The 72089-nt window shown below is 39.8% G+C and overlaps 5 protein-coding genes and 1 long non-coding RNA gene across 8 annotated transcripts in view; 2 read left to right on the top strand and 4 right to left on the bottom strand.

The window, feature by feature from the left end:
- LOC131231139 (uncharacterized) overlaps positions 1 to 657 on the bottom strand; it is a 1244-nt gene extending 587 nt beyond the window's left edge. Inside the window, exons 1-2 of the long non-coding RNA XR_009164217.1 lie at positions 246 to 657; positions 1 to 122 (exon numbers count right to left, since the gene is read on the bottom strand). The exon at positions 1 to 122 is cut by the window's left edge and continues 587 nt beyond it. This is a non-coding gene — a long non-coding RNA (uncharacterized LOC131231139). The remainder of the gene's footprint in view (positions 123 to 245) is intronic.
- The window catches only part of LOC131231138 (uncharacterized), a 15408-nt gene extending 12406 nt beyond the window's left edge, over positions 1 to 3002 (top strand). For 2 of the 3 annotated variants that reach the window (XM_058227231.1, XM_058227230.1), the window contains exons 3-5: positions 653 to 823; positions 1352 to 1587; positions 2733 to 3002. In XM_058227231.1, the coding sequence (XP_058083214.1) occupies positions 653 to 823; positions 1352 to 1587; positions 2733 to 2991 (666 nt within the window). In that variant the 3' untranslated portion in view covers positions 2992 to 3002. The remainder of the gene's footprint in view (positions 1 to 652; positions 824 to 1351; positions 1588 to 2732) is intronic. The other variant, XM_058227232.1, reaches the window with a different exon arrangement.
- A 3614-nt stretch (positions 3003 to 6616) lies between these two features.
- On the bottom strand, positions 6617 to 8302 carry LOC131231241 (uncharacterized). The gene has a single exon (XM_058227373.1). It carries the CDS (start codon positions 8131 to 8133, stop codon positions 6841 to 6843), a length of 1293 nt encoding a protein of 430 aa, XP_058083356.1. The 5' UTR covers positions 8134 to 8302; the 3' UTR covers positions 6617 to 6840.
- Positions 8303 to 22045: 13743 nt separating this feature from the next.
- LOC131230306 (protein ABCI7, chloroplastic) lies at positions 22046 to 25962 on the top strand. The gene is made up of 3 exons (XM_058226162.1): positions 22046 to 23040; positions 23437 to 23696; positions 25404 to 25962. Exons 1-3 carry the CDS (start codon positions 22174 to 22176, stop codon positions 25717 to 25719), a joined length of 1443 nt encoding a protein of 480 aa, XP_058082145.1. The 5' UTR covers positions 22046 to 22173; the 3' UTR covers positions 25720 to 25962.
- A 2116-nt stretch (positions 25963 to 28078) lies between these two features.
- On the bottom strand, positions 28079 to 57993 carry LOC131230307 (general transcription factor IIH subunit 2). Its single transcript, XM_058226163.1, has 4 exons — positions 57631 to 57993; positions 44451 to 44912; positions 43990 to 44368; positions 28079 to 28506 (listed from the first exon to the last, which is right to left on the bottom strand). Exons 1-4 carry the CDS (start codon positions 57955 to 57957, stop codon positions 28358 to 28360), a joined length of 1317 nt encoding a protein of 438 aa, XP_058082146.1. The 5' UTR covers positions 57958 to 57993; the 3' UTR covers positions 28079 to 28357.
- Positions 57994 to 63887: 5894 nt separating this feature from the next.
- LOC131230804 (lanC-like protein GCR2) overlaps positions 63888 to 72089 on the bottom strand; it is a 15802-nt gene continuing 7600 nt past the window's right edge. Inside the window, exons 2-6 of the mRNA XM_058226794.1 lie at positions 68478 to 68656; positions 68016 to 68127; positions 66881 to 66997; positions 65541 to 65855; positions 63888 to 64391 (exon numbers count right to left, since the gene is read on the bottom strand). Of these exons, the coding sequence (XP_058082777.1) occupies positions 64053 to 64391; positions 65541 to 65855; positions 66881 to 66997; positions 68016 to 68127; positions 68478 to 68656 (1062 nt within the window). The 3' untranslated portion in view covers positions 63888 to 64052. The remainder of the gene's footprint in view (positions 64392 to 65540; positions 65856 to 66880; positions 66998 to 68015; positions 68128 to 68477; positions 68657 to 72089) is intronic.

The raw sequence follows: 72089 nt of genomic DNA, 5'->3' as shown, positions 1-72089 counted from the left end.
AAATCTTTCTTAGTACAAGACTTCTTTAATATAATGGAATATCAGGGAAATGAAAAGAAGAATGAAGAAAATGTGAACTTCTCAGTCCTCCTGCATATGCCACTTCAGTCTCCTTCCTGCTTCTGTATTTCCTCATCAAATAACACAAAACAAACAGAAGCATACAACATAAATCAGAGAAATGAAGGGAAGAAAATATAAGGAAAAAAAAACTTTACAGTATGAATTTTAAGTTTTACTTGTACCCAAATGCCCTATCATCTAATTAGTGGCACACATGAATCTATTACTGATGGAGGATAATGTCTGGTGGGCAGAGCCGTTTGTAGAACTCTTGCCAATCTACCATTTAAAAGGCACCCCGAAATCGCTGGGAGAAAAGGCTAAGATACGATGATGTTCATGACTTTTCTTTTTCCTCTTCCTCCTGCTTTTATGTTCTTTCAATATAAAAATCAAAGAAAGATAAGTGCATGTCAGAAGAAATGAAGTATTAGGAAAGAAAATTACATTCCACATGAGTTTTGAATTTTAAACTATACCAGTCAACTCCAAAGTTAATTGCTTATACTATAATTGTTTACTCTTCTTTCTTTCTTTCCTTACATAAGAGTCGTTAACATGTTGATTCTTGGTGATGATGGTGGGGAAGGCTTTCCTTGTCGCGAAGGATTTTGGAGCTATAACCGCTTCCCTATTCGCTGTTATTCATCCGGAAAGGCTGTTGGGATTCATAAAATTAGGCGTACCATTTCTCATTCCTGGTCCCGAGGCAATACGCCAAGATCTCCTCCCTGAAGGCTTCTATGTATCGAGGTGGCAGGTAATGTAGTTTTCCTTTTATCCTGCCATGTTGAGAGGAATAGATACTGAATGCGATATGCTATGCTCATTGTTGGAACTGAGATCTATTAGAGGACATTAAAGCTGCACACAACATCAGCCCTACTGAAACTTAATTATTTTTTTTAAAGAGTCCAAGTACTTAACGCAGATTTCACCAATTAATGCAAGTGATGCTTGTAACCTCACACGAATTGATTGCTTCCAACAGAAGCAAATCAGAATTTCTATGCAGTGTAGCAGTTAGAAATTCCATGGCTTTCAGCTTTCTACACCCTCTTAAAATCGAGAGTTGTAATCCCTCAAAAGCACCCTTTCTACAATCTTAAGTAAAATGGTAACCTTTTGTGAAGAATCAGAGAGGGTTGTGACTCTCCATTCTACAGAGGCAATTTGGTAATTCAGCAATGGAAGGGAATGCGAATACTATTTAAGCTCTTACTTCTTTTTCAAGCTTGAAAAATCCGACCCCCCATGTCAATCTATTGCCAATACGTTTATTTTACAGGAGCCTGGAAGAGCTGAAGCAGATTTTGGGCGGTTCGATGTCAAGACTGTAGTGCGTAATATTTACATTCTGTTCTCCAAAAGCGAAATCCCGATAGCTGAGGAAGATCAGGAGATCATGGACCTAGTCGATCCATCCACTCCTTTACCGCCCTGGTTCACGGACGATGATCTGACTGCCTATGCAACATTATATGAGAAATCCAGATTCCGTTTCCCATTGCAAGTGCCATATAGGTTAGTAGGGCTTTCAAACTCCTACGCAGAAGATGAACTGCAACCAAATTATGGCAGCTAGCCTTCATTATGTTTTCATATTCTATCGTCTTGGGTGCATTTGAAAGTAACCCAAAACAGGAATATGTCAGTAGGGCCACCTTGCTTTGAACTTCCCAGGCATTTTGGCCAAGCAGAAGTGACAGTCAGACATGCAGGTTATCAGTTTTCCACTTTTCTGCTCCAAAATGATAAATTCATTTGTTTCATACTACTACAGGACAAATTGAAACATTAAATTCATGGAAAAGCTTTCCTACCTGACGCCAAGTTACTTCTGAGTTTCCAAATATACCGTGCTAATATAGTTAGGGAGTGAGCTGTCGCATGACTACTATCAATATTGAGGGACATATCGGCCAGGCCAAAAAATGTACAACATCAGCTAGAATTTTTTTGCCCAAATTTTTTTAAAATTTTTTGGGAGAATTGGAAAAGAAATTGTGAAACGCCAGAACCTATGCTCTGTTCTTCTTCTTCTTAACATGCATTCAATGGTTTATTAGACCATTCTTTGATTTTTATTTTTTTATTTTTTAAAAAAATTGAAACTTGATTATAAAAAAAAAAAAAATTGTTTGTCAACTTGACCTGCTGAAAGCCAACCAAATAGGCCCTAGTCAAACACAAATCAAACATCATTTGGTAGATTAGGGCCCATTACACTGAAATACAACGAACAAAAGATGATTTTAAAAAATTAAAAATAACTGATGAGTTGCCATTTTCCCAAAATGGTCCATTCCACTTTGAATGAGTTTCTAAGCTCCCTCCATGGTTGAAATGAAGAAGTAGAGAGTGAGAGAATTAGAAAAAAAAAAAAGTCAAAAGAGGGCCTTTATGGTCATATCAACACCAATATGGTCCAATATTAACCAGTATCAGCCAATACAGTGCTTTACCTTAATGAGACCAACTCACCCCATTTGTGTAACGCGAGTGATCGATATGGTTACTATATGGCCAATAATGACTCATATATAGACTAGGTACAAAGTTGAATACAAATACTGCATAAAAAGATGCTGGGAAGTGTTCTCTCTCTCTATATGATGCTCACGAACTTATATCACTGGAGCACTAACAATTTTGTGGGCTCCCATTAGGACGCTGAAGGAAGAACTGAGTATGAGAGACCCCAAAGTTGAAGTTCCTGCGCTGCTGATCATGGGTGAGAAGGACTATGTCCTCAAACTCCCAGGAATGGAGGACTACATAAAGAGCGGAAAGGTGAAGGACCAGGTCCCAGATTTGGAGATCACATTCATTCCTGAAGGATCACATTTTGTTCAGGAACAGTTCCCAGACCAGGTGAACCAGCTCACCATCAGCTTCCTCAGCAAGTACTCTACTGCAGGAAAGTGATTGTAGTATTCCATCCTCAGCAAGTACTCTATTTGCATGAATAAATAGTCTCATGACGGCCCGTTTTATGAAGTTAGATTTTTTGCCTTGGACTGCAGGATGATGAAATGGAATTTCAGATGCCTTGTATAGTTTGTTACTATGAAAACAAGTGAATGAATATCATAGAGAAGAGATCCAGAGTGGAACAAGGACGAAGGGTCAATGTGCACAAATCTCATTGCAGTCCAATCAATATCGAACTATGATGAGATGTCGTCCACCAAATCCATCACCTGTTAATAGACCAGAGTAGGTGGGACAGTAGTGACATTGAAACGCAGTAAGTTTTCACAGCAGATCATTCCTCTAATTAAGTAAAAAACTTGACATGGGGTTCGAGCCTGTAGCTAGGTGGTAGATAGACTGTATTCCAAAACACTGAGGTCCCAGGTTCGCTCGCAGCTTTCCTATCAAAAATAAATAAAATAAAAATAACTTGACATGGAGTATTGGACTGTTTAATTCATAACTTCTTGCTTCACTTTTTTCAGGATCTTAATGTTTTAGTTAAGTACAAAAAATAAAACTTTAACCGTTCACAACCTGATTTTACAATTCAATTGTTTTGCCTCTGAAAGAATTTATTGTTTTTGGCAGATACCTCTGAAATTGAATTGTTAATAAAATCTTTAAACATGTGCCTCTAAAAGACTTTAAGGCCAGTTCAATTTTCAAAACATTGGGTATACTGTTACCATGTTGGTGTAACAAACAAATTCAGCAGCTTATAAATGTAAAATTTCAGGCCTTGGTCATGCATTATTGTCCTACTTATCAAATATATGATTTTCAATGGATGAATCTGTACACCCTTAAAGCCTGAACCTTAATTTCTAGACGAATGAATCAGTGCACCCTCAAATGCTTATCTTGGTGTTATTAATATGTTGATAGAAACGGAAAAGAATGAAATCCTTACCAGTGATTTTGCACTATGGAAGAATAAAAGCACTTGGTGGTCCCCACATCTCAGAGATAGAATAGAATTTATGATAAGGACCACAAACACATCCATCAATGTGCATCACAACCATGAATACTCAACCCACCAAAAGCATGAACTATAAGATCAGTAGAGATAATGCAAGGAGACAGGAAAATAAAATCTTCAACTTATAGATCTGCCTTGCCTTCAACATATTTGTTTTGTCCGCATGGCTGTAGTTCCTGCTGCACAGTATCCTGAAAGTGATTGATCTACCATAAATAAAGCAAACGTTTCTTCTCTTTTTTTGGCCATCAAATGAGGAAATGTTTGTTAAGTAAATAGGGATAGAACATAGATGTCGTCTCTAACAAACATCTCCATAGATGAGTGCACCATATATTTAAAAGTACACAGTTAATTATTATTATTTTTTATTTCAGGGAAGTCTCATATATTCAAAATAGCATTTGGATAAAGGTGTTCCGTAACAGTAATGGTGGCCGTAACGGCCACCACCATTACCTTTACGATACAGGGCATAACGGCTTTTACGGCCCCGTAACGGACGTTACGGTCTCTCTTTTTTATTTTTTAATTTATTAAAAAAAAACCAAAAAACCTATATCTACCCTGTAATGTTGATTAAAAAGTATGAAAAACATGTATGTGTCTCATAACAGAACATTACGGGGCTATTATGGGTTTTATAGGGGATGTAATGTGCCGTTAACAGCAATTACAGGTCATTTTTTTCCATAACGGCTATTACAGCCGTTACGACCCCGTAACGTGTAACGGTTACCACCATTACCTTTACGTAACGGCCTTTACGGATGGTATGCACCCAACATGAATGATACCTACCCTACCAACGATAGGAAGCCAATCATGTATTTTAAGTTCCCGTCCCTTAATCTCAATGTGCACATTCTTACAGGCCCACTTAGAATATCCATCTTTTGTGGGCGTCACTGACCACACATCCGCAATCTTCCTAATTTTGGGAGCTATCCTTCGTTGAAATTGGAGTTCTTTAAAAAAAAAAAAAACACACACACACACACTCTCACCCTACACAGCCCCACACACTCACACCACATGCACCCCCACGCACTCACAAGTCACACCACAGTGGAATTTCACCACAATTGGTACTCGAACCTATGACCTCATGTTGAAACTCTTGTGAGTTCATTCACTGCTCCTATTTTAGGAAGGAAAAGACAACAAATATTGGGAGAATGAAGAGCTACAATAGATGGGTTACATAAATCGGGTTTCCTAGAAATGAGGCCTAAAAAAAAGGCAAACTTGCAAGCATGAAAAGAACAATGAATCAGATAATTGCAAGATCAAAGGCGATGAATTCTTGCAGAAATGGCCAATCTATATTGGTATAGTTAATTATTCATGTGATGGCTAAAAGATCTTAAACTGCGGAATGTTCCAAACTTGAATCATTCAAGAGTAAAAGCACAGTTTTCACAACACAAGGGCACAGAGGAGACGAGGAAACAAGCATTCATGTGAAGACAATCAGAAACTACATGCCAATGTCTCATCCATTAGCTAGGGACAAATTCCATCACACAAGATGAAAGGAACACATGAATTCTGTTTTGCCATTCCACGCACACACGCCATGTCTCTAATATCAGTCAGAAAGCAAGAGCTGGGTCCAGCCTCCAGTAGGGGTGCAACTCAGGTGGCGCGCGCGTGCGTGCACACAAATGAGAAATCGTGTCTGTAATATCAGTCAGAAAGCAAGAATTGGGTCCAGCCTCCAGTAGGGGTGCAACTCGGGCAGGTCGGGTCAGGTTGAGGATCAACCTATCCAACCTGATCTCATGAGGACCCAACCCACCACACACACACACAGGTGAGAAATCATGTCTGTAATATCAGTCAGAAAGCAAGAATCAGGTCCAACCTCCAATAGGGGTGCAACTCGGGCTGGTTGGGTCGAGGATCAACCCGAGCCGACCTGATCTAAAGAGGCCCCAATCCACAACCTGACTTGACCCGAATTCCAACCCGAAGATAACCCAAATTCCTCTATACTCGACCTAGCCTGACCCAAATATATGTGATTATTCCCAACCCAACCTAACACGATCCAAATTTGCACAACCTGAACCCAACCCGATTTCAAATCAGGTTGGCATTTTCCAACCCGAACTCGACCCCAGGACCTTGACAACCCAACCCTAACTTGGGTTTGATCAATCGGGTACAGGTTGACCCAAAGCCATGTTGCAGCCGTGTCCTCCAGGAAACCGATACAAGCACTAGTTATCCAATGTTCCAAACAATGATAATAAGATTTGAACCTGTCATGGTGCAGGATAGACATTTAAATATGGTAACAAACACCTCAGCACAAAAAGGCTATTTAAACCTCTTTTCTTTCAGCAATATGTAATTAGGTGCTAGCTCTAAACTTTAAGAGCTTTGTCCTCCAGTAAGTAAAGAGAAATTGCCGATACCGGCATCACTTTTCATTAGAAAGATTACCAGAAATGCTGTGGAAATCTCATCTGCAATGGGTTGAGTTCGAGAAATCACCAAATGAAATGGGTTGATTCTTCTTTCTTTCTTTCCCCATTCTGCCATAGATAATTTCATAATTTTACCTTACATCACATCAGACACATATGCAAGGTGAACAGCAAATATTCATTCTCATGTCTTACTAGAACTTGTATAAACAGATTTAAATAACAGAAACGCAAGTGCTAAGAAGAAAACATAGAAAAGAAAAAGATTTTCTTTATCTAACTTTTCTTTTAGAGATTGGAACTATGGACTGGATTGAGATAATCCATTCCCACAGGCTACATTGGAGGAAATTGAAGAAGATAGAGATGATCCCTTCCTACTTACAAAGAAGACACCAACGACGAATTGCAGAAGATGCAGCAATCCAACATTACACGACCTATGACACTCCCTTCTTCGACCTTGAGCCTTCGACTCTGTCGGTTCCACAGGTGAATTGCAAAGCTCTCTTTGCGAATTTGCGCGAGCTTTCCCTTTGCCCATTTTGAATGGCCTTTGTCCCTGGGCCCATGAAAGAGGCTCCGAATCCTACTCCAAACAACTGGATAAAACGCTGTCGGTCGCAAGACAGTGAAATCAAAACCAGGCTTTCTTTCCAGCCTCGAGACGACCCTAGAGACCAGATAAGGACCATTGTGGCCCCACTTGTTCCCGTCGAATGTGAGGGTGAATTCTTTGATGAATTTGTAAAGAAGGGGATGCTTCTTGTCGAAGACCATCACGGCATTATTCAACCGACTCCAATTTCCTGTCTCGACATCGATGGTCTGTGCTCCTATCACATTTCTCAGGCTAGAGAAGCTCTTCATGACTATAATATCGGTGTCGATATAAATTCCACCGAATTTATATAACACAGCAAGGCGGAGAAGATTGGAGAGGTTCTGGCCGAGGGGAACCTCACCAGGATTGACGTTCCCGTTCTTCAGCTTATTGAACCACACTTCTGCACCAGTGTCCTTGAAAATGGAGGCGAAATCAGGCGAAATTGCAGAGACCCGGAAGCCCTGTGATGAGAAGGGCCTCAAGAGACGGGCACCTCGCGTCGAATCCATGGAGCTTGAAATTATGAGCAAACACGCATTTGGGTGCGATTTGAAGATGCTTTCAACTGCAAATAATTCCCGGCGACCAAATGATTCCAACGAAGAAATCCAAGTCATGAAGAAACGGATGCTGCAAGCCGAAGAAGAACCACCAAAGAATTCCTTGGCTCTGGCAGAAAACCGCCTCGACCGTGGGGTCTGCTGCAGAATCTTCAACACGGGTCTGTTACTGCTGGGCCATTTCTGCAGCCTGCGAGATGAAGAAGAGGCATTCGAAGGAGCAAAGGAAAGCTGCAAGCTTTGGTGGGTTTTGTTTAAGGCGGGTGGAATTTGTTCCTCGACAGCGTACAGGAAAGAAGAAGATTTGGGAAAAGAAGAAATGGGTTTTGTAGGTACGAGGGAGTCGAGGCGTAAGCAGAAGATGCTGACGCCATTACAGGCGAGGAGGAGGAGAATGAGAAGTAGGAGAATGGAGGTTGGGAAGAAGAAGAAAAGGAAGGAGAAAGATCTCTTAATCTTGGAAGGAAGAAGAAGGGGGAGCTGAATGGGGTGGTGGGTTTCATCCATGGAAGGGAGCTGAGGCTTTCTCTTTCATTCTCTTCTTCTCTTCTTTATGAAAGAAGAGAGAGAGAGAGAGAGAGAGAGAGAGAGAGAGAAGTTGCAGAAAAGCTCAGAATCAATGTTAATGGCGGAGGCGGCAAAAACTCAAAAAAAAAAAAACCCACCAACCTCTCTTTCTCGCTCTCCTTTACCAGCATCAAAAGCACTCTTTTTAAAAAAGCAGAAAGTCCACACGTGTGTAGATGCTTGCCTGTGTGACCTTCAGACCGGCGAACGGACGTGGATTAGGTACTGCCCCCGCCTGTACCCAGCTCGGAACAGGCTGGGACTCTGAGGGTCCCACAGCGTTTTATCTGTTTATCAACACTGTCCATTCATTTTTCCCTATCGTTTTAGTATATATATCAAAAAATTAGTTAGATCCAAATCTCAAGTGGACCACACCACACGAAGCAGGGGTTATAATGACACCCACCGTTGAAAAATTCCTGCTGTCCATCGTAGTGTTTATTTGCCATCCAACTTATTTATAAGGTAAAAAAGACATGGATAAAGGTAAAATATAAATATCATCTTGATCCAAAACTTCTACGGCTCTTAAGAAGTTTCTAACGGTGAGTGTTTAATGTCTCTTATATCGTTCATTTGAGCTTGGATCTGGTTATTTTTGCACTAATGTCCTCAAATGATGTGATAAAAAGGATGGACGGTTCTGATAAACCCATAAATCACGGTGGGCCCTTCAGAGCCCCAGCTTGTACCGAGATCTACAGGCAGGGTAGTAATTAATCCGAGTCACCGTCACACGTGCCAACATGGCACATGTCTAAGATAGCGGGGTTTCTATCAGGTGGGCCACAGCCATTAGATTTTTGTCTCTGTCGTCAGCTGTTTTCCGGGTTTCAATGTTTTCAACAACCCGATCCACGCGATTAGTGAAATGGCCGTAGATTGAAACAGCGTGGCCCACCTGATGGAAAGATCGGCTCGTTTGGCACGTGCGGTTGCGTGTAGATGTCTAGGTCTCTAGACGCGTGTGCGCTTTTGTCCGGAGACCATGGACTCCACCATTCCTTCTGAGGATTTATAATTTTATATGATACTCAGCCTTCGCATGACGCTTGATACGCAGGCACTAAGACATTGTACACGTGGCATATATTAACTCAATTAAAACCGACTGCATTGTGTAACCCACTGTCTCTAAGTCACAAACCCACGATCAGATTAGTTGAACAATCCTAAACTGTGATTCGTGGACACTTGTTTGAGGATTTCAATTTTAACCGTCCAATAAATATCCAGTAATCCGATAGTCAGATGAACGAATAAGCTTAAATTTTTAGTCGTGATATATCTAATCTGAGAAGCATAACTTGGACGGTTTAATTTGATTTAGTTGTATATAGTGTATGCATTTTATCAGTCAGTTCTTGCCTTAGTATCATCCATCACACTCGATCAGAGTATCAAAGCTTTTCTCTCTGTACAACGTGAGCCAGGGGCTTAGCCAAATGGACGGTAGGTGTAATAGTGTGGCCCACTTAATGGAAAGATGGTGTCATTCGGCACGTGTGGTTGCGTGTAGATGGGCAGGTCTGTACGCGCGTGCGGGCTTAACTGGTCTTCGAACGATCGAGTCCACTGTCCTTTGGAATCGAAGTCTTCTCGACACTAGGTTCGCAATCATACATCCGGAGATGTTGCTACAAGATACATCGAGATTTCTATCCTTTGTACGTGGGTTTAATGATCTATACCGTTTATATGATGTTCCTCACCGTTGATTTGGTATACACAAAACATTACAACTCTTAGATTGGATATTATAATCCTTTGATCATTTGACTCTTTCAATTGAAAATTTATGGTTTGATTAACCTTGGGAAAATAAAAGGGATGAAATATTTCAATCTGAAAATTTTTCTGGATGCACCCCATCCACAGTGATTTCCATCGTATGTACCGTTTGGATCGTTTAAAAGGGTCAAGATCCAATGGATAATATCACAACGTTTTCTGGTGCTGTAGGTCGGTGATGTATTCTAGGAAAGCTGATATGTTCCGATAATAATAATTTCGAACAAAACTGGCGCGTTTACAACCACCCCTCGCGCGTGTGAATCGAGCCAAAAAAATTTGGTTGGTCCATTCATCAAGTCGGCCAATCAGATGTACACCCCCATCTATTTCCATGCATGTGTGGCCCACCTGATGTGTGTTCTACAAGAGGTCTGCCAGACTATGGATGGCCCGCAGGCTTGCAACAACATCCATGAAATGATCCTGATTTTGCTTGATGAATATGAACCATTGGCCTACCTGGTTTTAAATCATCTGTTTGCCAGTGGAATTTTTGCACCATGGACCATCGAAGGTGGGGCCCACCAGATGAGTTTATGAAAACTCTAAATATGGGCTGCAAAGTCCTTAAGTTATAAAGGGATTGCATGTATTCTAATTACCAGCATAGTTTGGATGCTTATATTTTAATTTGAAACCTAAAATTCCATGTTTCATTCCAGGTAAAGTCTTTATATATATATATATATATATATATATATATATATATATATATATATGTGTGTGTGTGTGTGTGTGTGTGTGTGTGTGGGGGGGGTGGGGGGCGCTCGACCTCACGATAAGCTCCCGTGATGTTGAGCTGTGTGGGCCCCACCGTGATGCGTGTCGACCATCAACACTGTGCATTTGATGGGTTCCCTTCAAATTATGGGATATCCCAAAAATCAGCCGTATACGGAACTCAGGTGGGCCATACCATCTAAAATCATGTGAAGACATGCCAAAAACATATAAAAGCACTTGGTGGGGCCCACCTGAGTTTTGAATGCTGCTAAAACTTGGTCTGAACCCTCATCCAAGTGGGACACACATAATGGATGGGCTGGATTTGCAAACCACATCTCGGTGGGCCCAAAAAATGATTATGAATGTTTTAATGGTGCACGGCCCCTCCCCACTTCTGTATGTGGTGTGGCCCATAGAAGTCACAGATTGACTTGATTTTTGAGACCTAGGCCCACGATGGAATGGTGCATCTGACTGATGGGGTAGATGTATATGATAACGCATCACGGTGGGGCCCACACAACTCGACCCCACTACTATTGTGACGTATTTAGAATATAATGATAAGATACATTCATGATATTTGGGCCCACTATAATGCGTACGGTACATCCAATATCTCTATCACATACTTACCTTGATGCTCTCATGTGGCTCTTAAAAACACAGCCCATTCATTCTCTAATTATATCATTTAATTAACCATATAATAAATGGGTCTTTTCTCATTGAATATGATCCGTTGCTATCCTGTGTCTTTTAGCATTAATCTGTGTGCCACCAAATAAAGGGCTGAAAGTATCTGAACACTCTGAACTTTGGACCATTGCCCAGTAACCATTGGAACCACGGAATGGACGGTTTAGATGTAATCCATATTTTCCACGTATTCAGAATGACATGGGAGGCACGGAAAATGCCATACATCTAGAGGCACGGAATCTGCTGTCATTCCATCCTTGCTTCCAATTTAATAGGTAAGATAAGGCTCAATAATTCACACGCTATCTTCACGACCTATCTTCCAATTGCCACGTGTCACTAGGCTGATGCGAAAACTCAACGGACGCGGATTGGGTACAACCCCGCCGTTCCTGGCTACGAACGGGCAAGGGCCTATGATGGGGCCACTGTGAAGTATGGGTTTTATCCGCACCGTGCATCCATTTTTCCATATCAATTTTAGAGTCTAAGCCCAAAAACGAGGTAGATACAAGATCAAGTGGACCACAAAATGGGGATTAAAAATATACCGTTGAAAAATTATTGTTGGCCATAGAAGTTTTGGATAAGGATGATATTTGTTTTTTCCCCTCATCCAGGTCCATTTGGCCTTATGAACAGGTTGGATGGCAATTAATCATCACAGTGGGCCTTAGGAAGGTTTCAACGGTGAGTGTCATTATCAGAGCTGCTTCTGTGGTGTGGTCCACTTGAGCGTTGGACTGGCTTTATTTTCTGGCTTATACATTAAAATGATGTGAAATTTTTGATGCAAGGTGTGGATAAATCTCATACATCACGGTAGCCCCTCAAAGACCCTATCCATTCCTAGCTGGAGACGGGGTTGTACCCAATCTGCGTCCTAACTCGACGGAGCAAAAGTTTGGACACAGGTGGGCCAAAGACAAGGCCTCACTGATTATTATTATTATTATTATTATTATTTTGTGGCCGTCCGTTTGCTTTTCCACCGGGGCCCACCTTATGAGCGAAGCAACTTATTTTTGCGGCAGATGATATAGACAATCTAACAAACATCATGGAGAGCTAGGATCTTACGCACATGTGGCACATGGCCACATATGGTGGCATTTATATGGGAAGGGCCAAGCACATGACTGAGTCGTAATTACCGTGAGCAAAAACAGTTAATGGTGGAAAAGGTGTTGTGACGACTTTTCTTTTTTTAAGTGTGCATGTTGCCTCTAAAAGAGAAATGTACACACCCAGCTCAGTGGATGGCTATCTCACCGTCCGTTGACTTGCATCCAGCCCATGTGGCACGTGTATACACGACAGATGAGCTGCTGATGTGGTTGACCCGTTTTGAAGATCAATTGGTGCAAAAATCAAGCTGATCCATTCATCAAGTGGGCCACAGCCGTAGAAAATAATGGATGGCTGATGGATTAACACGATATAAGCATGTGGCCCACCAAATTGGTGGATCCGCCTGATTTTGCAACCCAGTTATCTCCAAACTTGAGCATCCCCCTCTATAGATGGACGGTCCTCTCAGGGACTCCGTGGGGCCCACAGTGATTGATGTGTTTTATCCCTGTTTCTTATATACTTTTACATATCATTACCGTTAAAAACTTCCTTAGGTTCATAGAAATTTTAGATCTTATATTTGGACGCCTATTGCCTCCTACACGGGCAGTTATCTGGGCAGGCCCACCATGATGTATCTGTTTATCGACGCCATCTAGCCCTATTCTCATATTATTTAAGTAGGCCACGACTCTTGCATTTAATGCACTGTATATTTAATGTAACCAAAGCTATTATTAGAAGTGACCCACTTGAGCTACAAATCCATCTTATTTTTGAACTCATACCTTAAAATGACACAAGAAAAGGAATGAATGACGTGGTAATCACATGCATCGACGTGGGCACAAAACTGCCCATTCGTAGGTAGACACGCGTATAGGAAGCAAACCACCACCTGTATATTTTGCCTTCGTACCACTTGATCCTTTAATCTACCTCTTTTTTATCTCATGCCCTAGATTGATTGGTCAAAATGGATAGACGGTGTAGATAAAACATATGACGGTGTAAATAAAACATATCGATCATGGTGGTGCCACAGAGGCTCTGACGTAACTTTCCGTCTCGAGCTGGGTCCTGGCAGGGGCACCATGATTTATGTATTTTATCCGGTCCTTCCATCCATTTTCCCAGAGTTTGGAGCTCAAAAATGAAGGATTTAAAATGTCCAAATGGACCCAATCGGAGGAAACAATTGAATTGAACATCTACAGTTGAAAATTTCGTGAGGGTTATGGAAGTTTTAGATCAAGTTTATCTCTTTTTTCTGTTCATCCTTGTCCAAATGATCTCGTAAATAGGTTGAATGACAGATAGACATCAGCTTATAAAGACTTTTGATTTTTGAATATGCTTCAATTTTGAGCTCAACCCTCTTAAATCAGATGGACGCGTGGATAGGCCACATACATTGAAAGTGGGGCCCAATTGAGTTTACTCGCGCCCATATGGGTGGGGACCGTACATCTATAGGACCACACTTCAAATTTTAACTTTTGATTTTTTCCTGAATCATAACCCATCCATCGTAGGATCCTTCCGGTCCTGATTAATACATGCAGTCCTTTGTGATGTGTACGATGGAGACTAGCATGCCCCACCACTTTATTCTCCAGCTAGCAAATAAATGAATGGGAATGTTTCTCTGCAAAACCGTCAGACTTGAAGTTCAAAGTCAATATAGCTCAGATGCCCCGTGTCAAGTGCCTAAGCGATCAAATCTATGAAGGATGGGACTGTTGCAAAAATCAGGCCAGTCCACTCATCAACGGACCACAAATGAGTTTACGCCAACCTGATATTCGTACAGGGCTCACATGGACCCCACCAACCTGATGGGACCCACTTCATGTGTTAGCTGGCATGCAGAGATAGAGTATATTGACCGACTTGCATGCTTTAAGGGTCACCTACGACTATGAGACATCGTGCGTTGTTATTCAAGTTCATGTGACAGGCAGTTTTTAAAGAAAGAAATGCAGCATGGTTCTGGGAAGCACTACAAGTTATAGGATAGTGCTCAAAATTGCATTGGGACACTTAATCCCATCCATTGATCTTATACTATTTATTAGGTCCAAGATGAATTTCATGGACCACCATGCGAACATCACACCAATCAGAAACATTTTAACCATATGATCAGTAGCCTTTTTATATGGACGATCAAGATCGTTTACACAAATTTATGTCCAATTGACAATTTGATCCATCCATCAATCATCATGGATTGATTTTGATTCCTAAGAATAACTTTCGTTAAGCAATTGTAACCATCATCGCATCGTTGGCCTAGAAAGAAGGATGGCTATATAAAATAATACCAAATCGAGGATGATTGGACCAACCGATCCATGTGACTTTCGCATCATAGCCCATGATTTTTTTTTCTCTATTTAATAGATGGTTCAGATCGATCAATTAGACTGTCTTCGAGAATGAGCCAATACAACTAGGAGCACCATAAGTTATAGTGCTGCGAGAGCATTGAAGCATTTCTCATTATTTTATGTCTGATTTGCCACTGGCATCCCGTGGGCCCTACCATTGGGCAAGGTCTCTTAGACTTTTGATATGCTTATCACGTTCAGATTAAGATAATGATAAAAAGAATAATTGAAAATTCAATACAAGGGAAATCATATAAATATATGACGAGGAACGTCATGGTGGATTTTAAAATACATCTACCTGTAGTCAGATCAGCCTATCATTTTCTGGGGTTTTCAAGAACAGATGATCCAAAATCATACGGACGAAATTTTATTTTACTGTCTTATTTGTCTCTATGTTTAGGTGAGATGTTATTCTCAACCAAGAGCCTATGTAATCTTCCATCTAATTTCTTTTAATAATTATTTTAAAGGAATTTCTTTTAGAAACATCGTTAAAATGATTTAGAAGGCAGAAAATGAAACGAGTTGATTAGGGGTGGACCTAAAAAAGTATGGCTGGGATTGGGCCAAACCTGCCCAAAAATAGATTAAATCACTATTTTTCACTTATATGTTTCTAATATTTTTGGTCACAAATAAATAAATACCTATAGTTACTAATGAAATCAATGGTCGGTATTAAAGGGGAGTGGATTCGGTGTGGCCCAGCGTCACCCAAGATGGTGAAGCCCTTACTGTGGGGCCACCCTAATGTATGTTATTCTATATCCACGTTGTCCATCCAATTCTCCTGCCACTTTAGGGCAGGAGTAAAAAAATGAAGTAAATTCAATTCTCAAGCGGACCATACCATAGGCAACAGTGGTGATTGACCATTATTTGTTTTTTTTTTTTAAACGTCACCCATGTTTATATGACTTTATTAATAAATTGGATGGCAAATAAATATTATGAAAACATTACAATGGGACCTCAGAAATTTTTAATACTAAAGCATTTAATCACCACTATTTATAGTATGGTACATTTGATATCTTTTTAATTTTTGGGCTCATCCCTTAAAATGATCTAGCAAAATGAATGGACAGCATAAATATAGAATACATACATCAAGGTATGCCTAATGGTAAGAGCACACTGTCTTAGGTGAGGTTGGGCTCGGGGCTTAGCATTGAGTATAAGCAAGATATAATACATATATGCGAAGTTAAGTTGAGACCCTTTTTGGAGCCCAAGAAAAGGTAAAATAACTTGAGCCCAAGTTGAACCCGAAATTTGATCCGGACATACACTAGGCCCAAGCTTGGCCCATGGACAAAGGTAACATGTCCAAGCCTAACCCAAAGTGTGGTCAAGCCCGTCGTTTTGGTTTTCTTTTGTAAGGCTTTAATTTCCACGGAAATCATAGTACCAAAAAACATAATTATACAAAAAATCACATTTAGATCTTTCTAAGGGGGTGCTTGGATAGTAAGTTACTAAAGATAAGCTACATATGCCTCAAGCAACTTATCTTGATTTCTACTTATTAAATTAAAGTGATTAAGTAACTTTAAATAAAAAAGTTACTTATGTTTGATTATAAACCAAATTTACTTATCTACTAATGTAAGCTACTTATCTACTAATGTAAGTATAAAAAGTAACTTATTTGGTGGTATCCAAACAGCCCTAAATTCGATTTTCCTTTCTGATATCAACTGCTTTTAGATTGGTGATATCTTCCTCTTACATGGCAACTAAAGTGATGAATTAAATGCTTCAATCCTTTATATCACTAAAGGGGATCTCCACCTTTTGTAACATGTGGATTCTACGCTTTTTGGGTGAAAAACTGATTTTAAAATAAATATTTAGACCTAATTAGGTAGACACCTAACACAGAGTTAACAGGTTTTTAACTACAAATTCCTTGGAGCACATGATATTCTTGTAGCATGATTTGACTTTTCATATTTACCAAAACATTCATGGATTTTATTTTTTTATTTTTAAAAAAAAAAAGGTTAAATATATCCATGACAAGGAGATTTTCGCAGAACCGACGCCTTCTTTATCCGGTGCAAAGGGAAATTTTGCTTAGAGAAATGAGAAGCTATGTTAGTCCTAATTTGTTTTATTTTCAAAAATCCAATACCATTACTTAATTGTATGGCCTAATTTTAGGGTAGGCAAAAAAAGAGCCACACTTGTGATTTAGGTGGACTATGCAATTGAAAACAGTGTACACCTCGACGCCCACCCTCCAAATTGTTTTTCTATGTGTGAACCATCTGAATCATGGATTATCTTGATTCTTTGAGCCATATGCCTAAATGTTTTTGTGAAATTCAATCATTGAAATGTATTTCTTATTAGTATGCCTTGTAAAAAGTTTTTTTTTTTTTCTATCACGCACGCACACACCACCACACACTCACACAGTAGTAGAATTTCACCACCTATGAGTACTTGAACCCTTGACCAGATGTTGAAACTCTTTAGAGTCTACCACCGGGGTAAGAGTAAGGCCTTGTAAAAAGTTATACAATAAGTTAGGGCCAACATGGCTTCTAATCTCTCCACGCATGATTTCCTTCCCATGAGACTGCTTCCACACCGGCTTCTGTTCATGTGGTGTGTTGGGACCTTGGTGGTGTGTTGACGTCATTAAGTTATGTGGACCCACCATGATGTATGTGTATTATATTTAAATTGTCCATCCATTTGGCCTTCTCATCATAGCCCTTGAATTTTTTTTTCTGTACTTAATAAAAGGTTCAGATCAATCGATTGGACTATCCTTGGTTATGAAACAATGCAACTAGGAGCGTTATAAGTTAATGTTGCAAGAGCATTGAAGCATTTCTAGTTATTTTATGTCAGATTTTCCACTGTCATTGCGCAAGGTTTCTTGGACTTTTGATATGCACATCGTGTTGAGATATATATATATATATATATATATATATATAAGAAAAAATAAAAACAATGCATGGAGAGTAAAATAAATCCATGACGAGGAAAGTCATGGTGGATTTTAAAATGCATCCATCCATAGTCAAATCAGCTTTATCATTTTGTAGGGTTTTTAGGAGCAGATGATTCTAAAATTCTACGGACACAATTTTATTTTACTTTCTTATTTGTTGATGTTCATCTCCACCAAAAGCCCATGTTGAATCTTTCATATACTATGTTTTAAAATTATTTTAAAAAATAAAAATAATGTTCAAGGAACCTAGCTTAGAAACATCCTTAAAATGATTTACAAGTAGCAATGAGGCAGGTTTTAGCCACCACAGGCTAGGTAGAGTCTGAAAACTGAAGGTCCCACCAAACCCAACTTGGGCCTAATGCAGAAGTTTCAAGCTTGAGCTTGAACCTAAAATAAAAATAATAATTAAAAAATTAAAAAATGGTTGCGATTGGGCCCAGCCTGGCCAGTAATTGATAAAATCACCATTTCCTACTCAAATATTCTTTATATATTGGTTGATCGAGTGTGCTACACATGCACAACGAAATGGATACCTTAATATATGAAATCAATGGTCGGATTAGGCGCAGCCAGCCTCACCCTAAATGGTGCGATCCTTACAATGGGGCCCACCTTAATGTATGTATTTTATATCTACTATTGTCCATCCATTTAGCCCTATCATTTTAGAGCAAGAACCCAAAAATGAAGAATATCCAAATCTTATATTTGGTTGATCAAGTGTGCTACACATGCACAAAAAATTAGATACCTTAAGATATGAAATCAATGGTCGGTTTAGGCGTGGCCGGCCTTACCCTAAATGGTGTTGTCCTTACCATGGAGCCCTCCTTAATGTATGTATTCAATATCTACGTTGTCCCTCCATTTTTCCATATCATTTTAGAGCATGAATCCAAAAATGAAGAATATCCAAATCTTTTATATATATATATATAATGAGAACCCATCCTACGTAATGTGGATCCAAAATCTGAACCGTTCATGTGAAGCAGCACCTCGTGAAACCTCCTGGGCCTAAGTTTTACTTTGATCTAAAACTTTGATGGCCCATGAAAAATGAAAACATTTTCCTCCCTTGATTTGCATTTCTCTTTGCTATGGCCCAGCAGAATTTTAGATCACGGTGAAAATTTATCACATGGGGTTTCATGGAATTCCGCATCACATGGACCGTTCAGATTAGACACCCATGACACGTGTGCAAAGGTGTGCACGTGCGTAGGTGCGCAGGGGAGCATGCCTCTCTCTCTCTCTCTCTCTCTCTCTCTCTCTCTCTCTCTCTCTCTCTCTCTATATATATATATATATATATATATATATATATATATATAATGATCCAAGTTTAAGCTGAGGTATCTTGCTAGCTGAGTCGGGCCGAGCTAAGCAAAACTTGACTTGAATCAACTAATATACACCTCTACTCACTCCCGCCACATGATCCAAAGTCAACCCCTGGCTTAGGTGAGTCATGACTCCACTCAGGACTAAAGCGAGTCAGTCCGAGTTGTGGGGGCCTTTTAACCATGGTTTATAGAACCCTGCTAATCCAACAACTCTGGACACCGAAGTTCCCCCACTGGGATCCCAAGTGGGGGCCACCGTGATGTTTGTTAGAAATCTACTCCGTACATCCGTTTTCAGAGGTTATTTTAAGACATGAGACCGAAGATGAGATGGATCTAAAACTCAAGTGGGCCATAATAGAGGGAAAACTAGGAAAAGAGTTTTCTACCGTTAAAACCTTCTTGGATTCCATCTTGATGTTTACATGCCATCCAAACCATTTATGAGGTCATTCCTACTCGGATGAAGTGAAAACAAAAAAATTTATCCCGATACATAACTTTTGTAGCCGTAAAAATGTTTCAACGGTGATCACTGAATCCCCACTGTTTCCTCTCGTGCTGCTCACTTGTGTTTTGGATCCACCTCGTTTTTCGTAGCATTTCTTAAAATGATCCTTCAAAACGGATGTACAGGTCGGATTCTCATAAACATAATGGGTGGGCCCCGCCTAACATTCTAGCGCAGGAAATCTCCGTCCAACAACTTCTAATCTCTCCAAAATCCTAAGCAGATACCGCATATGCACAGCTTTTTAATTTGGATTAGATTTTGTCACATGCGGCTGTGGGTGTTACCCTTACCGTGGGGCCCACCTTGATGAGGTTTTGTATATCCACGCTGTCCATCCGTTTTTACAGCCCATATTAATACATGACCTAAAAAATTAAGCAGATCTAAATCTCATGTGGACCACACATGAGGAAACAGTGGTGATTGAACTCACACCATTAAAAGCTTCCCAGGGCCCACTGTAAGTAGATCTGTAATGTTTATTTGCCATCCAACTGGTTGATAATGCCAAAAAGACATGGATGAAGAGAAAAATACAAAGATCAGATTGATCCAAAACTTTTGTGGCCTCCAAAGAGTCATTAATGGTCATTCACTACCTTTTTCAGTGGTGTGGTTCACAGGAGATTTGGATCTGCTTAATTTTTGGAATAACATAATAAAATGAGATGAAAAAACGGATGGACGACATGGATTTACAAGATAAAAAAATTAAAAAATGTAGGACCCACAAGGTACTCTGGTAACACCTAATCCGCTCTCCTCCACCTGGTAACTCGACGCCTGATGGGCCAGGCCAGTAGTGGAGCCCACAATTCCAAAACCAGACACATACAACTCTAAGAGGCCTAAGAATCAAACCTAATCAAGGGCTCGAAAAAGGTTTAAATAAAAAGAGTTTGCCAGACAACGATCCATCAGACGGTTCAGATCATTCGTCTAGTTGTGGTTGTATGTAGGTACGGTTCAAATGTGAATATGGATTCTAATCCTATCCTTCCGCCATCTGTTAAAGTGTGGTTAACATATGAGAAATCCGGGCCATCCATCACGTGCTCCCCACTTCGCTCAGTCAACAGGTGTGGGCCAGAGGCTTTTTTAAAAAAAAAAAAAAAATGAACGGTTTGAAATAGGTCCACCTGGGGATGATCCGTGCCCAGTTTTTGAACAAGTTGGTCTAAGCGTCTTCAAGATATTGATTTTGACAGGCCCAGGTTCAGCCCATTTCCGGCCCCACTTAGAAGTTAGAAAGAGTTAGCCAATCATCATGTTCAATGAACAAGTAGGAACATACAAGGTGGGCCTTGTGATAAATGGCCTAGATCTGTTACACAAGTACCACATAGGGGTTGCAATCAGTCAGGTTCGGACCAGGTTGTGGTCAGCATTAGCCCAACTCATTTACAGGCCTAGCCCTACTAAACCACTTTAAACTCATCAAGCCCAACCCAACCCCACTTAATCTATCCCAATTAAGGGGGGGGGGGGGGGGGGGCGGGTTCAGACCCTAAAGGGTCAGGCCTGGCGGAGAGATAGGGTTCAGGATAATGTAAGCTCTGATGGATTAGGCTGGGCTTTTCTTGATTCAAGCTTGACATTTAAGCCAGAGCTTAGCCCTTGGGTCGGATATTGCAGCCAAACCAGGCCCATGAGGGGTCGTTTGGATGCCTGTAATTTTTTTAGTTGTAAACCCATTACACTTGAAAAGGGTTTTGAGTGTTTACATGCTATTTCATTTAACTTTTAAGTGGTAATCTATTTATAGGTAAATAAGTTATGTGTTTCGCCGGCTCATAAAGTGTTTACAATAAATATAGTAGGCAATCATATCATAAAACTTGGGCAGTGAAACTTTCAAAATCTACAAAAATCACATGAGAGAGATTTAATTTTTTAGAGGCCCGAGAAGGCATTAAAGCATGCACAGACTATATGGTCCATTCGACAATGTATGTGTTTTTTTTTTTTTTTACTACAGGATAGCATCAATGAAAGTACATAATGGATAAATTAGATGCACCATACATATTACCGTAGGCCCCACAAATCACAAGTATATATTAAACATTTAATTTTAACATGTATAAAACCTTTTTAGTGGGTAAATACTTTACCTATACCATGAAACATAGATTTTCACCGTGTTTTATGTTTCCAGTACGTAAAAACGTCTTTACAAGCAAATACATCATCCATCGAAGCATTCCTTGTAATCAGATTACTGTAATTCTTTTTTAAGTTGGAATCCGTTTACAACCTCGCCTTTACAGGCATCCAAGCGACTCCTAAATATTCCCGAAGCGGCGCAGATGAGGAACGGCCATCTTATTCACGTGTGAGCTCAAATAGGATTTTAATTATACATCCAAACAGATCCAAATTGTAATATTCCAATCAGAGAGAGAGAGAGAGAGAGTAGAAAGAAGAAGAGTAAGAGCATCCATGGCGTGCTGTTCCTCCATCTCTCCAGCATTTCTCCACCTCCGCCAAAACCCAGCCATAAAAAGATCCAAAAGCCGAACCAGGTTTCAACCCATCTCTTCATCACTCTCCGACCCTTTCGTCCTCCGACTCGCTGAAACTCTGGAAGATTCTTTCTCTTCTGACCCTTCTCCATCTCCATCTCTACCTCTCCAAAAGCTCAGAGAAACCTCCTCCCTATCCCTCCTCTCCAAATCATGGCCTTCCTCCAAAGACGAGCCCTTTCGCTTCACCGACACCTCCTTCCTCAAATCCTCCCAAATCCTCCCCACTTCCCTCCCTCCCTCCCTTTCTTCCTCTCCCTCCCTCCCCACCGACACCCATCTCCCCTTTCTCACCCTTCTAGACGGCCACGTCATCACCTCCCTCTCCAACCTCTCCCCTCTCCCCTCCCCTGTCTTCGTCGGCCCCCTCTCTAACGCCCCCTCCCATCTCTCCACTTTGCTCCTCGACGTTCTCTCCCAATTCCCGGACGGCGACCTCTTTTGGGATCTCAATGGAGTCGGGGCCCCAGACATCGCCGTCGTCTACGTGCCCGCCGGCTGCCGCGTTGAGACACCTTTGCATCTGAGGTTCTGTTCTTGGGAAGGAACGGACAGCGAGAGCAAGCTGCTGCCGGTTTCAAACCCGAGGGCATTGGTTCTGGTGGAGGAGGGCGGGGAAATTGGGATCATTGAGGAGTATTTGGGCGGGGATGGTGAGGATAAGTGCTATTGGGCAAATTCAGTGACGGAGTTTGTAATTCGAGATGGTGCAACGGTTCGACACTCATATATACAGAGGCAGTCTTCGAATGCTTCCCATATAAAGTGGACATTCGTTCAGCAGGTGAATTGCTCACTTTCCTTCTCTTTTCTTTAATGGGTCATAGCTCAATTGATCAAACATTTGTTGGGCATTCCCTTTCTAGATATATTTCGCCGAACTTCAATCCCCTGATATACATAAGATGATTTGTAGTAGGTTCTAATCTAGAGTGTATATACAATAGCTGACTTTTTCATTCAAATATGCTAGTAGAGAAGCCAATGATGTTGCTGAAATGCTAAGCTAGAAGGGTTTTGCCGTCCAATTTACGTTTCTCTCTAAGCTTTTGGTTTATATTATCAATTTTTCATGGGATGTTGAAAGTAAATAAATTTCAATTTGGCATCCTTTGTTTTTCCCGCAATCTGCTTCTGGGGACTTAAATTTTTGAAATTAATAGCACACCATCATTTACAGGGATCATCTAGTACTTATGAGCTCGTAGAGACTAGTACTGGCGGGAAATTGAGCAGGCATAATCTCCATATTCAGCAATTAGGTTCCGACACAGTGACTGAACTGTCGACATTCCACTTATCTGGCAGTAATCAGACGCAAGATCTGCATAGCAGATTAGTCTTGGACCATCCAAGAGGATATTCCCGACAGCTTCACAAGTGCATCGTTACTCATTCCTCAGGACATGCTGTATTCGATGGGAATGTTCAGGTCAACAGGTACTTTGAATTCTTTCCTCTTTCCTGTTTATTTCACTTGTCTTGCAGTTGTAACTTATGTTATTCCATGAAAAAACATTCATCACAAAATCTATAACTTGCTTGATGGTTTTCTTCTTTCCATCGCTTTTCTTTCAACATAAACAATCACCCTCTTATCTTAAAAGAACAAGCTTGGAGCTGTTTGATGCTAGGTTTAAGTCGTTGTTCTACTTCCGCTGGATTAGAGAAGTGTGCCAAAAACTGAGATTTAAACCTTCCTACCTTGTAGTAGCAGAGTAAGAGACGGAAATCACAGGCCTTAATAATGCTCCACTAGGTTAAATGGGTTCCAAAAGATCCGATGCTGGAATCAAAGGGCTCAAAATGAACAATGGAACTAATACAACTAGCCCATTTCCAAGTATTTTTGGAACTAATAGTGTTTTGTTTCTTGCTTTTCTTTATTAAAAGTTCAGTTATCACTCTGAAAAAGACTAATAAAGTTTCCTACTTTTCCACGTTGTCCTGTTTTTATCCATTTTAGGGTCATTGGGCAACCTGGAATTTGAAAATTACTTGAATATTCAATTCCAAGAATTGGATTCCTGACAATTTTATTCTGTCAGTTGTTTGTCAACCTGGAATTGGAATCCAATTCCCAGGAATTTTCAAACCAGCTTTTCAGAAAGAATCATAGCTGGCTTAAAATCAATAATTGAATTCAGGCCAAATTCCAGGTTGTCAAACATGAAAATTGGCCCAGGAATTGGATTCCAATTCCAAAAGGCCAAATTCCAAGTTGCTGATGACCGAATTGGAAGAAAAAAGAAATGTCCTGGCACCATGTTAGATTCACGGGCTAGAATAGTATGATTGTTCACCGCCATTCTAAAAATGGTTGTGACTCTTCAACTATAAATATGGCATAGTTGTAAGGCAGTCCAGACTATCCAAACTCCAAATAGCTGACTGAATAGTTGATGGAGCATGACCCGTAAAGTTACAATGAGAAGATGACAGTCTGAAAGTAACCATCTGATTGTTCCTTAGAATTTGGACCGCTCGATATCTTACTCTAACTATCCATTTGATTGCCATCTAAGGCATACTCTTCTGCTAAAGATGGACAGTCAGTCAGCTTGCTATTTGTATAGTAACATGGCTCCTTTATGTTGTTCTCCTCTTTTGATAGATCTGTCACTGTAAGAAATGGATGGTTAGGGCGGCATGACCCATGGAATTTTAGATATATGCTCCATCTGCAATGTGTCCCCACAATTTGGATGGTCTGTATAGCCATACATTCCCTACCACATGTGACAAGGGCGGGTTCCTCTCATATTTAAATGCGAACTATATGTCTATATCCTTTATTCTCCAATATTCGATGCATCTCAGAACCGCTATTTTTGGCCATCAGATTCAAATTACATCAACATGTGTAGCATTTGCTTGCATAAAAAGTTCCCTTATTGCTAACAGCTGATTAGTGTTCTTTTATTCAAATAGAAGATGTTCTTGAACTTTAGAAAATGCAAATATAAATCTGTCGCTTCAGTTGCTATCCCCCAGCTAGAATTTCATGATTGTTATTAGGTGCAGCTGGTTTTTCTTCTCTTTGATGAGGCCCTGCATCATCAACTTGCATTTCTTCAGTTCCTTGTAGTCCAGCTGTAAATAAATCTGTCATTTGGGAATTCACTTCTAATAAGCAACATTCAACAGGCTTGCGCAGCAAACAGATGCCGGACAGCTGACACGGAGCCTCCTTATGGTGCCACGTGCAACAGTCAATGTAAAACCTAACCTCCAAATCATTGCTGACGATGTCAAATGCTCCCATGGAGCTGCCATAAGTGATCTTGAAGAGGACCAGCTCTTCTACTTCCGAGCGCGCGGTATCGACTTACAAACAGCAAGAAATGCCCTCATCTTCTCATTTGGGGCTGAGGTGACAGACCGTTTGCCGTATGAGCCACTCCGCAAGTCAGTGCAGAGTCATTTAAGAGATTTGTTAGCAGCTAAAGGAGCCATCCAATGAATGGACCAAACCACCTCGTCTCTCTCCAGCTGTGGGCTGCAGGTTTTCATAATTTTTTCAGAGAATTGCAAGATCTATCCTGGGTTACAGGAGATTTAGCAAGATTTATAAGTGCCATGACGGAATTGAGGGCAAGTAAATCAGAATCAAGAGAAATTTTGTATTTATTATATGAAAGAAAACCACCTTATTTAACCCCCTCTTTCTACAGCAGCCTTTTACATTATTAACCTGAATTTTCAACTCCTGTGTGTCTGTTTAACATTAATTGAAAAAGAAAAAAATATCCTACCAGAAATCATCCTGTCTTCCATTTAAACATATCATCAATATGGACTGTCCATTCAGTAGACTCATGACTGAAGATCCCTGTAAAATGGAAGATTGTCACAAACAAGGCATGATTGGATGGAAAAGGCTATCTGTCTAGTTTTATTTTAGAAAGCTGACCCTTGAAAAGTGTCAAGTTGAGACGCACCAACGTTGGTTGCAGACCAGACGTATATGGTTGGACTTTCCACATGCCCAAAACATCTCATGTTACACGTGGGATGTACCAGGACCTTCCTTGTGAGTTAGTTTATATTACTTCTAGTATTATTAATTATAATTATAATATTATTATTATTATTATAATTAATAAAGGACATGATGTACTAAAGAAAACAGAAGTTCAACCACCCAAAAACCTTCAAATTCACGAGGTAGCCAAAAAGTCACGAAAGCTTCAGATCTCTTCTACTGTTTGGACTAAGATATTAATTCCAAGGCCATTTAACAAAGCCCAACAGCCATGCAAAACAAACGCATGCCTCGGAGACCCTCAGAGATGGACATCATTACTGTTTTTTTCTTCCTACCGGACCCAACTGAGCATAATGAAAACAGACCGCCGACGCTTCGAGGCATGTCACACCTAACCACATTTTTTTTCCAGTAATTAGGAACAACCTCCAATTAAGGACTTGGAACCTCAAAGACAGACATGAGGGGTGAGATTGTAAAAATTATTTCACCAAGGAGAAAGAAAGATTGTAAACCATCAATTAGTGTTTCCAGTAGTGGATGGGCCATGGTTCAAAGACCATTATGATTGGACGATTCCATACCTTTAATTGGCAGCAATAAACACTAAGGATAAATAAATAATCAGCATTGTTTCTTATTTAATAAGGCGAGGTCCATAGGACAATCAAGGCTTAGCCTACAGGATGTCTGGTTCAGATGGACATACACGTGCCAACTGTGTGGTGGCACAAATGCTATTATCACGTTTTATCCAAGGTAGCTACTATAATCAAATAGGCCAGGATATCCCATGAATATGGAGATTTTTACTTGGACCATTTGTATTCTAATATTTGACAAAGTACAAAAAAGGTAACCTATTTTGAATATGTTGGGAGTAAAATGGGGGTTAGTAGACTTAGTGGAGGGGTCCTTACTCATGCCTACGTGGTAGACTCACAAGAGTTACAACACCATGTCATGGGTTTAGAGTACCCATTGTGATAAAATCCCACTGTGGTGTGAGTGAGTGGGTCTGTGTGTAGGGTGTGAATGCATGTTTTAAAAATAAAATTTTTTTAAAAAAGTAGTGGAGGGTTCTACAGCAAGCTTTCTTCCTCTGGAAAATATTAAATTTATTAACATCTCTCTGTGCCGTAGGTGGGCAATTGGGTTTCAAGTTTCTTCTTCTTTTTTACTTGAATTTGAATGAGCCTCAATTCGGTGAGGCTGTACCATGGGGCCCACCTTGATGTTTGTTTCATATATCCACACCATCCATCAGTTTTCCAGCTCATTTTATGGCCTGGGTCCATACATTTATTTTGGGGCCAAGGGCATTCCCCTAAAGATCCCTCCTATCCAGTGGCTGTTGGTGATCACACTGCACGCTAATACAGTAGGAATTATTGTGTAAGGGCCATCTTCATCTTTCGAGCCAGATCAGGAGCCAAGATTACATAATGATAATAAATAAATAAAAAGTGGGTTGTAATTTCCAGTTTTTCAAGAGCAACTTTCAACAGGAAAAAGATAAGGAAGAATAATAGAATTGAGTCCCGATGCACAGCTCACTGGTAGACGCACTACATTTCAACACTAAATTCCTGGGTTCTGAATGCCCACGTAGTGTGTGTGTGTGGGTGGAAAACAGAGTGATTGCAGTTAGGTCAACTTCTCATGCTAGAAAACTAAGCTACAAAGAGAAATGTATCAAAGAAAGAAGAAGAACTGAGCAAACTGCAAGCAGGATTCACGCCAGTCTTCTTAGGCTACTATTAAATATCACAGCCAGAAAAGCCTCAAACCAGGAACAAAAAAGGCCCATGTGCACATAGTTGCCGATGAGCTTACAACAAAGGGGAGAGGGGTTTGGAATTGGAAATGAGGTAACGCTTATCAAAATTGTCTTACTCTTCTCCATCTATTTTTATTGTCTTGGAATCGATTGGGCTGGAAATTATGATTGAAAGATGTATGTGCCTCAAAGCAGTACGGTACCTTCCATAAATGTCATGCAGTTGCCTGAATTTCTAACCTAAAACCCTTGCGCCTGCTTCCAGGGAACCGCTTGCTTTGCTTACTTTAAATAGCCGCTAAAACACATTTGGAACTTGAAGAATCAATTGCATCACACTTTGGTTGTATTCGATGGCTTGGATTCTCTGAGGCTCTCACATCCAGGGCAATTGTGCAAGCTCTCATGGATATAGATGTCACAATCGAGGCAGAAGTGCTGCTTGCACTTTGGACAAGCAACGCGGAGGACAGGATTGCTCCCTGCATGGAATGACAGTACATGGTGAGGAGCCATAGGAATATACAGAAGATTGTATCGGTAGAAAGAAAACATAGAAAAATAAAAGAAATGGGGTGAAAAATCAAGCCCAAGTTCAAAAAGAGATTGCATGAGGAGATTAAATAAAAAGATACCAGGCACACATACAGTTGGTACTATTTTCACTATGAACAAAGAGAATTTCTAGAATGACGGAGGCATGATATTGCTGGATGTCAACTTGGGTGTACAATGTTGTGTGACTTGGCGGTTCACACGGTTTATTAAACAGTGGCAAGTGGCAACCCATCCGCTATAGACACGGCATACATCAAGATAAATACTGACCATCTGACTCTGGGCCTTTGCAGAGTGGAGCATAACCCAATCATAACCATCTCTCTTCACCAATTGAATTTGGAATACCAATCATACTCTTTTTTAACTGTTCATGAGATGCCCCACTAATCTATCACCTGTAATATGGATGGGTTAACGCTGCTAACAAACAATGGCAACTGCACACCTAGTCCAGCCCTTCAACATAAGATGCCACAGTTAGAGGGGTGCACTTTTGTGCATTGATGCCCATATGACTCTGATAACCAATGCAAAGTTCCCTTTTGAGTAAAACCAAGCTAGGCAGAAGAATGGGCTCAATGGATCAGCACTAAAACTCTCTTACAGTCCCACCTTACATCAAATGTTGCCACTGTTTGTTAAGGCATTAATTCTCCCCTGTGCTACGTAGTCGAGTTCTCGATCCTTAAGAGTTATTAAGTAGACATGTTATTTCGTGGTCAAAGTTGATTACAAGGAGTTTCTTGAACTAGGAGCTGGCGGGAGACTATTCTAGGCACATGGATGCTTAAATATGTCACAGGCAATCACAAAAACCAAACCTTTTTTTTTGTGATAGGCAACACATTTTACTTAAAGAAAAAAGAAAAAAGAAAAAAAAAATGGCTAGAGAGATGCAATTGCAAGCAAAGATGATGAGAAATCATCTATAGGACAGAAATATTCACACCCCAATCTTCATCAATTTGCTTCCTGTTACAACCTTCCAGGATTCCCCAACGCAAAACCAGAACCTTGCCGTTGGAATAGAAGTATAGAACCTATTGCTGTGTTCCTTTTCCATAGAGTGCTCTCCCCAAGGAATTTCGGGGTTTCTCCCACGTCCAGTCTCCTATCATGCCCTGACAGGTTAAACACCTCTCTCCAAAAACCACCAATACCCTAACCAGATCTTCCTCAATCTCTATTAGATCCCTGCAGAATGTGGGATGCCTAATGATCAGAGCACCTATCCGATTGTAAATGTGAACAACCTTCTGTACACGAAAGACCTGATAAAGAGCTTCAAGCAACTGACATAGCAGACCCTCGACACACCAGCAACAATCAATACCAAATCCTTTTCCCTCATAACTATAAACAGAATTTGTAAAAGAAACATCATGGTTTTTGGTGACTGACTAGAAAGCATTTTTTTTTTTTTTGAAAGATGGCTATAAAGTGTTTAACTACTGATAATTTCCAACATTGACTACATATGGCTATAAACAGCTCGACGATTGTAATCAACTCGTTGACTGTAATCCAACCCATGCAATAGACTATTAGACAATCAACCAAACTAATAGTCTATTAGATTGCACCTGTGGGAGTTTTGTGCTCTCATTGCCAGTCCCCAGGCAGATAAAGTAGGGTGGTGTTAGGTAGCCATTTGCCCTAGACCAGATAAAGGAAGGTTGCATCAAGTTGACAGCCAGTGTCAAACTTGTGCCATAACTTTCATCATGAATCTGAAGAAGATGATGACATATGGATGCAAAAAGAATGAATTGAGCAATCAAACGATGTTGTTTCAATTTCCGGTGTCCAGAAATAATCTTTAATTGCTTTGTGGCATCAACAAAGTCATGAAACAATCTCTCTCTAAAACATCTCTTGCAGGTGTTGGTGAGTATTTGTAAGGAGCACCGTTTCAATTTCCCACAATAAATGTATGAAGCAGACGTCAACACCAAACACGTTTCAATGCTTTTTGGTTGAAATTCCCACACATTACATCAGTTACCAAGCACATCATCCTTCCGGTCAATTTACACTGACAGTGGCTGTCAGGATGAAGTAAAAAGTAATCAATGACAAATCAAACAGGCGCTTATAGATCAATACTTATGTAACTACAAGCAGCCCTCCCTCCCTTCCCCTGACACTCAAATACATCAGGCAATCCCTCCCTCTCTGCCAAAGAAAAAAAGAAACAAAACAAATAAAAGAAAACTAATAAACTATACAGACCCACCTAGCAGCCTACCCACCGCAGGCCATACAGAACAGCCACACAGAAACACAAAAACCCTGAAAGAGCTACCCTAAGCAGGCCTTAAAGAGACCTAATCTGAAAAACACACAAGGACAACTCAGGACAGCTGCAGCAACATGATTCTCATTCCTAAAAGTCTGGTTATTTCTTTCAAACCAGATCAACAGCAAAAGGGTTCTTTAATCTGTATAAGAATTTTTTAATCTTCATTAGAATACAGAAGGTCGATCGGATGGGCCCTACTGTTTGACGATTGCTGGAAGGTTTTTTATTGGGTAAATTGACAGTGGAGCCCCACCGAAGCTTTTTTTGCTACATTGGATTTCAGTCATTATAGTGATTGTGATTTTTGAAAGATATTATAGTGCTTGTGATTACAGGGAATAAGGTGAAATCAGTTATAGTGATTTTAATGAAATTGTGTTTACAGTAATTTCAGTTATTATAGTGATTATGACTTCAGTTATTTCAGTCATTATAGTGATTGACTACAGTGTTGTCTTGTACTGTAGCTATTTTGTGTGTTTCAGTTATGTACATTATTTTGTGTATTTCGGTGATTGCGACTACAAGGTTGTAGTGTAGTGTAGCTTAACTATTTTCTGTATTTCAGTGAATCCTATTGACCGTTGAATTGCTCTTATTATTAGGTAATAAAGATGACGTCTAGTTCGAAATTTTTGGTGACCCAGATTTATTATGAGAGAAGATTTGAGATGAATGCATCCAATAGATTAGAATATAAATGTGGGAAGTTTGAAGAATTTAATATAGATTACAACCAAACGTCATTTATGGACTTAAATTCCACTGTGAGAGCGATGATGGAATGTAGAGAAGCTGAAAATATTAAAATTAAATACAAATTATCACGGAAAAAGAATGAAGATGAGGTGAGTGTAGTGCGCAATGACAAGGACTTGATAGATAGATATCTTTAGGTACCATAAGAACAACAAGAATGTGAAGGTGAAGATTTATGTTTTATATACACCTCAAGTAGAAGGCAGCCCTGATGAAAAAGAGGTTGAAGGTAGCAAAGAAAATTTTGAAGGTAGTGAAGAAAAGATTGTCGGTGGTCTCAAAGAAGATCAAAGTTTGCCCAAGTACAACGACCCAATAGAACTCTAGTCTGTTGGAAGTTCCTCAGAAAGTGAGGATACAGATGATGACGATTTTTCCGAAGTTGATATGGATGATGACTCTTCGAAGTTTCACGACTTTACTAAAGACGAACTATAGACACGGCATACATCAAGATAAATACTGACCATCTGACTCTGGGCCTTTGCAGAGTGGAGCATAACCCAATCATAACCATCTCTCTTCACCAATTGAATTTGGAATACCAATCATACTCTTTTTTAACTGTTCATGAGATGCCCCACTAATCTATAACGCTGCTAACAAACAATGGCAACTGCACACCTAGTCAAGCCCTTCAACGTAAGATGCCACAGTTAGAGGGGTGCACTTTTGTGCATTGATGCCCATATGACTCTGATAACTAATGCAAAGTTCCCTTTTGAGGAGTGAAACCAAGCTAGGCAGAAGAATGGGCTCAATGGATCAGCACTAAAACTCTCTTACAGTCCCACTGTTTGTTAAGGCATTAATTCTCCCCTGTGCTACGTGGTCGAGTTCTCGATCCTTAAGAGTCATTAAGTAGACATGTTATTTCGTGGTCAAAGTTGATTACAAGGAGTTTCTTGAACTAGGAGCTGGCGGGAGACTATTCTAGGCACATGGATGCTTAACTATGTCACAGGCAATCACCAAAACCAAACCTTTTTTTTTTATTGATAGGCAACAATTTTACTTAAAGAAAAAAAAAAAGGCTAGAGAGATGCAATTGCAAGCAAAGATGATGAGAAATCATCTATAGGACAGAAATATTCACACCCCAATCTTCATCAATTTGCTTCCTGTTACAACCTTCATTCCCCAACGCAAAACGAGAACCTTGCCATTGGTATAGAACCTATTGTTGTGTTCCTTTTCCAAGAGTGCTCTCCCCAAGGAATTCCGGGGTTTCTCCCACCTCCAGTCTCCTATCATGCCCTGACAGGTTAAACACCTCTCTCCAAAAACCACCAATACCCTAACCAGATCTTCCTCCATCTCTATTAGATCCCTGCAGAATGTGGGATGCCTAATGATCAGAGCACCTATCTGATTGTAAATGTGAACAACCTTCTGTACACGAGAGACCTGATAAAGAGCTTCAAGCAACTGCCATGGCAGACCCTCGACAGACCAGCAACAATCAACGCCAAATCCTTTTCCCTCATAACTATAAACATTTAATAATGTAGTTAACAAGAAGTAACAACAAAATCAACAAGCTATTTATTTATTATTGTAGAAAATCAACAAGCTATCTTCCATGAAACTTAAAAGTGCTTGAATCTTGATCTTCCAACTTCCAAGAGAAAGGCAATGTAGGAGAGAGAGAGAGAGTCACGAAAAATTCCGAATTAGACATCATCATTATCACCTAATAATAAGAGCAATTCAACAGTCAATAGGATTCACTGAAATACACAGAATAACTACACTACAACACAACAATATAGTCACAATCACTGAACACACAAAATAGCTACACTACAAGACATCACAATAGTCACAATCCCTATAACGACTTAAATCACAATAACTATAATGAGCGAAATCGCCGTAAACACAATTTCATTAAAATCACTATAATTGATTTAATTTTATTCACTGTAATCACAATCACCATAATGACTGAAATCACTGTAAACACAATTTCATTGAAATCACTATAACTAATTTCATTTTATACACTGCAATCACAATCACTATAATGATTGAAATCATTGAAATCACAATCACTATAATGACTGAAATCACTGCAAACATAATTTCACTAAAATAACTAATAACTAATTTCACTTTACTGACTGTAATCGCACACTGATTTCACAATCACTATAATTGATCTCATAGTAATGACAGTAATTACAATCACAAAATGAATGTAATCACAAACACTATAATCATTATAATCACTTTAATCCCTGTAATGACCATCACTGTAGTCTCAATCACTATAACTGATCTCACAGTAATTACAACCGCTATAATCACAAATACTGTAATCACTATAATCAAAGTAATCACTGATTTCATCACCGCAATACAGGTGATTTCACTATAATCAATGTAATCACTAATTAGTTGCCCCAAATAATATCAGTGACAGTGGGCCCCAAATTAGCTAAACGCAGTTCATATAATGATGGAATAGCTAATTAGCTAACTAACTAGTCACTATTGAGAGCTCAGCTTCTGGAGTTATAGTCATTCAACAGTTAGTGACTGAGTTTAGCAAACTGTTCAAGGTGGGCTGATTAGCTAACTGTGATTTCATAATGGGCCCCAATTAACTGAACTTTCGCAGTTATAGTAATTATAGTGGGCCCCAACTTATCCCCAAAAATCTACCCACATACAAACATTGCGTACTTCAGTGGCCCCCAAAAGATGAGGGCCCCAAGTGATCCCCAAAAATCATCTTCACCACATACAAACATTGCATACATCAGTGCCCCTAGATACCTGACATCGGTGGGCGCTACCGCATGATTGAAATAGGGCCAAAAATGCAATGCCTAACATCTGTGGGCCCCACCACATGAGTGAAAGAGGGCCAGGAAAATGGACTGCATGATTGAAATAGGGAAACCAAAAGGGAGGGGATGCATGCCAAAAACCCAACAGATGTAGCCAAAAAACCCACTGATGCAGCCAAAAAAGGCTTTGGTAGGGCTCTACTGTCGATCAACCCAATAAAAAACCCTCCGGTGATTGTTAGACAGTAGGGCCCATCACCCCATCCAATCGACGTTCCATATTCTAATGAAGATTAAAGAATTCTTTTATAGAGATTAAAGAACCCTTTTACCGAAATTCAGGTGGGGAAAGGGGAGACAGGGACAAGGCAGCTGCACTAAAAGCCGAGGCATGAGCCCACGAGCGATGGCAAAAGGAAAGCACAGAGATGACGATGGGCCCACGAGCAATGGCGAAAGGAAATGGCAGAGAGGAATAAAGAGGAAAAAGAGAGAATGAGAGCGATGGCAAGAGAGAGGTGTGAATGAGAGAGAAATTGTCTCTTTCGTCTCGAAAAGAACATATGGGGGTAAGTGAGAAGTCCTTTCAGGGGCTTTTTTGGTATTTAAAAAATACGAAATGAAATGTGTATCATATCTAATGCCCACTAATAGCAAGCACCTAGATCGCTAACGGATTAAAGGATGAGTGGTGCAGAAGGAAGTTGTGAAAAGTAAGCGGTTATTTCACAATGGCAGAAACTATAGGCGGTTTTTAGAGAAAAAATAAAATTATATATATATATATATATATATATATATATATATATGGTCTTCAGATCAAGAGGACATCAATAACACCCTCCCATATGGCCTTCTACTAAAAGAAGCCTACATTAAGCAGCCTCCTTTTACAGCTTTTGATCAAGGGGATGGCCATAAATTATGTATCATAGGAAACATGCCATCAATAACCCACCCGGTGGTGATGGGCCAACCTATACCTAGACAAAGTCAAGGATAGTTTAGCGTTAGGCACAAATAGAACTATTGCCAAGCAATTGATCCATATAGCCGATCGCACAACCAAGGCAAGGGTATGATGATGGTGGTGGTGGTAGCGGTGGTGGTGGTGGTGGTGGTGGTGAAGAAACATGTCATCTATGGGCTCAAGCAAGCTCCTAAAGAAACATAATGTATCACCCTCAGTGGTTTGAGTGGTTCTAAATAGCTCTTCATGCTCCAAAAGTTCCATTTAAGCGTAGGCGAACGATCCCTCTCCATCGACAAGAGGACTGTTAACTGCTATTGTTGTCTTTCATCCGTCAATGACATCACCATCACTGAGGGTGATAATCAAGAATTCAACAAGCAGTAAAAACTCATTCCAACATTAACATAAAAGATCTTGGGGACCTCAATATTTCTTAGGTGTAGAGTGACAGAGCATCGAAGATAATGCACAACATGAAAATTTTATTTATTTTTTGAAAGATGCACAACATAAGAATGTTGTTGAATTGCTGGGGATATTCAGCAAGATATGATGCAACTGATTGGTACTAGAACCGCATCCTTGATAAACCCCCCCCCCCCCCCCCCCCCCCCCCCCCCCCCCCGCCCCCCCCCCCCCCCCCCCCCCTCCCCCCGGCCCCCCCCCTCCCCCCCCCCTCCCCCCTCCCCCTCACCCCCCCCCCCCCCCTGACACGCCCCCCCCCCCCCCCCCCCCCCCAACCCCCCCCCCCCCCCCCCCCCCCCACCCCCCCCCCCCCCCCCCCCCCCCCCCCCCCCCCCCCCCCCCCCCGCCCCCCCCCCCCCCCCCCCCCCCCCCCCCCCCCCCCCCCCCCCCCCCCCCCCCCCCCCCCCCCCCCCCCCCCCCCCCCCCCCCCCCCCCCCCCCCCCCCCCCCCCCCAAAAAAAAAAAAAAAAAAAAAAAAAAAAAAAAAAAAAAAAAAAAAAAAAAAAAAAAAAAAAAAAAAAAAAAAAAAAAAAAAAAAAAAAAAAAAAAAAAAAAAAAAAAAAAAAAAAAAAAAAAAAAAAAAAAAAAAAAAAAAAAAAAAAAAAGAAAAAAAAAAAAAAAAAAAAAAAAAAAAAAAAAAAAAAAAAAAAAAAAAAAAAAAAAAAAAAAAAAAAAAAAAAAAAAAAAAAAGAAAAAAAATAAAAAAAAAAAAAAAAAAAAAAAAAAAAAAAAAAAAAAAAAAAAAAAAAAAAAAAAAAAAAAAGAAAAAAAAAAAAAAAAAAAAAAAAAAAAAAAAAAAAAAAAACAAAAACAAAAACAAAAAAACTAAAAAACTAAAAAAAAAACAAAAAAAAAAAACAACAAAAAACAAAAACTAAAAAAAAAAAAACAAAAACAAAAAAAAAAACAAAAAACAAAAAAAAAAAAACAAAATTAAAAAAAAAAAAAAAAAAAAAAAAAAAAAAAAATATTATACAGACCCACCTAGCAGCCTACCCACCGCAGGCCATATAGAACAGCCACACAGAAACACAAAAACCCTGAAAGAGCTACCCTAAGCAGGCCTTAAAGAGACCTAATCTGAAAAACACACAAGGACCCAACTCAGGACAGCTGCAGCAACATGATTCTCATTCCTAAAAGTCTGGTTATTTCTTTCAAACCAGATCGACCAGAGAAGCACCAGCAAAAGGGTTCTTTAATCTGTATAAGAATTATTTGAATCTTCATTAGAATACAGAAGGTCGATCGGATGGGCCCTACTGTTTGACGATTGCTGGAAGGTTTTTTATTGGGTAAATTGACAGTGGAGCCCCACCGAAGCTTTTTTTGCTACATTGGATTTCAGTCATTATAGTGATTATGATTTTTGAAAGATATTATAGTGCTTTGTGATTACAGAGAATAAGGTGAAATCAGTTAAGTGATTTTAATGAAATTGTGTTTACAGTAATTTCAGTCATTATAGTGATTATGACTTCAGTTATTTCAGTCATTATAGTGATTGACTACAGTGTTGTCTTGTACTGTAGCTATTTTGTGTGTTTCAGTTATGTACATTATTTTGTGTATTTCGGTGATTGCAACTACATGGTTGTAGTGTAGTGTAGCTTAACTATTTTCTGTATTTCAGTGAATCCTATTGACCATTGAATTGCTCTTATTATTAGGTAATAAAGATGAGATCTAGTTCAAAATTTTTGGTGACCCAGATTTATTATGGGAGAAGATTTGAGATGAATGCATCCAATAGATTAGAATATAAATGTGGGAAGTTTGAAGAATTTAATATAGATTACAACCAAACGTCATTTATGGACTTAAATTCCACTGTGAGAGCGATGATGGAATGTAGAGAAGCCGAAAATATTAAAATTAAATACAAATTATCACAGAAAAAGAATGAAGATGAGGTGAGTGTAGTGCGCAATGACAAGGACTAGATAGATAGATATCTTTAGGTACCATATGAACAACAAGAATGTGAAGGTGAAGAATTATGTTTTATATACACCTCAAGTAGAAGGCAGCCCTGATGAAGAAGAGGTTGAAGGTAGCAAAGAAAATTTTTAAGGTAGTGAAGAAAACATTGTCGGTGGTCTCAAAGAAGATCAAAGTTTGCCCAAGTACAACGACCCGATAGAACTCTAGTCTGTTGGAAGTGATGACGATTTTTCCGAAGTTGATATGGATGATGATTCTTCGAAGTTTCACAACTTTAATAAAGACAAACTTAACTTCCATTTGAAACATGAGTTCAACAATGTAGAGGCATTTCATGCTGCTCTATGCCATTACTGTGCTGTTAGGGACAAAGAAGTATCATATCTCATGGGAGTGAAATGCCCATAGAGGATCCATGCCAGCATTCACCAGAATTATGTGAACTTTGTGGTTAAGACGTTTATGGGAGAGCATTCCGGCAGTACAATAAGCAAATCGGGAAATCATATGGCAACTTCAACTTGGATTTCCAGGGTGATAGATGGAAAAGTCCGTGAAGATTAAAAAGTAAAAATAGGTACCTTCGAGACCACCAACAATCTCTTCTTCACCACTTTTATCATTTTCTTTGCTAACCTTAGCCTCTTCCTCATCAAGGTCACCTTCTACTAGAGGCATATATAAAACATATCCATCAAGTCCTTGTCACTGCGTACTACACCCATGTCATCTTCAATCTTCTTTCATGGTAATTTGTATTTAATTTTAACATTTTTAATCTCCTTACACCACCATCGCTCTCACAACAGAATTTAAGTCTATAAATGATGTTCAGTTGTAATCTATATCAAATTCTTCAAACTTCCCGCCTTTAGATTCTAATCCATTTGATGCATTTATCTCAAATCTTCCCCCATTATAAATTTCAGTCACGAAAAATTCCGAATTAGACATCATCATTATCACCTAATAATAAGAGCAATTCAACAGTCAATAGGATTCACTGAAATACACAGAATAACTATACTACAACACAACAATATAGTCACAATCACTGAACACACAAAATAGCTACACGACAAGACATCACAATAGTCACAATCACTATAATGACTTAAATCACAATAACTATAATGACCGAAATCGCCGTAAACACAATTTCATTAAAATCACTATAATTGATTTAATTTTATTCACTGTAATCACAATCACCATAATGACTGAAATCACTGTAAACACAATTTCATTGAAATTAAATAAAAAGATACCAGGCACACATACAGTTGGTACTATTTTCACTATGAACAAAGAGAATTTCTAGAATGACGGAGGCATGATATTGCTGGATGTCAACTTGGGTGTACAATGTTTTAGTGAGTTCACCACAGTTTCTCAACCAATTGCAACACATCCACCTTAGACATGGCATACATTTTCATAAATACTGACCATCTGACTCTGGGCCTTTGCAGAGTGGAGCATAACCCAATCATAACCATCTCTCTTCACCAATTGAATTTGGAATACCAATCATACTCTTTTTTAACTGTTCATGAGATGCCCCACTAATCTATAACGCTGCTAACAAACAATGGCAACTGCACACCTAGTCAAGCCCTTCAACGTAAGATGCCACAGTTAGAGGGGTGCACTTTTGTGCATTGATGCCCATATGACTCTGATAACTAATGCAAAGTTCCCTTTTGAGGAGTGAAACCAAGCTAGGCAGAAGAATGGGCTCAATGGATCAGCACTAAAACTCTCTTACAGTCCCACTGTTTGTTAAGGCATTAATTCTCCCCTGTGCTACGTGGTCGAGTTCTCGATCCTTAAGAGTCATTAAGTAGACATGTTATTTCGTGGTCAAAGTTGATTACAAGGAGTTTCTTGAACTAGGAGCTGGCGGGAGACTATTCTAGGCACATGGATGCTTAACTATGTCACAGGCAATCACCAAAACCAAACCTTTTTTTTTTATTGATAGGCAACAATTTTACTTAAAGAAAAAAAAAAAAAGAAAAAAAAAATGGCTAGAGAGATGCAATTGCAAGCAAAGATGATGAGAAATCATCTATAGGACAGAAATATTCACACCCCAATCTTCATCAATTTGCTTCCTGTTACAACCTTCATTCCCCAACGCAAAACGAGAACCTTGCCATTGGTATAGAACCTATTGTTGTGTTCCTTTTCCAAGAGTGCTCTCCCCAAGGAATTCCGGGGTTTCTCCCACCTCCAGTCTCCTATCATGCCCTGACAGGTTAAACACCTCTCTCCAAAAACCACCAATACCCTAACCAGATCTTCCTCCATCTCTATTAGATCCCTGCAGAATGTGGGATGCCTAATGATCAGAGCACCTATCTGATTGTAAATGTGAACAACCTTCTGTACACGAGAGACCTGATAAAGAGCTTCAAGCAACTGCCATGGCAGACCCTCGACAGACCAGCAACAATCAACGCCAAATCCTTTTCCCTCATAACTATAAACATTTAATAATGTAGTTAACAAGAAGTAACAACAAAATCAACAAGCTATTTATTTATTATTGTAGAAAATCAACAAGCTATCTTCCATGAAACTTAAAAGTGCTTGAATCTTGATCTTCCAACTTCCAAGAGAAAGGCAATGTAGGAGAGAGAGAGAGAGTCACGAAAAATTCCGAATTAGACATCATCATTATCACCTAATAATAAGAGCAATTCAACAGTCAATAGGATTCACTGAAATACACAGAATAACTATACTACAACACAACAATATAGTCACAATCACTGAACACACAAAATAGCTACACGACAAGACATCACAATAGTCACAATCCCTATAACGACTTAAATCACAATAACTATAATGAGCGAAATCGCCGTAAACACAATTTCATTAAAATCACTATAATTGATTTAATTTTATTCACTGTAATCACAATCACCATAATGACTGAAATCACTGTAAACACAATTTCATTGAAATCACTATAACTAATTTCATTTTATACACTGCAATCACAATCACTATAATAATTGAAATCATTGAAATCACAATCACTATAATGACTGAAATCACTGCAAACATAATTTCACTAAAATAACTAATAACTAATTTCACTTTACTCACTGTAATCACACACTGATTTCACAATCACTATAATTGATCTCATAGTAATGAAAGTAATTACAATCACAAAAGTCAATGTAATCACAAACACTATAATCATTATAATCACTGTAATCCCTGTAATGACCATCACTGTAGTCTCAATCACTATAACTGATCTCACAGTAATTACAACCGCTATAATCACAAATACTGTAATCACTGATTTCATCACCGCAATACAGGTGATTTCACTATAATCAATGTAATCGCTAATTCTTTGCCCCAAATAATATCAGTGACAGTGGGCCCCAAATTAGCTAAACTCAGTTCATATAATGATGGAATAGCTAATTAGCTAACTAACTAGTCACTATTGAGAGTTCACCTTCTGGAGTTATAGTCATTTAACAGTTAGCGACTGAGTTTAGCTAACTGTTCAAGGTGGGCTGATTAGCTAACTGTGATTTCATAATGGGCCCCAATTAGCTGAACTTTCACGGTTATAGTGATTATAGTGGGCCCCAACTTATCCCCAAAAATATACCCACATACAAACATTGCGTACTTCAGTGACCCCCAAAAGATGAGGACCCCAAGTGATCCCCAAAAATCATCTTCACCACATACAAACATTGCATACATCAGTGCCCCTAGATACCTGACATCGGTAGGCGCTACCGCATGATTGAAATAGGGCCAAAAATGCAATGCCTAACATCTGTGGGCCCCACCACATGAGTGAAAGAGGGCCAGGAAAATGGACTGCATGATTGAAATAGGGAAACCAAAAGGGAGGGGATGCATGCCAAAAACCCAACAGATATAGCCAAAAAACCCACTGATGCAGCCAAAAAAGGCTTTGGTAGGGCTCTACTGTTGATCAACCCAATAAAAAACCCTCCGGTGATTGTTAGACAGTAGGGCCCATTGCCCCATCCAATCGACCTTCCATATTCTAATGCAGATTAAAGAATTCTTTTATGGAGATTAAAGAACCCTTTTACCGAAATTCAGGTGGGGAAAGGGGAGACGGGGGAGGCAGCTGCACTAAAAGCCGAGGCATGAGCCCACGAGCGATGGCAAAAGGAAAGCACAGAGATGACGATGGGCCCACGAGCAATGGCGAAAGGAAATGGCAGAGAGGACGAAAGAGGAAAAAGAGAGAATGAGAGCGATGGCAAGAGAGAGGTGTGAATGAGAGAGAAAATGTCTCTTTCTTCTCGAAAAGAACATATGGGGGTATGTGAGAAGTCCTTTCAGGGAATTTTTTGGTATTTAAAAAATACGAAATGAAATATGTGTATCATATCTAATGCCCACTAATAGCGAGCACCTAGATCGCCAACGGATTAAAGGATGAGTGGTGCAAAAGGAAGTTGTGAAAAGTAAGCGGTTATTTCACAATGGCAGAAAATATAGGCGGTTTTTAGAAAAAAAATAAAATTATATATATATATATATGGTCTTTAGATCAAGAGGACATCAATAACACCCTCCTATATGGCCTTCTACTAAAAGAAGCCTACATGAAGCAGCCTCCTTTTACAGCTTTTGACCAAGGGGATGGCCATAAATTATGTATCATAGGAAACATGCCATCAATAACCCACCCGGTGGTGATGGGCCAACCTATACCTAGACAAAGTCAAGGATAGTTTAGTGTTAGGCACAAATAGAATTATTGCCAAGCAATTGATCCATATAGCCGATCGCACAACCAAGGCAAGGGTATGATGATGGTGGTGGTGGTAGTGGTGGCGGCGGTGGTGGTGGTGGTGAAGAAATATGTCATCTATGGGCTCAAGCAAGCTCCTAAAGAAACATAATGTATCACCCTCAGTGGTTTCAGTGGTTCTATACAGCCCTTCATGCTCCAAAAGTTTCATTTAAGCGTAGGCGAACGATCCCTCTCCATCGAAAAGAGGACTGTTAACTGCTATTCTTGTCTTTCATCCGTCAATGACATCACCATCACTGAGGGTAATAATCAAGAATTCAACAAGCAGTAAAAACGCATTCCAACATTAACATAAAAGATCTTGGGGACCTCAATATTTCTTAGGTATAGAGTGACAGAGCATCGAAGATAATGCACAACATGAAAATTTTATTTATTTTTTGAAAGATGCACAACATAAGAATGTTGTTGAATTGCTGGGGATATTCAGCAAGATATGATGCAACTGATTGGTACTAGAACCGCATCCTTGATAAACGCTTAGAAGTGACTATGGCAACCCTGTTTATCCATTTGTTGTCAAAGCGTGGTAGGAATATTTATCTTGCCTTTATTCAATCTAACATTAAATATGCTACAGTTGCACCAAAAGAATGTTTTGCCATGTTAATGGGCCTATAGATTTTGGCCCACACTATCCAAACTCCAATGCTTCTCCCATTGTCAGATCAGTTTAACCAGACACACATTGGACAAATGATTCAGACATGTGTCAGACGGCAACTGAATAGTATGTTTCTTGACCATTGGCTCATGTCATGGTGCAGCTTCAAGGGGATCTAATGCTTATGCGGAATACTCCACAGTTGCAACAGCAGCAGAGACCACATGGTTATGCCATGTACTCACTGAGAATGAACTACAAATAGGATCACGATCCACATGGTGTGACAACCAAAGCAACATGAAAATGCCATCAAACAAAGTACTGCCTGCTCAAACTAAGCATATCAAAATGGCTGATCACTTCATCCATGAAATGTTAAGGATCAAGGTCCGTTCTCAATGTCTCATCCATAGTGGCCTAGACACCCGTTTCCCTTCACAAATAGCTACATTTCTCACTTCCCACTTTCTGCATTGGTTTCACGCTTCTAACTAATTATTGTTGTTACTGCAACAAATTGAGATGTTTCATGAATATGTTCCTGGCACTGTCTGCCACAACTGTTTCTCAATCTCATCTAAGGACAAGGTCACGGACAGTTTTACATATGATGTGAATAAATTTAAAATACAAATCAAATGCAGGTCAAAATATTATAGAATAGAAATTCACAGTCACAGGAATGAAGGTTTCCATATCTTGCACTAAATAAGTGCTTACCGGGATTTGGAAGGCTCAGCTGGCAACCAAAACAGTTTTTCGGTAACCTCTGATATGAATTATTACTTGGAAGAGTAGAAGGCACCTCGATGAATGGTGATATAGGGAATAGATGATGGTAAGACCGTGCCAAATGGGGAGAAGAAACAAGTGTCAACCCACAAATCCGACACTCCGTTGGCAGTTCACATACACGTGCTTTGCATCTTGGACAAGTGTAGCCTCCACCAACCTTAGCTTCCTTGTGGCATGAACAAATGGCGATAACCCCATCTGCTCCCCTTTGAGGAAAACCCATCTTGATCAAATTAGCAACAGCAAATTCTGCTATTGCCGGTGGTGGGGGTGCATGCTCCAGTAGCAATTCTTTAAAATGAGACTGCAAAAGTGAGAGATGAATCTATTTTGCCGAATGCATTTAAGATTCATAGAACAAATAATAAGTCGTCAGTTATCCTCACCTCATCCAAGGCCACAGTATAAGAACCACCAGTCTCCTCACAGAGATGTTTACATATGTAAATTTCTGCCGAGAGACCAACAACTGAGCATCGTATTTTGGCTTTCTTGCAATTTTGAATGGTCTCCATTACATCCCCTGGATCGCAGGTACTCAGAGCAGAATACAAGATTAAAACTTCCCGGTGACCATATGATGGAATTTTGCTCAGATAGCCATGAACGAGATCTAGAGCATTCTGTAAGGAAGAATCGCCTGAACACTCCAGCTTACCCAGCAAAGCCTTTATATGTGAATCTGGACTGCCACCTAGATCTGTTAAGCACCGAGCAACACCGTCTTTTATAGTTACAAGACCAATATGACTAAGTGGGTTTTGATCAAAGAACTCTCTAATGAAAGCTTCAACGTGTTTTGCAACTACTACCATCCGACTAGGCCGAAAATCCGTCTCTGAAGCTGCCTGCATCAAAAAAAAAATGAAAAAAAAAAAGTGCATCATTGACGTGCCTATACAACTGAGTTAAACTGCCTATAAAAGAACACTACCACAAGGGCATGTTCATGAGTGGTCCGGTGTTTATTTAGGCCCATCTTATCTGTAATTTATGGAGCTATGAGTAGCATTCAGACACATGGATAGACCAATCAATCAATGTCGACAACACTTCATAGACCACTAAGCAAAATCACACAGACCACATCATTCTAACCTTCTAGAATCTAAACAATTGCCTATAAAATGGACTGTTAAGATTGCTTATAAAAAGAAAGGTCTTGTTGTCAATATGAGACATCCATTGGGTGGCACTAGGTTGGATTTTTTGCTTTTTATTTTTTCATAGAATCACCTCAACCAAACAATCCTAACCACCCCACACATGGATGGGAAAATGGACGATTTGTAAAATAGATCTCCAACATTTGCATAGACATGATCATTTGATTAACGTGAGATTTGCATGATGGCCCATGAAGTTTGGACTAGACCTAACAAACTATCCAGGTCAGGTTGTAGTTGTCTAGGTTGTCCATGATTCCATGTGTAAATGCAATTCAATGTCATATAACTTATTGTGCTATGATTGAGTGGTTTACTAGCATTAACAAATTTGTAGCTTGGTGCCTTACACTTCTTTCCTTTTTATGTCTATTCATTTAGTTTAGTTATAATGCATTTGCTAATGAATAATAAACTAATAGTAGTCCATGCTCCATTATAACATGAATGAGTTAATTCCATGGTGATGGGCAGACAGCAAGGGCATGATGAATCTTCAAGAGACTATCCTAGTGGATTCCATTTGGTAAACACATGATCCTACCAAGTTTGATATGATCATCTATTCACCAAACTTAGAATGTTTGTGTTCACAAAATAGAAAGCATGTGATAGAGAAATATATCATGTGTTCACCTTCCCAGTTTCATGCCAGTGAGATCTACCACTAAAGCTATTTTCCTACTTAGACAATTGTTGGAGAAATACAAGGGGAGACGATCTCCACATGGTTTTTATTGATTTAAAGAAAGCATATGATAGGGTCTTAAGAAAATTAATTGGTGGGTGTTGGGAAGGAAAGGAGTTATGAGATGATATACTGACATGATCAAGGATATGTATGAGAGAGCAGTAACAAATGTGGGGACCACTACCACCATTACCATTACAATATGGACCGTAACGGCCTTCATTGCCCCCGTGATGGTCGTTACTGCATTTTTTATGGATCGCATATTGGCCAAAGGCTGGTTATTTTTTTATTTTTTTGTTAAAAAAAATAACTTTTTGTCTATAAGAAGGCTTCTAAGCCTCCCCCATTTGCAATATTCTCACTCTAAAACTCTTTTACTCTATTCTTCTCTTACATTTCTTAATTCGAAGTGGTCTCTCTCTCTCTCTCTCTCTCTCTCTCTCTCTCTCTCTCTCTCTCTCTCTTATATTTCTTATTTCCAAGTGGTCTCTCTCTCTCTCTCTCTCTCTCTCTCTCTCTCTCTCTCTCTCTCTCTCTCCTCTACATTCCCTCTCTTGGAAGCTGAAAGGTCAAGATTCAAGCACTTGTTATTTAATTCATTGTTTAATTGATTTTATTTCTCTCAAATATATTTTAAATATATAAAATTAGTTATTTATTAATTTAGGAAAGTAGGAAAGTTACCCTTAATTTCTTCTTCTTTTTTTACAATTTTTTTTTTTTTTGAAGTTTCCATATTTTTTCAATTTTTTTTAAATTTTCAAAAAATAAAACATAAAATATGCGGTCGCATATGCGATTGTGCGATTGCATGTGCGTATAGGCATATCAAAATCATGCACAAGAACCACTTCCTTCTATAAACTTAAGTAGGAGTATGCGTAATTAGTTGATTCAAGGTCATATCATTAGCAAGTTATTCCATGACAGTAACGGTGATTGTAATGACCACCGTCGTTACCATTACAATATGGACTGTAGCAACCATTTTACAGCCTTCTGGGGGGGAAATCTGTTTAGGTCCCATCATGGGACCGTTACAGGCCATTTTTTCTGTAACAACGGTGCTGCCATGTCAGCCACGTAACGCATAATGGTTACCACCGTTAATAAATTTTGACACATCTAGCAATAGAGAGTTGGTCATCCTAATGCAAATTAATCAAGTGCTTTGTTTAGTTTCTATGACATAATGAATATATTTACATGCTTTAAATTATATCAATATATCTTATATTAGTTGTTCGCTTAAAATTTTGATTTTCCTAATTGAGAAAATACCACAAATGCACCTTTTCATCTGGTGCAAAGTGATGCAAGGGTTCTACTCCTATTTGTTCGAAGTGATGCAAAACTAGTTGGTCGAAGCTACAAATAGGAGTATGGCATTTATTATGGAGAGTCATTTTCTCCAATAGCGAAGATAACCACAGTGCATAGAGTAACTAGTATTTTATCTATTCGCCAATGGACCTTCCGATTGATGTGAAGAACGCGTCTCTCAATGGACATCTAAATGAGACTGGCATATGAGCTCCCCATGTGTGCCTACATGACAAGTTTATGGTTTGTCGTTTGTGGAAATCTTCATACAACTTAAAGCAAGCTACAAGAGCATGGTTTTTCACAGCTTAGACAAGTCCTCGGTGTCAAATATAAAGAGCTCCATGAATATTCAATATTCACTATTTATCCATCACATCTGCTCCAAAACAACATTGCTTCTCTAATATGTTGATGATATCCCCATCATGGATGATGACCATGTCAATATACAAAAATTGAAGCAACCTCTCAATCACCCCTTGAAGATGAAAGATTTGAAAGTATGGTTTAGAGGTTTCTTACTACAATGGGTATACTATTCATAAAGTACACCACAGACAAGTGCTACTATTACTATAAGGATATTTCTTTGTAAATTGCCCTTGGTAAAAAGATGGCTACTTTGGGTTGGGTGTCTAAGCTCTTGGAGACAACCCTACTCATCCTTTTTCTTCTCTCTGTAGCCCGTGGGATGCGGGGACACACTCGGTGTGGGTGACCCATGTGATTTGCGGCCCACGGGGGAGGTCTCGTGTTCGAGACTCCTCACCGAGAGTGATTAATGCAGGGGCATTTCACACCGGGCTCGAGTGGGGTAGCCCGTGGGATGCGGGGACACATTCGGGTTGGACGACCCATGTGATTTGGGGCCCACGAGGGGGGTTCGGCCGAGGTCCTAACTCATGAGATGTGGGGCCTGGGCTATGAGATAAAGGGATTAATTCGTCATACTCTAACAGTTCGAGCTTTTAAAGCAACTAGTTAATTGTCCTACATCAAATTGGTATCAGAGCAGTAGGTCTCGTATTCAAGACTCCTCACCGGGGGTGATTAATGCAGAGGCATTTTCAGACCGAGCTCGAGTGGGGTAGCCCGTGGGATGCGGGGACACACTCGGGGTAGGTGATCCATGTGATTTGGGGCTCACGGGAGAGGTCTCGTGTTCGAGACTCCTCACTGGAGGTGATTAATGTGCATTTCACACCGGGCTCGAGTGGGGTAGCCCGTGGGATGCAGGGACACACTCGGGGTGGGCGACCCATGTGATTTGGGGCCCACGAGGGGTTCGGCTGAGGTCCTAACCCATGAGATGTGGGACCTGGGCTATGAGATAAAGGGATTAATTCGCCATACTCTAACAGTTCGAGCTTTTAGAGCAAGTGGTTAATTGACAACCCTACTCATCCTTTTTCTTCTCTCTCTTCTTCTTCTATAATCGCACTGTATATTGAGTTCAGATATCACCTCTAGAAATACCTCACAACTCGTGGCTCACCTATTCCCAACAAACGCTCGAAGAGACAATTCTTCTAGCAGTTCCTTCAGAAGTCCCATTGTTGTCAACAATCTCTGCACTCTTTCTTTCTTTCCTTTTTCTTTTTCTTCTTCCTCCGTTTTTTTCCTTTTTTTTTCTTTTTTGCATAATGACATGTGAGAGTATCTTATCTCCCAAAGGATACTGCCTATGACAGAGAATGGTCCTGATAAACACCCCTTAACCAAAATCCCCAACAAACCATTAAGCACCCAAGAAGATTGAAAAAACGGTAGTCCGGCCCTCTAGCCACTTTGCAACGAATAAAGATATGATCCACCATTTCCTCATCTTCAAAGGACAAGATTGGCTCAAGTAATCATGAAGAATCCCAAGGCAAAAATCACAGACAAAGAAATGCAGTAGAGAAGATACGAGGTATGGTAGGCTATTCATAGAAAGGTCTGGGTAAAGAATCAGCAAAGTAGAAATGATGAAACCTGGACAAATATATATATATATATATAAGGAATGGAGCAAATGGTAAAAGCCAAATATAAGATGCACAATAAATTGCACAGTTGATTAAGCATTAAAGAAGGGGCAAAGATATCTAAAAAGAAGTAAAATGTAGGAGAGGAAAATCAGAGATTTAAAAAAAAAAAAAAACTGCTTTAAATGTGTTGAGATTGTAGGGAAGAGATTAATAGTTTAAGGCAGCAAGATTAGGTAGAGATTTAGGGTCTGCTCTTAAAGGTTGTTAAATGAAGATTAGGGAACAAGGTAGAACTGAGAGGAGCCTCAAACCTTTGGAATTAAGAATTTGAGAGGGCATGTGTATTATTGTAGAACTCAGGTAAGTGAACTAAAGGCAGCCGTAAGAAGTGAAAAAGGGAAAAGGGCTGTGGGGATGGATGAAAAACAATAGAGGTATGAAATAGTGGACAAAACTATATTCAGTTTAGTGAATTAGTCTTTCTAATGAAATTTTGCAAACAGAAAATGGCAAATAAGTGTCATGGTTCCTATTTACAAGGACAAAGGAGATGCAAAAAAGTTACAACAACTATCAAGGGATAGAACAAATGAATAATCACTATGAAAGTTCTAGGAAAATTTATAATGATTTTAAAATAGATATTCTGCGAAGAAATTTCCTTTGGCAAGGAGCAGCAGCAAAGGAAAAAAAAAAATCATATGATAGCTTGGAATGAAGCTTGTAAGCCGTACAAAGATGGAGGTGCGGGAATTAGGAGATTGGAGGAAATGAACAATGCTCTACTAGGCAGGTGGATCTGGAGATTCGGCACTGAAGAAAATAGTTTTTGGAGAACTATTATTGTTGGGAAATATGGGCTCTCGACCTCTGGTTGGTGGACAAGGCAGTCCTTATATACAGCTTCTTCCATTTGGAAATCAGTCACCAAGAAGGCCAACAAGATCTGGGAATGCATCAGTTTTTCATTGGGCAACGGCAAACAAATTAGATTTTGGGATAATAGACGGTTGGGAGAGCAGTCTCCCCGCTCTCTATCTCCTAATATAGCTGCTCCATGTCCGATTGAGAACATTTCTGTCACTGCTTGTTTCTCCAGAATGTGGATGACGGTGTCTAGATTCCTCCTTGCAGAAGGAACTTAAACGAGACAGAAGAAGATGATCTTCTCAGCTCTTGCTTCATCTTAATGGTGTCTCACCTTCACTGGAAGTTGAAGACACTTTGATCTAGCTAAAGGATCGGTCTGGACATTCTTTGGTTAAGTCTCTTCATGGACTGTCCCGGCACCCTACCTCTGCCACCCCTTGTCACACAGGTCATGTTTGGGCATTCGGAGCTCTGCCTAAGTTCGCCACTTTTGCATGGCTAGTAGGCAGAAACAGAGTTCTGACAGTCGGCAATTTACAAAAGAGAGGAATGATCCTCCCCAGCGATTGTCTGTTGTGTATGAAGGAGGCGGAAACAATGGATCACTTATTCATTTTGAGTTCATTCGCTTCTGGAGTTTGAAGAAGAGTTGTATTAAAAAAAAAAAAAAAAAATTGTATTTTCTCGGCCATGCTTTTCAGTTTGGCATGCTGTAATGCCAATTAAAACAGGAATTAGAAAATGGTGTCTCGCATTGTTAGCCATCTTATGGATTATTTGGGGGAAAAGGAATGACCATTGCTTTAGGAATAGAAGTAGCTCAATTCCGACAGCAGTCTCTAGGGTGTTTAGATTAATTGGGGATTGAGTCCCTGTTTAGAGGTTGTTGCTTGGTATGTTTCTCTTCCTGTTTTATTCTTTTTTCTCTTTTTTTTTTTTAAATGAATTCTTTGCTTTTCAAAAGAAATAGTTAAGTGAAAACTTAAACAAGAAAGAGCGGTAACTGAGAATCAGTTCCTTTCATGCCAAGAAGTCTAACAATCAAGGCTATATCATTACTTATTAAGTCTAAATGCATGGTTTTTATAGATCTAGAAAAACACATGATAGACTATCTACGAAGATTATGCGGTGGGTGTTGAGGAACAAAGAGGTCCCAAGAGGAACCCATGAGATCATTAGAGGCATTGCGGTGGGGAGGGTTGCGTTGTGGTTTTTGTTACAAGAGTGAAAACGGTTTGTGCTGAAATAAATGTATATATTGTAGTTGCGAGTCTTTGCTAGGGTTTGCCATTCAGCAGCTAACTTTTCACACCTGTTATAGATGAAATAACCACTAGTATTCAGGAAGAGGTCCCTTCGTGTATGTCGTTGGCAGATGATGTTGGGCTGGTTGACAAAGATAAGAGAAGGATCGAATTCTAAACTAGAGTTTCTGAAGAACACTCCAGCATTTAAAGATTATTTGTAGCAAAACCAAGACACGGAATGCAACTTAAGATTTGTTTTCTTTTTTATCAATAACTTTCATAAGAATTGTTATAGAGCTGAAGCTTCTTCTTTTTTCTTTTTCTTTTTTCTATTCTTTTTTCAAGAGCAATAGAGGTGAAGCTTTAGTTAAAATCAATGCCCAAGATATCCCCTAAGGCAACTCTTTTTTGTTAGCTTGCCTAAATAATTTGGAGAAATAGATAGGAAAGTTTCTAATCAACCTAGAGCCGGAGAAATGAACTAGAGATGTGCCTCTAGACTCTAAAGTGATGCCCAATTGCCAAATGCTAATCAAAGATATGATCCACCATTTCCTCATCTTCAAAGGACAAGATTGGCTCAAGTAATCATGAAGAATCCCAAGGCAAAAATCACAGACAAAGAAATGCAGTAGAGAAGATACGAGGTATGGTAGGCTATTCATAGAAAGGTCTGGGTAAAGAATCAGCAAAGTAGAAATGATGAAACCTGGACAAATATATATATATATATATAAGGAATGGAGCAAATGGTAAAAGCCAAATATAAGATGCACAATAAATTGCACAGTTGATTAAGCATTAAAGAAGGGGCAAAGATATCTAAAAAGAAGTAAAATGTAGGAGAGGAAAATCAGAGATTTAAAAAAAAAAAAAAACTGCTTTAAATGTGTTGAGATTGTAGGGAAGAGATTAATAGTTTAAGGCAGCAAGATTAGGTAGAGATTTAGGGTCTGCTCTTAAAGGTTGTTAAATGAAGATTAGGGAACAAGGTAGAACTGAGAGGAGCCTCAAACCTTTGGAATTAAGAATTTGAGAGGGCATGTGTATTATTGTAGAACTCAGGTAAGTGAACTAAAGGCAGCCGTAAGAAGTGAAAAAGGGAAAAGGGCTGTGGGGATGGATGATAAAAATAGAGGTATGAAATAGCGGACAAAACTATATTCAGTTTAGTGAATTAGTCTTTCTAATGAAATTTTGCAAACAGAAAATGGCAAATAAGTGTCATGGTTCCTATTCACAAGGACAAAGGAGATGCAAAAAAGTTACACCAACTATCAAGGGATAGAACAAATGAATAATCACTATGAAAGTTCTAGGAAAATTTATAATGATTTTAAAATAGATATTCTGCGAAGAAATTTCCTTTGGCAAGGAGCAGCAGCAAAGGAAATAAAAAATAAAAAAATCATATGATAGCTTGGAATGAAGCTTGTACGCCGTACAAGGATGGAGGTGTGGGAATTAGGAGATTGGAGGAAATGAACAATGCTCTACTAGGCAGGTGGATCTGGAGATTCGGCACTGAAGAAAATAGTTTTTGGAGAACTATTATTGTTGGGAAATATGGGCTCTCGACCTCTGGTTGGTGGACAAGGCAGTCCTCATATACAGCTTCTTCCATTTGGAAATCAGTCACCAAGAAGGCCAACAAGGTCTGGGAATGCATCGGTTTTTCATTGGGGAACGGCAAACAAATTAGATTTTGGGATAATAGACAGTTGAGAGAGCAGTCTCTCCGCTCACTATTTCCTAATATAGTTGCTCTATGTCCGATTGAGAACATTTCTGTCACTGCTTGTTTCTCCAGAATGTGGATGACGTTGTCTAGATTCCTCCTTGCAGAAGGAACTTAAACGAGACAGAAGAAGATGAACTTCTCAGCTCTTGCTTCATCTCAATGGTGTCTCACCTTCACTGGAAGTTGAAGAAACTTTGATCTAGCTAAGGGATCGGTCTGGACATTCTTTGGTTAAGTCTCTTCATGGACTGTCCCGGCACCCTACCTCTGCCACCCCTTGTCGCATAGGTCATGTTTGGGCATTCGGAGCTCTGCCTAAGTTCGCCACTTTTGCATGGCTAGTAGGCAAAAACAGAGTTCTGACGGTCGACAATTTACAAAAGAGGGGAATGATCCTCCCCAGCGATTGTCTGTTGTGTATGAAGGAGGCGGAAACAATGGATCACTTATTCATTTCGAGTTCATTCACTTCTAGAGTTTGAAGAAGAGTTGTATAAAAAATAATTTTTAAAAAAACTGTATTTTCTCGGTCATGCTTTTCAGTTTGGCATGCTGTAATGCCAATTAAAACAGGAATTAGAAAATGGTGTCTCAAGTTGTTAGCCGTCTTATGGATTATTTGGGGGAAAAGGAATGACCACTGCTTTAGGAATAGAAGTAGCTCAATTCCGACAGCAGTCTCTAGGGTGTTTAGATTAATTGGGGATTGAGTCCCTGTTTAGAGGTTGTTGCTTGGTATGTTTCTCTTCCTATTTTATTCTTTTTTCTCATATTTTTTTAAAATGAATTCTTTGCTTTTCAAAAGAAATAGTTAAGTGAAAACTTAAACAAGAAAAAGCGGTAACTGAGAATCAGTTCCTTTCATGCCAAGAAGTCTAACAATCAAGGCTATATCATTACTTATTAAGTCTAAATGCATGGTTTTTATAGATCTAGAAAAACACATGATAGACTATCTACGAAGATTATGCAGTGGGTGTTGAGGAACAAAGAGGTCCCAAGAGGACCCCATGACATCATTAGAGGCATTGCGGTGGGGAGGGTTGCGTTGTGGTTTTTGTTACAAGAGTGAAAACGGCTTGTGCTGAAATAAATGTATATATTGTAGTTGCAAGTCTTTGCTAGGGTTTGCCATTCAGCAGCTAACTTTTCACACCTGTTATAGATGAAATAACCACTAGCATTCAGGAAGAGGTCCCTTCGTGTATGTCGTTGGCAGATGATGTTGGGCTGGTTGACGAAGATAAGAGAAGGATCGAATTCTAAACTAGAGTTTCTGAAGAACACTCCAGTATTTACAGATTAATTGTAGCAAAACCAAGACACGGAATGCAACTTAAGATTTGTTTTCTTTTTTATCAATAACTTTCATAAGAATTGTTATAGAGCTGAAGCTTCTTCTTTTTTCTTTTTCTTTTTTCTATTCTTTTTTCAAGAGCAATAGAGGTGAAGCTTTAGTTAAAATCAATGCCCAAGATATCCCCTAAGGCAACTCTTTTTTGAAGCTGGACATTGAAAAGGCGTATGATCATGTTGATTGGGGATTTCTTCAGTATATGCTCATGCAGATGGGTTTTCGAGACACATGGAGAAGATGGATAGGTGAATGTGTGGGATCGGCCTTTTTTTTTTTTTTTTTCTGTTCTTATTAATGGATCTTGTAAAAGTTTCTTCAAAAGCTCAAGAGGCTTACTTCAAGGAGATCCCTCTGTCTCCTTTCCTTTTCCTAATAGTTGGGGAGGCCCTTTCTAGTATGTTGAGAAAAGGGCAGGCTGAAGGCATTATAGGAGGTTTCAAGATTAAAGGCATGGAATCTCCTATATCCCACATCCAGTATGCAAATGATACTATTCTTTTTTGTGAAGCAGATTTTAACAAAGTTAGTAATCTTCGCACTTCCATCTGTTGCTTCGAAGCAGTATCGGGCCTTAAAGTTAACTTGAAAAAATCGATGATGTTTGGTATAAATATAGACGTTGCTGAATCCAGTTAGTTTGCTGAATTCTTTGGCTGTGCGTCAGGCTCTCTTCCTACCACTTTTGTCGGGCTTCCTCTACGTGTGGGCAAACCTTCGATGGCCCTATGGGATAAAGTTATTGATAGGTTTGAATCTTACCTAGCTAGGTGGAAATGTAGATACCTTTCTTTAGGAGGTTGGCTCACTTTGATCAAAGCAGCGCTTTCAAATCTCCCCCTATATTTCATGTCCCTATTCAAATGTTCGGTGAAGATCATAGCCACCCTCCAAAGATTAAGACGTGATTTCCTATGGCATGGGAGGGAGGATAAGAAGAAATTCCATCTGGTGGATTGGAAAGAGGATGTGTAGACCTTTCTTGGAAGGGGCGCGGACATAAAAAAATTGGCTACCATGGATGAAGTGCTTATTGGGAAATTGTTAAGGAGGTTTGGGTCAAAGGAGGGTAGCCTTTGGAAGGAAGTTATTATTGAGAAATATGTTATGGATGAAAGGGATGGTGGACCAAAAATCTTCTCTATACAAAGCTGCGGGGTTATGGAGAGATACAATGTGTATAGGTGGGTGGTTTAAAGATGCGGTTGGTTTCGCTCTTGGGGATGGTAGTAGGATTAGATTTTGGGAGGACATCTGGGTGGGCTCCACTGCTTTGAAAGACGAATTCCCCTTAATTTATCATCTGGCTCCTAATCCCCTCATATTGGTGGCTGATTGTTACTCTATTCAAGGCAATGAAGTCGTCTGGTACTCACCCTATAGAAGAAACTTATACGACTGGGAAATCGGAGAATATGTCGCCTTACTCGAGCGCATTAGTAAGTGTAATCCAGAGTTTCAGCATCAAGATAGGATCGTTTGGAGACCCAACAAAAAGGGCTTGTTCTCTTTTAAATCTCTCTATCGCTGCCTTGGTAGGAATAAAGAGAATTCTAAGGAGGTGATGACAGCTAAAGTCTGGAAATACAAGGTGCCTCCCAAGATCGTAGTTTTCGGGTGGTTGGTTGGCAAGAGGAAAGTCCTTACAGTCAATAATATGAGAAAAAGGGGTATGATTATCACTAATATCTGTCTCTGTTGCATGGTAAATGAAGAATCGACGGATCATCTCTTCATTCATTGTCCATTTTTCTAGCACGTTTGGTTAGTCCTTCTATCATCCTTTGCTGTCTTGTGGACCTTTCCTATTTCTACGAACCGCCTTCTTTCAGCTTGGCATGGTGTCTCCCTGGGTAAAGAAAGATCTACGGGTTGGAGAATGTCCCTATTGGTTGCCTGGTGGGCGATCTGGGAAGAAAGAAATAGTAGATGGTTCAGATATGTCTCCAATCCAGTGTTCTGCGTAGTAAAGAGAGTTCATCAGTTCATACTAGAATGGGCCTGTAATGTGGTCAATCTCAGTGGGCTTCCATTTTCTTCTGATCACCCCATCGGACTGATACCTCTCTGTTCAATATCAGATAAGATATGATGGCTCTATTAACCAAGACACGGAATGCAACTTTAATAAGATTTGTTTTCTTTTTTATCAATAACTTTCATAAGAATTGTTATAGAGCTGAAGCTTCTTCTTTTTTCTTTTTCTTTTTTCAAGAGCAATAGAGGTGAAGCTTTAGTTAAAATCAATGCCCAACATATCCCCTAAGGCAACTCTTTTTTGTTAGCTTGCCTAAATAATTTGGAGAAATAGATAGGAATGTTTCTAATCAACCTAGAGCTGGAGAAATGAACTAGAGATGTGCCTCTAGACTCTAAAGTGATGCCCAATTGCCAAATGCTAATCAAAACCTAAGGAAAAATTTTGTAAGGCACTATTCAACTGCCCAAGCTGTATGTGGAAGAGTGTTGACAATTAGCAGGCGACATGAATAGAGGATGATGGTAGCAGAGAAGAGGATGGTTTGATGGATGTATAGAAATTATAAGAATGTTCAAGAACTAGGACCTTGAAAACAGCCATGGAGTAGACCCAATAGGAGATAAACTGATGGAGGGTTTACTAAAACAGCTTAACCATGCAGTCCAAAAATTGGAGATGAGTTTGATAAGGATTGAAGGGATGACCCAAGAGGACTTGGATCAAAGTGGTGAGTTGGGATATCAAGGTTTATACAATTCACTGACAATAGGGCAATTGGCAAAGCAGCATTTGGCATTCATAAACCCAACCCCAAATACTTACGATAACTGATCGAGTCTACAATGATGAAGCACTTAGATAAGAAAAGCCAAAAATTGCGGGGTCCACGTAACTTGTTTTTCTGTATGTAAATGTATAACCTCCTATCTCTTTCCAGTGATGAAGAACGAAGATGAGAAGAACTGAAAATTGTGACTTCTTCAGATGTTGAAGCACAAAGATGAGAAGAGCCCAAACTTGAGGCTTCTTCTTCTTCTTCTTCTTCAAACTCAAATTCTACAGTTAGCATTTCCCACCGGATAAAATCCAACAATTGGCCCACCCAATGAACGGCTAGGATATCTAATCACATAGAATGAGCAAGAGATCAGCATTCCACAACTATAGTAACATTTCGTATTCTATATAATTGGAGAAGGGATTAAGTTCCATACCCTAGAGAGGTCGACAACAACGTAGAGGTAGCGGATGAGCCCCTTCTGGATTCTGGAAGAGGAAGAAGAGGACAAGGAGCGGAGACGTCTCCTGTACTGAGCGTGGTAGAGGCTCTTGTTGTCGATGGGTCTGAGGAGTCCGGACTCGTCCTCTTGAAGAGATTCCCAGGATCTCTCGTCCGCGTAAGCCCTTTCCCAAGCTTCCAATCCTCTGCCATTCCCTTCATCTTCCTCCTCTTCTTCTTCCCTGTCTTCTTCTTCTCTCTCTCCTCTTACTCCATTGCTTTTTCGGAATTCGAATCTCCTCTCCACAGCGCCGCCGCTCATGGCGATGATGGTGGCAGATGTATTTCTCAGCTGAGATAAAAACCGAAAACAAAAGGGGAGGAAAAAGAGGGTGGAATACTGGAATGTAACGTGAGTAGTGGGCCCGCCATGAAGGGAAACGGATGTGCTACTCCCTGCCACCAGCCAATGGCTGGTGGTCGGTGCTCTGTGGGCCCCACAATGATGTATCTGCTTCATCCATGCCGTTCATCCATTTTTACAGATCATTTTATGGCTTGATCCAAAAAAATTAGAGGGATATAAATCTCAGGTGGACCACACCACAGGAAAACAATAGTGATTGGATATCTACCATTAAAATCCTCCTAAGGCCCACTGTACTGCTTATTTGACATACAATATGTTGATTAGGTCATACAGACCTAGATGAAGGGAAAAGACAAAGATCAGCTTGATTTAAAACTTTTATGACCCCCAAAAAGTTTTTAATGGTCTACGCTCATTCAACACTTTTTCCTGTAATGTGGTCCACTTGAGATTGGGATATACCTCATTTTTGGTCTCATACCCTAAAATGATTTAAAAAAATAGCTGGACGACATGGATGAGACACATAGATTATGGTGGGGCTCACATAGCACCGACCACTAGCCCATGGTTGGTGGTCGGTGCTCCGTGGCCCCACAATGATGTATGTGCTTCATCCATTTTTACATATCATTTTATGACCTGATCCTAAAAAATTAGAGGGATATAAATCTCAGGTGGACCACACCACAGGAAAATAATAGTGATTGGATATCTACCATTAAAATCCTCCTAAGGCCCACTGTATAGCTTATTTGACATAGAATATATTGATTAGGTTATACAGACCTAGATGAAGGGAAAAGACAAAGATCAGCTTGATCCAAAACTTTTATAGCCCCCAAAAAGTTTTTAATGGTCTACGCTCATTCAACAATGTTTCTATAATGTGGTCTGCTTGAGATTGGGATATACCCCATTTTTGGTCTCATACCCTGAAATGATCTAGGAAAATAGATAGAGGACATGGATGAGACACATACATCATGGTGGGGCCCACGTAGCACCGACCACCAGCCACGCCTTTCATCCATTTTTAAGTATCATTTTATGGCCTGATCCCGAAAACATTAGAGGGATATAAATCTCAGGTGGACCACACCACAGGAAAACAATAGTGATTGGATATCTACCATTAAAATCCTCCTAAGCCCCACCATACTATTTATTTGACATATAATATGTTGATTAGGTCATACAGATGTAGTTGAAGGGAAAAGACAAAGACCAGCTTGATCCAAAACTTTTATGCCCCAAAATGTTTTTAATGGTCTACACTCATTTAACACTGTTTCTCTTTCTGTGGTCCACTTGAGATTGAGATATATCTCATTTTGGTCTCATACCCTAAAATGATTTAGAAAAATAGATAGATGACATGGATAAGACACATACATCATGGCAGGGCCCACATAGCACCGACCACCTTGGCTGGTGGCAGGGGAGTAGCCAATCCGTTACCCCATGAAGTGTGTGTTTTATCCACGCCATCCATTTTGCCAGCACAAATCCCAACAGTTAGTACAAATTATACAATTTCAATCTTTTAGTTCCCATATCTTCAATGAGGCTTGCCTGACCATAATCGAGGAATAAAAGAATTTTAATTGGTATCACCAAGATTAAGGCTAGTTAGCTGACATTTCAAGATTTTGAAGGCAAACTAGCCTTCGCTTTTCTTTCCTTTTTAATATTGGTGCTTCAAGGGTCGGATTAGATATTAAATTAGATCCAACCACAGGCATTAGCCACGGTTTTAAAAAAGTCACTCTAAATTGCTCCAATGGCCAAGCAGAAAATTTCCAACCTGTCATATGTGTGCAACATCCAACCCATTAAAAATATTGGCCCACCATCAGATCATCTTGTGCAAAAAGTACCTAAGAACTTTTCAACGGTAGATGATAAATTAACACTGTTTCCAGTGGTGTGGCTCACTTGATCGTTGAATATGCTTCGTTTTTGGGCTAACTACCTAAAATTAACTAGTAAAATGGATGGACAGAGTAGATAAAATGCATTAATGACGGTAGGCCTCACAGAGTTTACTCAGTACGCAGTCCGCTTCCGCCGGGTAACACCTACTCCAGTCGGACGTGGATTGGCCAGTAACATCTAACATGTCAGTAGCACGACTGTGCTCTGTCGGCCCCACAATGATAAATGTATTTTATCCACACCGTCCATCCATTTTTCTAGCTCATTTTTAGGGCAGCATATCAAAATCTCAGGTGGACCACACGCACCGTCCAGTAGCTACGTCGCTACTTGCAGTGTAAGTAGACAATCCGCGACGCTGCAGTAGCAAGCGGCTAATGGACGGTGATCTGTGAGCCCAGCAATGGTGTATGTGTTTTATCCATGCCGTCCGTGCATTTTTTATAAATGTTTTAGACTAGAAGACAAAAATAAGGCAGATACAAATCTCAGGTGGACCACACCACAGGAAAACAGTGGTGATTGAAGGACCGCTGTTAAAAACTTCCCAGGGCCCACCGTAATTTTTATTTACCATCCAACTTGTTGATTAGATCAAAAAGACATGGATAGAGGGAAAACACAAATATCAGCTTCATCCAAAACTTTCATGCTCCTAAGAAATTTTTAATGGCGAGCGTTCAATCACCACTGTTTCTTTTTGCGTGGTACACATGAGATTTCGATCTACCTCGTTTTTTTAAAGCATATCCTATAATGACCTTGAAAAATGTATGAACGGCATGGATAAAACACTTACATCATGGTGTGGCCCACCGAGCACCGTGGGGTCAGTAGGCAATCCGCCAGCGCCTCTGTCAGGCGAATGGTACTACCAGCTCGTGTCCGAGGTCGGATTTCTTGATCCAGACCATTGATCTTGTGGGTACCGACGAAAATGAGTGGTAAGTGGTAACTGAGAACATATTTATGAAGCTTTCCGCCTTTTTTCCTGGACCGTTGCTGTATGTTCTTTTTAACCGTCCATTACAAACCACTAGTTAGATGTTGGAAACATGTAATATGGGAGATGATGGAGAAATACATCCATCCACAGTACGAAAAATAAAATTAACGGTCTGGATGACCGAACCATGGAACCCGTTGACACAACGGTGCATCAGGACACTGTACATATTTGATGCATCAGGACAATGATCACGCATCATCCAACCCGTCCAATAGACGCGGCCCCCCATGATAGATCTATAAACCATAAATCATCCTGATCCATTACTGATGTGGACCACACAAGGAGAACCTTGGGGGACACTCGGATAGGGAGATGCACACCATAGAAACTCGGATGCAATGTCGGTTCCGCATAATTGGTCTGGCCCACCTGTATATTGGATCTGGATAATTCTTGGTATGTGCCAATATAATAAATATTAAAGCCATATACATGGTTTGGATTTTGCGTAAACATGACAAGTGGGCTACACTTCTCCAAAGTAAGCGAATATAAGCTTTCTTTTAGTTGGAAATCCTTAAAATGAGGACAGCTTTCATTTTTATTTTTATTTTTATTTTCTTAATATTTACCATGTTTTATTAAACTATTAAATATGATTGAGAATATTTGATTTGATTTTTAAAGTTAATTATCAATTAGTTAATTTTATTATCTAATATTAATTATACAAATTGTAAAAATACGAAAGGACATGATGTAGACGCCACCTTTTGCCCAGCGTCTTTTCAAGGCGTTCCCAAACTTTACTTTCCCGAAGTAAACCATTATGTACGGACATACTGTGCTTTGGCTAAATACATATGGCTACGGTTGTAATCCGTAGCTATAGGTTGTGAATGCAAGAGTACTTTCATCTGCAAAAGTGTGTCCGTACATAATGGTTTACTTTGATAAAGTAAAGTTTGAGAACGCTTTCTAAAGACGCCAGGTAAAAGTTGGTTTTTACAGTGGTCAATTTCTATGTTTTAAAAAGGCCTTGACTATGTGTAAGAGCACGGGGGCGGCTTCAGTGGATCCGTGACTGCGGGCACACTGTGATGTAAGTGCCTTGCATTCACGCCCTCCATCCATTTGAAAAGTTCATTTTAGGTATGATATTTAAAAAAAAAAAATGCAGCGGATTCAAATCAAATCTCAGGTGGACCAGACCGCAGGAGACAGTGGTAATTGAGCATCCACCATTAAAACATCTTGGGGTCCAATCAAATGTTTATTTTCCATCCAACCTTGAGATGGATGAAGGGACAAATATCAGCCTGGCCAAGGATCCTTGCTCTTGCTCCAGTGGTAGACTCTTGTCCGTACATAATGGCTTCCTTTGGGAAAGTAAAGTACATGCAAGCGTATTTTCGTAGCCATAAATGATAGGCTATCCTAACAACTAAGAATCAAATAGATATGTACCAGTGAACATCAAATCTTCCAGGATGCTAAATACTATGCAAGACCACCGCCTCTCCGAAGTTTATAAAAGTAGCGATCAAAGCAGAGCTCATCACCTCACCCTATTAGAACCAAACTTGCCTTTATTTTCTCATCCACTATGTGCATTTATCTTTTTTTATTATAGTATAGCCCCATCATGCTCATGGCATGAGGCCCTTAGTTTTTAATTCTTAGTTTAGCCATCCGCTATTCATCCATGTCATCCCGTTAGATTGCAAAGAAGATTGCCTAGTATCGAACGGAAAGTTGTAGGTTTTTCCTGCCACGTGCTAAGTAATTCTGCTGCCCATCTTCGCCACGAAGTCTGGCCCACACTAGGCGACGAATGAATAGTTAATACACGACCGTCTCACCACATGATTGGTTCTAATCAAGACCAAAAATAAGTTGTCATCTCACTTGCCATCTCACCATGAAACTCGATTTCGATCAAGCAACAAATAAATTGTTGGAGATCCGCCCTCCATCGGCCGTCTCATCACGACGTCCGGTTCTAATCGAGCGACGAAAAGACATCTATCCCGCACATCATAACTATCCCCTATGAAACTTAGTCATGATTGGGCAACAAATGGATCATCGTCATCCAAGCTGATCGTAAATGCCATTATTGTAAAAATCATTAATGGAAGAACTAGTTCGGCTTATATCTTCTTTCCCCATTATTTTTACTGTTGAACTTTAGTAGTGAATTACACTAAAAAAAAAAAAGTCGTTAAAGCCATAGGCTCATATGTATTGTCACAAGGGAAAAAGAACTCACTCAGAAAAGTTAACGTCTTATCCTTTTCACAAATGGTATGAACAGAGCACAATATAGGTGGCCAAGAGGACTCTAGATCCAGTGTCTAGTCTCTAATATATCTATCTCGATGCAAGAGACACCAACAATTCAATCAACCCTTGTGTTAGGCAAACCCTAGCACACCCACACCATAACCGCACACGAAAACCCAATCCAGGCCCTCGCTCACACGTGCGCCCTAATGTGATTGAATTGAGAACAAAACAATACTAATTGCAATGCCATTTTCCCAAGTCCGAAAGAGTTACAAAACAAACACATGCCTTGGAGACAAAACTGTCAATGATTGAAGTCCTGTTGTTGTTGTTATGCTCTAGCCAAGCCGTCCAAAGAACAGCAATAAGATGCCATATTCCTTTTTTTTCTTCCAAACTGATCATGACGCCACATAAGACCCCCAACTATTGTATGCTATAATGGTGGCAATGGGATCGTAACGGCCGTTGCAGAAAAAAATTATCCATAACAGCTGTTCAGCCCCCATAACAACCCGTTACGGGGGCAATGATGGCTGTTATAGCTTGTATCGTAATGATAATGGTCATGTTACCATTACGGAATACCTTATCTCCAAGGCTCTGAGGCATCACCCAACTATTTCCCAGCAAAAGCAAAGAATTTCTCCTAGATTTTGCAGGTGAACTTGCACTTGATGAGCAAGTGGGAATATCAACCATAGATCGGAGATAACTAGTGTAATCTTATTATTTCTTACTTTGTGATATTTACCTGATAGTGACAGATACATTCACAGTAAGTGTCCTTTTGACATGCCAAGGGCCACCTCCTCTTTCCACTACTACAATCAGCACATTAACTTACTCTGCTGGATGATATACAGGTTTAAAGTTCATAAGCTGGGAACCTTGCCTCACTAGGATTGATCATGTCTAGGAAAAGATAGGCCATGCCACCTGATCCTTCAAATAACGAGTATGGGCGATCACCCCCGTGCATTTTTCTCTCCGATATTAGATTGTCAGCTCTGTCAAGCAGAAAACAAGCGAATGCTTTAGCCCTGTACAAGAACTGGATGTTACCCGTCAGCTGGTAGAGCGAGAGGAACACATAAGTGTTCCCACTCACGCCATGGCAAATTCCAACTCGCTTTAGCAGCCCTCGTTTCCAGACCACTTCCCCAGCATCCACAGCAGCTTTCAGAATCTCTTCATCATTGAACACCTAATCACAATAACAAGAAACCATTCAAGATAAGTGAGAGCCTTTTAACACCCTCCAATTAAGGACTTGAACCTAAAATACAGCCATGTAATTTGTTTTAGGAGTGAGATTGTAAAGATTATTTCACTGAGGACTTATGAGATAGATTTGTGCATATTCTATGGCCAGTGAATCCCATGTCTTGCATTTTCCGTGCCCCCATGCCCCATGTCATTCTAAACACGTGGCACATATGGATGGGACTAGAACCATCATTTTAGTATTTCCAATGTGAATGGGCCATGGTTCGAAAACCACTATGATTGGATAATTCCATCCCCTTAATTGGTACCTTTACAAACAAACACTAAAAGACAAAAACAAGCAATGGGTCTCATTAGATGAGGTGCGGCCCATTTATTATATGGTTTAGATGGACCAATCATAGCAATATTTAGGCTTAGTCCATAGGATGCCCGCTTCAGATTGATATACACGTGCCAAGTATATGGTGGCACAAATATGTTGTGCCTCCAAAGGTAGGTAATCCACTCACATTCTACTGATGTGCGACCTAAGTGTAGTAATCATATTTTATCCAAGAAAGCCACTATACCCAAATAGGCCAGGATATGGCATGAATATGGCATTTGACTTTGACAATTTGTATTGAAGTATTCAGCATGTTAAAATACAGGTAAGGTACCTATTTTGAAGATTTTGGAAATTCAAATTATCAGTCAAGCTAGAAAATTGGGGTTAATAAACAGTGGAGGGTTCTAACTCAGAGACTTCCCTCCCCTAGTAGATTTTACATGAAAGAAAGCAACCCAAGGGATAATTGTTAGAGGTTATTCTGCTCGTCTCTTGTAATCTTTTCCACTAATGCTTTCATCTTCCTTCCGGGTATCTTCTTTGTGGTTCTGCACAAGATCTTAATGGCTGTGGACTGTTTCAGAACTGCTAAAATCCATGAAAGTTTCAGTTTGTATTCCCATTTTTAATCATGCGTGGAGCACCTTTTGTCTCCTATATTGAGCTTAGGTTTCATACTTAGTATATGGATTTAAGCAGATTCTGTATTGCTAGTTTGCTAAACTTCCGGCAGTGAGGTGCTTTGGTCTTAGATATCAGAATCATCTACAACTTGAAGAAATGATGAGAGCATACCTGAGCAGCTTTGGCAAGAGTCAGAGCAACACCAGGTGCACCATGGCACCAATGTACCAGTCGATCTGCTTCCCTTCCCTCGCTTGAGGGGTAGTTTCCACTTGCGAAGCGATTTTGAATCATGTAGCGAAGGGTACCTTTGACAAGCGCCTGCTCTTCTGGCTTCAGTTCCATGTGCATGAGGACGTGCATGATCCCCGCTAGCCCATGAGCAGCACCCCAGTACTTCTTCCCATGCCATTCATACATCAATGGGCAGCTACCCTTGTTGGCTAATCGTATTCCATCCTTGATGATTTCCTTCACGACCGTACCCTATGAAGTGGCAATTCACACAATCCATCTTGATTCTATGAAATTATAAATCTTGGAAGACAGTATCACGGAACATGAGGTCTAATGGTGTTTGGTCGACAACTCTCTAGTTCCAAGTAGTTCCAAGGAAGGTTGATTACAACCCACCTTTTTTTAATGGAACTCAGTTTCTACAATTTTTAGTGAAAGCAGTCCCTTTCCATCCTGATTATGTCACACCATCCAAACCACGAAAAAATAAAATGTTGATGCAGGACAGTCCAGTCATCCAATGGGAGACCATAAATTGATCCCATTGCAGATTGATCAAGGATCAAGCTCATCCAAGCATCCTGATTAAATATTAAAAAAATCCAACCGTCTAGATTGATGAGCTGGACCATCCAACCATCCATGTTAACAATATCAGGGATCGGTATTGAACCAAGAAAATAGCAGGATCCCATGAATGATTCTGATAGTATTGCGAAAAGAAAAATGGTCCTATTGACCTTTGGGGGCTACAAATTCGACCACATGGCTTAAAATACCTTTGGTTGGACTATGGGGTCCATAAGTCCAACTGAATTCTTATGGACTTGCAAAAGCACATAGTATTTTGGGCGTATTTACCAACCATGCAGCCTGTATAAAGTATATGGATGTGCATACAGAGCCAATATAGTTGGTGCATAAGGAGTTTCAGTAGTAATATTAATCTTTTATTGCGAGTAGAGATATTTTAAGAGAATTCTATACGTGACCCAACAGGGTTTTAGTATTTCTTTCTATGTTGTTCCTGTATGTTGATTGGAAAAAGTGGGATCACTCAAGTGACTTTCTAGCTACAGGAATCTGAAACTATAAAAGGTGCATCAGTTGTGCTAGTCCTGGACTGGAAATTGAAGCTAAAGCAAATTTATAGCTTCGATCCCCATCAAGTTCCCGGGGAAATCTGATTGTCAAGTCGTGCTCCTGTGCAACCAAACGACCCCCAGGGAAACGTAGAAAATAATGAACCAAATGAGAAAATAAGAAATGCTTACAGTGTCAGTTGAAGGGATTGTCCCCTCGCCAATGTGTTTTTCTAAGAACAGACATGCCCACAGATATCCAGCTCTCCCATACAACAGCTCGTTTGGAACTCTTTCAGGCATCTTAATCTGTTTCAATGAGGGAAATCATCAACTACCACTTAAAAAAGTTGGTTACCATGGTAAACAATATAGTCATTTACCACAGTTTAAAATAGCTTAAAACATTCGTGGAGGTTTCGCTGGCATTTTTGAGGTTCTGTTATTAGTTGCAAGATGCTGATGCAGAAGCGGGAAGATTAACTTTCTGAAAGTCAAGCAAGTGGGGAACCAAGGGGCGCCCATCTAAAATGAATTAAATATTTCAAAATTAGTATTTACATCTACTGTTTTAGAAGAAGTAGAACAGTTCAATATTGTAAAGAATGATCTTAATGAATTAAATATTTCATTAAAAATATCGCAGTTATTCAATGACTGTGTTCATAAAAGTTCTAAAAGATTAAAGATCTAGATTAAAAAATGAACGAACTTCAATATTGTAAAGAATAATCTTGGCAAAAACATGGTAGTGGTCGTTGGTGCAAGAGCAATAGGAGTCTGGGGAACAAGAGCAGGGGCAGGACCCCGAATGGAAATGGCAGCTTTAGTAGCAGTCTACCAGATGCCTGCAGCTAAGGTTCAGATATCCTCCCTTCTTTTTTCTTTTTTTCCTTTTCTGCTTCAAAATAGGTGAAAACTAACCCAAAAGATTTATAATGAAAATGCCATTAGAATGAGTCTGGATGGAACAATCATATGATTTTCCATTGAGATATCAGAAACAATGGTGTTAATTCAGTCTATTTTCTGCCCAACATAGGGAGTTGAACAGGGGCATCATCTTGTGTTCCAAAGCGCAAGAGCTAACAAGATTTACAAGATACGGTTAGAATCCATAAACCCCCAAGAGAAGTGATGGCTAAATGAGGTAGTACATCTGACGAGGAACAAAAAATGGAACAGTACACAAGAATTACAAGGGTAACCAATAAGCATTTAGAATTCCAAACAAACAAACAAAGGTTTACTACGGCATAAATATCTTTTTCAGCTCGATAAGGCAACCATTACTAACTTTCTAGCCAACAACTTTTCAGATCATTACCGCTTTGAACTGGGATACATAGTGGTTGAGCAGTGCATGATCCCCAGCGTTCTTTGCAGCCACGGCACCAAGCGCGCACACACCAGCCCGACCACAGATTAATGTCACATGTCTGCATATACAAAGATGCACACAGTAAGCAGCAAGACGATAATAGTGCAACACCCGTCAAGGTCCACCTTCAAAACAAAATGCTCCTTCTAGAGGCTCCTTTCACGCACAATCCACAGCATATCCCAAGATCGTTAGTTATTACACCATATAGTCACCCAGGCAATGCAGATTCTTTATTTTATTTTGAAAGATCAATGCAGAGTTTTTCAATGATTTCTCATACTAAACATTCTTCAGAATCATTTTAGAGATAGCCTGGATATTGTACCTATGCAAAGATTCACATCAATCGAGTAAGATAGGTGAAAGATATATGAAATTAACTAAGAAAAAGGAGAACACAAGTACTCTGATTCTCGTGAAGCAGTATCACAAGCCCTCACAATTTCAATGCAGAGATTGAGATCATTCTTGTTCTTGGTGACTTCGTATGCTTTGAAAAGTAAGAATGCTGTCCCAAGGGAGCCAGTGTAGAGAGTGAAATCCCTTACACGCCGTCCAGCCCGTACCCAAGTCTCTTTCACAATCTGAAAAATAAATAGGTAATGAGAATGATGTAAAGGCAGAAGTCCCCAAGCCTTGAAAGTGAAATCCATTTTTCAGCATGAACCAATCTCAAGCTTTTTATGTCTGCCTTCAATGAAAATGTGACCTTCTAAATAAGAGGGTCACTAAGCCTGCAGGCATGTACAAGGCAGCTCATCTACATGCAATCATGGCATATTGGCACAAGATTCCCACTGTGACAATGCCTTGGCCAAAATATCTGGCCGGTTCACTTATTATGCAGGCAATAGGCCACAGTTTATGAGACAAATTGCTGGCTACAAAAAGTAGGCAAGGTTCTGCTCGGCCATCTGCCTATTTCTAACATTGTGGCCTAACCAACTCGTTTGTTGAACCAGATCATCAACAAGGCCAGACCCATCCAATTGATGGCTTGGATCTTGTTCCCTTATGCTTAACTGAGACATGTAGTGGCTTGTGGATGGGAACCTTGTACATGCACGTGGGCTAAGCAAACCTCTCTAAATGAAGTATCCTAAATTATACAATCCCGGTAGCTAATCATAGAACTCCAAAATGATGACCATGACAAACATTTTAGGGTTATTTTTAATAATTTCAACTTAACACGGATCTAGGTCCAATGGAACATTTTGTAAATATGGGCATCAATATGGGTATTTTAATGTGCCATCCTAATTTGTCCTATATATGCCTAAAAGTTGGAACTATGGAGGGATGTTTCAGAATCTAAAGGTTCAAAAATGATGGGATAAAAACAGAGTTTGTGGAATGCAATTTTAGCAATTTTGGTAATGATATGAGTGCAAAGTGAGGGATTAATTAATATTGATCGCCACAAAGTAACCCAAAATGACCATTTCTGATATCTTGGGTCAATAATTCATGACGACGGAGAGATTGAGAAGAATGTTGCTCATTGAATTAGAGAAGGTAGATGAAAGAGAGATGAGCTTCAGAAGTTTATGCGATCCCTGCATACCAATCAAAATGAAGGGGAGATTTTATAGGACAGCTGTCAGATCAGCCATGCTTTTATAGAACAGAATGTTAGACAGCAAAATGTTTTTATAATGAGTGTAGCTAAACAAGGATGTTGAGATAGATGAATGGCAAGGCGAGGAAGGATGGAATTAGAAGTGAATGCATTTGAGGGAACTTGGGAGTGGCCTCAATAGGAAATAATATGAGGGAAGTAGATTTAAATGGTTTGTCATATGCACTGTAGACCAAGATTTGCGCCAATCAAAAGGAGTGAATTGGTTCAAGTTAGAGGCTATAGAAGGTCAAGGGAAAGGCACAAAAGGATGTTGGTGGAGGCAGTAAGAAAAGATTTGCTAACCTATGGTTTACCTGAGGATATGGTCCTTGGTAGAGTAGAATCACAAAATAGGATTTGTGTAGCTGACCCCAATTAGTTGGGATATGGTTTAGATGATGATGATGGTGATTATGATGACGACGACGAGGATGACAATGAAGAGGGCTAGAATGTATTTTCTCTACTCAAAAATAGCTTCACAATAGATTTTTTCAACTCTATAAAGTCCTCTCCTTTTTCTTTTTTTTTTTGTTCTCATGTACGGGGATGTTCTAATGTGTAGTATGATGCCTAGTGCCCCCACTTACGTATGCATGTGCAAGGACACATAAGCGCCTGATGTGTGGTGGCATGCGCAGGCACAAAGGGCTTGGGGCACACTTTTTGCTTTGGACATGCATATCATCACAAGAGGAGAGTGGGTAATCTGTGCCAATGTAATTTGGGGGTTGGGTTTGTCTTTGTATTGGTGGGGCTTAATGGTTGTGCTATCTTTGTATTCTCTGTTGCCTTTTTGGCGCGTGCTTAATAAAATTACCGTTACCTTTCAAAAAAAAAAAAAACATGACAAGAGGATGATGATCCATTACTTATTGTGTATCCTGACATTAGCCCAAGTTAACTCGGTTTGGGTCTGAGTCCACGAGAGCACGGGGAACCCTTTCTTACTGGGTATCCTAACATTGACCATCTTGACTAAGTTCAGTTCTGAATTGAGTCCTTGTTAGGTTAACTCAGTGATCGATGCTTGTTGGGGGAGGGTTTTTTTTTTTTTCTGTTAGCTTGTTAATACACAACACTATCAGTTCACACTTCATTGTTAGCCACCCCCACTAGGGATCGATACCAAGACCTCAGTGTTGAAATGAAGTATCTTTCACCGGTCAATTAGGGTTCGACCATCGTTGACTGCATGGGTTAGTGTTGACAGTTGAGAGTCAAAACTACTGAATACCCATACTTCAAACAAAGTGTCACCATAGTGTCTACTACAACAAACAACAACCATTTCAAGGCATCCATCACATGCGCTCAAGGTCTGCATTCCTGGGAAAGCTACTTTGTTATCAAAAAATTATTCTTTTCTTACCCATACTCTCTCAAATCCATTTGCAAAAACAACTACAGCCTCGTGTTTATAGGGTTGTTCGATCGAGGTGTTTCGAGGTTTGTCTTCAGTGATGCATGATATTGAACAACAAAAATCTTCTCCAACTAGGCCCGAATTATCTTGAAGACAATTGCAGGGTTAGTTTTAAATGGCGTATCTAAAAGATAGCATGGTCCATGATTTGGGCAAGGTTAGTTTCCTATATTTTACTTCCGCTAACAAAATGGATGCATAAAAATCATGACCCACTATGTCGCAATTGATGGGGTTTTCCTCCTCAGCTCAGAGGAGAGACAGTGCAACAGGTTGAAAATTCGGAGTGTTTCACCGCGCTACTTGACCGGTCGAGTGGGCTACTCGACCGGTCGTGGGTGACGCTCGACCGGTCGAATGGGGCTCGACTCAAAGTCTAGCGACCATCTGATGATTTTTCTCTGGGGTGCTCGACCAATCAAGGGAGCTGCTCGACCGGTCGAGTGAGCCTCTTGACCGGTCGAGCTTACGCAGATTTGAGTTTGGATCTTGTGTGGACTGCGGAAATTTAAGGCTCTTTCGCAAGGGGTGCAAAAGGGAGTTTCCTAAACTATAAATAGGGGTGCCTAGGGCTTTTCTAGGTAATGCAAGAGGGTTTCCTAAAGCTTTGCAAAGGTTTGCTAAAGGGTTTAGGGCTCTCAAAGGTGTGTGTGTGTGTGTGTGTGAGAGAGAGAGAGAGGAAGCTTGTAGAAGGGAGGTTATGCTCGTGGAGGTGATCTACTGTGCAATCAACATCTCAGCGCTTCTACATCTTCGCGATCGGTGAGATCTCTCCATTTTTCTTTTATTCTCTTATTGTTTATCCACTCCTGCGTGAGTGAAAAAGGTTGTAACGTTCTACTTCATAGTGGATTGTTGATCTAGACGAGATCCCGTGGTTTTTACCTCTTTGAGGGTTTTTCACATAAAAATCTCGTGTGGTGTGGTTTATGCTTTGATTTATTTCATTGCTTTATTATCCTATAAT

The sequence above is a fragment of the Magnolia sinica genome, chromosome 17 (genome assembly GCF_029962835.1).
Source record: "Magnolia sinica isolate HGM2019 chromosome 17, MsV1, whole genome shotgun sequence".
NCBI classification, from domain to species: domain Eukaryota; kingdom Viridiplantae; phylum Streptophyta; class Magnoliopsida; order Magnoliales; family Magnoliaceae; genus Magnolia; species Magnolia sinica.
This window is presented reverse-complemented; position numbering and strand designations above follow the sequence as displayed.

Excerpts from the sequence above, each read along its gene's own strand:
- LOC131231241 (XM_058227373.1), bottom strand. The coding sequence starts at position 8,133 with ATGGATGAAACCCACCACCCCATTCAGCTCCCCCTTCTTCTTCCTTCC.
- LOC131230306 (XM_058226162.1), top strand. The coding sequence starts at position 22,174 with ATGGCGTGCTGTTCCTCCATCTCTCCAGCATTTCTCCACCTCCGCCAA. Across the intron at positions 23,041-23,436 it reads AGTGGACATTCGTTCAGCAG|GGATCATCTAGTACTTATGA; the intron begins GTGAATTGCTCA and ends CATCATTTACAG. Across the intron at positions 23,697-25,403 it reads GGGAATGTTCAGGTCAACAG|GCTTGCGCAGCAAACAGATG; the intron begins GTACTTTGAATT and ends AACATTCAACAG.
- LOC131230307 (XM_058226163.1), bottom strand. The coding sequence starts at position 57,957 with ATGAGCGGCGGCGCTGTGGAGAGGAGATTCGAATTCCGAAAAAGCAAT. Across the intron at positions 44,913-57,630 it reads TTGTTGTCGACCTCTCTAGG|GCAGCTTCAGAGACGGATTT; the intron begins GTATGGAACTTA and ends TTTTTGATGCAG. Across the intron at positions 28,507-43,989 it reads GCTGAGCCTTCCAAATCCCG|GGAGCAATCCTGTCCTCCGC; the intron begins GTAAGCACTTAT and ends CATTCCATGCAG.